General features: G+C 39.7%; 6 protein-coding genes across 9 annotated transcripts in view; 2 read left to right on the forward strand and 4 right to left on the reverse strand.

The window, feature by feature from the left end:
* The window catches only part of LOC110064636 (RNA helicase MOV-10-like), an 11,601-nt gene extending 10,897 nt beyond the window's left edge, over positions 1–704 (reverse strand). Inside the window, exon 1 of one of the 2 annotated variants that reach the window (XM_089275321.1) lies at positions 594–704. The gene's annotated coding sequence lies outside the window, so the exon portion shown is untranslated. Of the gene's footprint in view, positions 346–593 lie in introns of those variants that run through there. The other variant, XM_089275322.1, reaches the window with a different exon arrangement.
* Positions 705–4,883: 4,179 nt separating this feature from the next.
* On the reverse strand, positions 4,884–14,573 carry LOC110064637 (uncharacterized). 3 transcript variants are annotated; one of them, XM_089275078.1, is made up of 4 exons: positions 14,457–14,573; positions 13,128–13,266; positions 11,055–12,044; positions 4,884–10,495 (listed from the first exon to the last, which is right to left on the reverse strand). In XM_089275078.1, the coding sequence occupies exons 3-4, from the start codon at positions 12,040–12,042 to the stop codon at positions 5,484–5,486; spliced, it is 6,000 nt and encodes a 1,999-aa protein (XP_089131204.1). In that variant the 5' UTR covers positions 12,043–12,044; positions 13,128–13,266; positions 14,457–14,573; the 3' UTR covers positions 4,884–5,483. The 3 variants fall into 3 exon arrangements, with proteins under 3 accessions (XP_089131204.1, XP_089131202.1, XP_089131203.1); XM_089275076.1 differs by lacking the exon at positions 13,128–13,266 and having other exon boundaries at positions 14,457–14,572; XM_089275077.1 differs by lacking the exon at positions 14,457–14,573 and having other exon boundaries at positions 13,128–14,449.
* Positions 14,574–15,975: 1,402 nt separating this feature from the next.
* Positions 15,976–29,068, reverse strand: LOC110064583 (putative RNA helicase mov-10-B.1). Its single transcript, XM_089275005.1, has 18 exons — positions 28,970–29,068; positions 27,532–28,021; positions 26,551–26,789; positions 25,712–25,955; positions 25,227–25,316; positions 24,797–24,959; positions 23,996–24,141; positions 23,374–23,553; positions 23,105–23,249; positions 22,408–22,569; positions 21,465–21,577; positions 21,092–21,297; positions 20,239–20,422; positions 19,584–19,815; positions 18,568–18,750; positions 17,968–18,056; positions 17,302–17,417; positions 15,976–16,830 (listed from the first exon to the last, which is right to left on the reverse strand). Exons 2-18 carry the CDS (start codon positions 28,011–28,013, stop codon positions 16,763–16,765), a joined length of 3,042 nt encoding a protein of 1,013 aa, XP_089131131.1. The 5' UTR covers positions 28,014–28,021; positions 28,970–29,068; the 3' UTR covers positions 15,976–16,762.
* A 2,559-nt stretch (positions 29,069–31,627) lies between these two features.
* Positions 31,628–33,792, forward strand: LOC110064616 (thyrotropin-releasing hormone receptor-like). Its single transcript, XM_020771686.2, has one exon. It carries the CDS (start codon positions 32,043–32,045, stop codon positions 33,006–33,008), a length of 966 nt encoding a protein of 321 aa, XP_020627345.2. The 5' UTR covers positions 31,628–32,042; the 3' UTR covers positions 33,009–33,792.
* Positions 33,793–35,540: 1,748 nt separating this feature from the next.
* On the reverse strand, positions 35,541–37,015 carry LOC110064683 (uncharacterized). Its single transcript, XM_020771771.2, has one exon. The coding sequence runs from the start codon at positions 36,746–36,748 to the stop codon at positions 35,891–35,893; it is 858 nt and encodes a 285-aa protein (XP_020627430.2). The 5' UTR covers positions 36,749–37,015; the 3' UTR covers positions 35,541–35,890.
* Positions 37,016–39,030: 2,015 nt separating this feature from the next.
* LOC110064638 (transmembrane protein 115-like) lies at positions 39,031–45,694 on the forward strand. The gene is made up of 9 exons (XM_089275101.1): positions 39,031–39,102; positions 39,180–39,307; positions 39,835–39,904; positions 40,167–40,241; positions 40,398–40,489; positions 41,345–41,456; positions 41,714–41,913; positions 42,491–42,643; positions 43,039–45,694. The coding sequence occupies exons 1-9, from the start codon at positions 39,073–39,075 to the stop codon at positions 43,235–43,237; spliced, it is 1,059 nt and encodes a 352-aa protein (XP_089131227.1). The 5' UTR covers positions 39,031–39,072; the 3' UTR covers positions 43,238–45,694.
* The last annotated feature ends 12,147 nt before the right edge of the window (positions 45,695–57,841 follow it).

The raw sequence follows: 57,841 nt of genomic DNA on the forward strand, positions 1-57,841 counted from the left end.
CTGGTGTGATGGGAAACCTTTGTCTAGTAGAATATACATGTAGACCGGAAGTAGAGAATTTGCATAATCAGGAGTATTTTTTGGAGTCTTTGGTTGATATTCTATATTCGGAGGATAATTCATCAAATAAGAAAGTCGCGAGCACACGCGTTCAGTCTGGATCTCTAGGTCATGGACCAGCAACTGCAATCGACAACATGACCAGCTTCTATGATGTATGTAAGGGAGGAAAACACGTCGATATAATCAAGGCTCCTCGGGGACTATTCTCAGAAAACTGAACCGATGATGTAATTTCTCAGAAACGGTGTTTCAAATGTGAAAATCGTGTTTCAAGTAAAGCACTACGTAAAGTTTCATCTAAAAAATGAATAAAATCCTGAAAACATTGCTAAAAACATTCGAGTTTTGTGTCCTTAACGATCGACGAAGGATCAAGCTAGAACAATTGAGGAGTAAGATAGTTGTTTGTATCATCACTATGGATTATTGCTGTATACATCAGTACCCTTGAGGATTTAACACAATAAGAAATTTCTTACTTAATTACTCAGCACATGTGAACTATGCAAGATTTTCACACATTAACTCACCTGGCAATGTCGCCGTCTTCGACGATGAAATTGTCAAACTATTTCCTTATCTCAAAATAGTTTTCTTGGTATCTTTAGGCCTATTATGTCGGATTTCCCGGAAAACAGCCTCGCTATGACTATTGGACTTCCCGGATGTAGACTAATTAGTTCTGTTAAGGGACCGATCGTTTATTACGTCCCAGGAGGGAGGCGGTGGTTTACGAAAAAGTGTATTGTTTCAAAAACTGAACCCCCTCAAATATTTTTAGATAAAAATTATACCCCACTTCCCAATTCTTATTTTAAAAATGTACCCGCCTCCTGACGAGGCCATAATTCTCTCCTTCCGTCCGTACACATGCAGATGTTTATCTTGTTTATTCAATATGAAAGGAAGTAGGAGATAGGCCAGCACGGACTAGCTATGTATGTGCTATGGGAAAGGGGCGGTTATTACTGCGTTTCTGATACAGTGGGCTCATTAATCCTGGCAATATTTGTTCCCTGCTCGGGGAAATGTTTCTACCTCTAATCCCATTCTCGCTTCAAGAACAGCCAGCGAGAAATTCTCCTTTATTTACAGGATTCGGTTTTAAAACCTGCTACACCACTGCTGTTTTGTCATAAAATTTTACACCCCTCACGTTTCTTACTGGTGAAAAATTTATCCCTCAAAAGGGGCTTGTTTTAAAATTGTATACCCCCTCCAAAACCACAGCCACCCCCCCCCCCCGGGACGTAATAAACGATCGGTCCCTAAAGTCTCTTGCGATTCACAAGTGTTAATTAAATGTTTTTTTATCGGCTATTATTGATTGTGAGGAATGCATTATAACTAACACCTGGGAAAAATGAACTATCACTAATCATACCTTGTTTCTGGACTGTTTGCAAAAGCAGGAAGCTAGGTAGCAGATAAAGTTTCAGTTAAGTCGTACGTCACGTAGTTCAGTGAGAGTCTACATTTCCCAATCCTTTTTCTGTCGTCTCGTTCCCTAACTGTAACGAAGGCTCGGAAAACGAGAATGCAGCTGTAAAGGATATTAGGTGCCTTGGCCTGAGATACGATGAGCTTTGGTTCTTCTTCTTCCTGAAAGACGAGCTTGTTGGGCTCGTCACGCAACTTTCCTCCTCCTAAAAAAGATTGCGTGACGAGGCAAAAGGACCTCTGGTCTGCCTTGGAAGTTATTCGGAAAAGATGTATGGATTTTTGACCAAGCGCGAGGCCAAGATGGCTGGATATTGGTCAAGTTCCTTTTTTTTTTGGCGTGTTTATGGGCTGAGAAAGAAAAAAAAGAACGAGGCTAATATCCAGCCATCTTGACCGAACAAGCTTGGTTAGTAAAGGATTTACACGAAAACTGAATAATCTATGTACTTGTTTATCTTCAAGGACTGAAAGAGAAGTCAGTTACATGCAAAAATCAATGGTGCGCACACTTTTTATCCTGATTGGGTGAATGCAGAAATACAATCATATGATTGGTTTACATTTTTGTCGCGTACGAAAGCACTCGAAGCAAATTCGAAAAGGTTTTTGAACCTCAAAAATGTCTCAAAATGGCTTAAATTTTCAGCATATAAGTTCGAAAGAAGGTTTAACCAAGAAAGACATTCATTCCATTTGGCCGTGGCTTTCGCCGATCCTCTGGCGCTTCGAAGAATTATTGCTCGGCTGTGTGGCGCTGCAAAGCTGCCGGATTGGAGGTCGCAGATTCACTACAGTCAAAGAGCTTGTCTCACTCGGCCTCTGTCAGCTCACGGGCGGCTTGTGGTCTGTTCCCTTTGCTATGTAGCCTACGCTGGAACACGCCTCTTCACCAGACTCCTTCACGCCGGATCGCTTTGCTCTTCGCCGCTCGCGAGAATGCTTAAGGGTGAGCCTGCTCGCAGACTATTTGCCATGTTCTACAAGTTGTCGGTGTTTAGCACTTACAAAGTTCTCTTGAGAGTTTGAAGTTGTCTCCCCCAATAATATTCAGATCTGAACCTCTTCCGTTCAAGGAGCGTTGAAGACTTCATTGAAAAGACGTCAAACTAACAGGCTCGTACTCTGTACCGCCTACTTTCTTCACGGTTTTGAAAAATTTGCACAACAGCAAATTCAATTCTTTCTCAGGTATGTCACACAGTTCCCTATGCTCGTTTTCTTGTAAAACAAAACTGCTTCCATGCCTTCATGTCACTTTCTGTTTCTACTTTTGTGTTTGCCTTTTTGTTGCAAAATAGGCCTAAATTCATGAAACTCGTCAACATTTTTGTTTTCTTTGTTTTCATTCTCGTTGACGGTTTCAGTTTTCTCGTTTTCCAAATCCATTGATACATAGCCTGCGAGCAGGCTCACGTTGGAGCACAAGCACGAAATCGCCTCTTCACCAGACTCCTTCCCGCCGGATCGCTTTGCTCTTCGCCGCTCGCGCGTGTGACTCAAAGCTGAGCCTGCTCTCAGGCTAATTGATACAGAGACCACAGGAAATCTTTAACTGTCACGGAAAATATTTTTCACGGCACAAAATTGAAATCACGACAGAAAACTTTGGTGAACCGGCCTCCGCTGCGGAGAAATTTTTCTTCCGGGACACAGCACGTAATCCCGAGCGGGCAAGACAACTCCATCCTGCCCGCTCGGGTAGCCAGTCAGAGCGCAGGATTTGGTTCATCTTGCCCGCTCACGGAGTTAGCCATTAAGTTGTCCAGTTAGCCAGGATTGTTATTAGTTATTTTGATTCGATCCTATCCGTCAAACTGCTATTGTGGCTATTCATATCTTCCGTGTGGAAACTCGGCTCGGAAACTAGGACCTGTGTGGAGTTGGCTTTGCGTGCCGTTCATTTCGATTACCACTTCCGTACCGTTAATATGTACTTATTTTCTGAGTAGGAGCGGCGGACGGGAAATATTTGACTCTCGGTCAGGACGTATGGACCGAGCGCAGCAAGGTCCATGCATGCTGACCGAAACCAAAATATTTTCCCGCCCAACCCGACCTCACTCAGTCAATAAGCACTGATTTTCTCATGTGGCCAATTTTTTTAAAATTTTATTTTGTGGACGTCTTCGTTTGTGAGGTTGTTTACTTTCCTTCAGCCGGAGTAAGTTGGCAACAGAATAGTTCTGCATCGGACAGTTCGCCAGTGTAGTAAATTCTGTCATTTCCTTACTCATCGTGAAGAAAACGAAATTTTACAGCAACAAAGTCATGTCTGTCATTAACTGGCATCAATTTTAGGAGCCGTAAGGCGTTTTTCCGGCCCTGTCACTTTGACGCGTACGGACCTCTTTTCTTATGATTTTCCAAGGAAATAATGCGCAGGCCCGTACGGGTCATATTATAATTGTAGTGATTGCTCCCATCTCCTCTGCGGGGAAATAGCAATATAAGAAACTTATAACTTATTTCTGTTGTCCCGGAACGAGTCCACCCGTTTCCTGAGAACTTGGGTGTTTTCTACTATGCCAAAGATTTCGGAAATTTCGGTCGGAAGTCAAATGGAAAGGTCCGTTTCGGTTCTTTACGACCAGAATATTCGGGTCAACCTCTGGAAGTGGGTCACTCTGACCTGTCCGACTGGTCCGACCGAAATTTACCGTTGCATTTTGACAAACCGGTTCATCACTTCACTTATGTAAGGAATTCGGAAAAGGAATAAAAAATGGTAAGAGTCATTTCCCTTGGTTGGCCTCAGAAAATGTCGTTCCATTTTCCTCGGGTATTCCCAATGGTCTCTGACCGGTCGATCTGGCATGATGAAAAGCACCCTTTGTCTTCTGAGGAAACTGCTGGACATGGAAATTAAGGTAAGTCTTCCGGGAAGTATGCACATGCATGCAACGAATAAGCTTGTTTTATCGACTCGCGACAGGCAAAATAACCTATCTTCCTTTGCGTATTTGTTTCTCCTGCCTAGGCCCTGCCGGCCAACGAATGAACGGTTTTAGACTAGGATGTCATGTTGTGAATCCCCTTTTCAACTTCTTTGTACAGGAAAATACTTGATTTTTCGGATGTTAATCCAAAAAAATAGCAAGTAGTGACAATAGCTTCCCGAAAGCAGTGACAAAAAAAAAAAAACGTCCAGGAAATTCGAAAGTAACGATTTCATGTCTTTTGGGACTTTAAGGTGGGTTATCGGAGCGGAAGACAGAACACATACAGAAGCACGTGGAAAGCGATTTGACGTAGTGAATTTGGATGAAATTTTAATCGGAATCAATCGAATTCCTAAAAAGGAAAAGTGGATTGAGCCTCTTCTACAAAAGCCTAATCACCACGGACCCAAATCTAGAGCAGAGTCAAAGTCCACTATCGGCCTTCTATATCATTGCACTATTTATTGAAAAGAGTTAGATTACGTTAAGGGCTCAGATTTTTCCTTTATCCCACATTACAGACAAATTGAACATTGTATCTTAAACATGTGATGGATATTATTCTTCGCTTAACAGAATTTACAACTCAGAACTAAGATTCAGCTTCCCTATGGTTTCTGAAACCTTTCGTTGAATTTTTCAGTTACAACCCCGCGTTTCGCTTTCGTTCAGAACAGCACTGAAAGGATATTGACTTATTAAAAATATATAATGCATCATCCTATGTAGAAAAGATTTCTATTCCAAAAGTACAAAATTTCATAATTCACCGAGGTCTCGTTATCATATTATCGCTCCATCATTGGTCAACTGACCCAAGTGAACAAATTAAAACACGCCTCCGATCACGAGGATTGACGGCTCAGCCAGAGGTAAGGGCGTACTTGAATAATGCAAGAAAGTAAGAGGACCTCCTACAAACATTTCCTGCACAATTAATGAAATTCTTTTAACATAAAGATGTAGGAATGAAGTCAAATAACACGTTCTGCCCGAAACGTTCGTTTGAGAAGTGTTTTGATATCACCTCCAAGATCTTCATCCAAAATTTCCTATACCTGAAAACGTTTCGTGCCACAAGGGTGGCTTCGTGAATCTCAAAATTCTGAGATAATTGTAGTGTTCAGTTGGCTCTCCAGACGCAAGCTTCAAAACAAGTTTCAGCGATTCTTCTGAATGTTGAAGGATAGCCTTTTCCATTCTCTTTGACAGAAAATCTGATATGCTTGGCACTGTATTCGTTTCGTGTACCGCTTGATTCCAGAAGTTCAAGTTACGGACTTGAAAACTAAGTTGTACGTACTTGATCGCAACTGCCTGCCAGTCACAGCTTAACGTTGTATCATAATCAGTTAATGCAAAATTCATTTTTGCTAAAAAGCGTGGCAGTTTCCCATTGATCGGCATAGACGATTTCACTTCGTCCGAGTTTTCCAGAGCCAAATCGAGACTTTCTTTGTAACTGCGATACCACTGGTGAAGAACAGCTTCTAGGTCTTGCTTATGGTAGCGGGAACAAATATCAATCCTATCCGTTGGTGGTTTGTAGTTTTCTTGTGAATCTTTGCAGGGCATTTCTGCTTGGGGTCTCGTTGCGATAGACAGAAGGTCCTTCAATCGTTCGATTTCTTTGTCTAGAAAATTGACGAAGGCATTTCGAATGTAAAAAAAATTGAACTTTAGGGCCTGTTGGCGGTCAAAGAAGAACACCACAAGTGTAAGGTGAGGGAAACTTGTCTTTATGTCAGCTGGGCAATCTTCCATATATGTGGAACATTTGTCCACCTTCTTTTGGTAATCGAGTTGAACTCTATCAAGTTCGTCAGATGTTCTAAAAATGTCAACATTTCTGGCTTCATATTTTCGGCATTCTTCACGTCCACAACCCTCCTGGAGTGTAAGTATTTCATGCTCAGTAAGATCAAGAAACAGCGAACTAGGATTCATTCCGAAAAATACATTGAAGATGAGAAAGTATTCCGTTTCCAGCGGGGGATACTGGAGAGTTCCACCATAGCTTTTGATCACTTCAACGACTTTGCACCAAGGACTGTGCCACTCACAAGTGTCGCCCCCAATGACCTTTGCCAAGTACATTGGAGTGATTCCATCTTTGTTTGTACAGTCTACATCTATACCAAGAATATCTTTACTGGAAAGCAAATGTGCGATGAATTGCCACATTCCCCGGGATGCAGCAACGTGGTAAAGGGTTAAATCTGAGCGACTTTTGTTACAGCCTACATCCATAGTCCCATTTCGAAGAATGTGATCTAAAATAGCAGACGCTGAAAACGAGGCAAGTTCGACTTCTAGAGATGTCAGTACACTAGGTCTACCAAGATTCAAGAAAGGTCTGTACTTCACAGCATATAATATAGAGAGCCACAACGCAGAAAACCCATCTGCAGATTCTAAAAGAGGGTTAGCTCCCCAAGAAAGATATTTATGAATTGCGACCAAATTTGCACCCTGAGCTGCTCTGTGGAAGGCGTTGTAGCCCTCTGCATCAAAGCATTCGTCAACAACGTTACTACTTTTAGGATGTGACAGAATCGCCGAGGTCAATGGGCCATCACCTGTTTTTATAGTTTCAACGTTTCCTTTGTTGTTTTCCTCGTCATATCTATCCAGGAAATAATCAAATATCGCGTTTTTTGTTTGCAAATATTTACGCCAGTTGCCACTGCCCAGTAAAAACTCAGAAAGGTAGTGGAGGTAGTGTAGTTTGTGATATGAGACTAAGTGCAAGACGGAATTTTCAAAGGAATCTCCGCACGTGATCTTCATCTCTACATTATGTTTTACTAGGACTTTGGACATGTGACGGCCACCAGTACGTAGATAAACCAGAAGAGGAGTCAATCCTGATACATCTCGACAGTTTACGTCAACACCCGCTTGTAATACGGTGTTTACTGCATGAACGAAGTTTAGACGAACAAAGTTTAACAGTTTGGAGCAGTTTAAGTTTGTAAATGTGGATGTATATGCTCTCGATAAAACTCTCGTTAAAGCCTTTGGAATTAAACCTGGTTCATATGGCTTGTTTAAAGCTACAACATGGCTCTTTAGAGTTTCCGAGCAGGTGACGTCGTAAGCGAAAATAAAAGGAGTCAGTGATAGTACGAAAAGGCTATCACTGGTTATACTACTTCCGGTTAAAAGAGAAGAGGTATTGGTTCTCTCTTCTAATTTATCAAAAACAGTCCGATTCCTCTTGTCTTTCATCTCTAAAATGGCCGTCTTTCTAGCTCTTTCTGACTTGGCAAAGCTCTCGACTAGCTTTACGAACGCGCTTAACCAAGGATACTGTAAATCCAGCTTGCTCAAGGTCGTCTGCTGTTGGGAAGCGCCTCTTTGATTCGGCTCTATCCAACCCTTTGGATTGCTCACATACAAATCAACAAAATACTCTGGACCAACATAGGAAACGTCTTTGACAATATAGTGTAATGCAGTCATCCCTCCGCTATCAGTAGCAAGGATATCACAGCCCAGATTAATCAAAGACCAGTAAACGTTCTTTGCAAAACATGCTGCCGCGCTGTGAAGAGGTGTCGAACCATTCAGACTTCGTGCAGTGATATCGGCTCCACTGTGGACTAGAAGGGCCACGAGGGATGGCATGTCTTGGCAAGAGGCGACGTGAAGAGGGGTCGAACCGTTGCAATCTAGTGCATTAACATCTGCCTTGTGATTAATAAGCAGCTCGGCAACACTGTGATACCCGTGAGCAACAGCAATATGCAGAGAAGTAAACCCACACGGACAATGAGTTCGAGTAAACTTTGCTGGTATAAAGGACTCCATACTCAATGATAACGGTCTGCTGTCGCACTGAACATTAGCATTCGCCCCAGATGCTAGCAACAGTTTCAGTGTATTATAGTTATTTGCATGAACAGCCTCGTGCAGGGGGCGTCTACCTGCGGAATTTGGGCAGTCAATAGCCGTTTGGTCTTCGCTTAGCAGTGCCTTTATTACTGAAAGATGGCCACTTCCGATTGCCGCATGAAGAGCTGTTTCACGCAAATAAAGATGACGGTTATCATACAAACGTACTTTAACGGAGTTCAGTTCACTGTCCTCTTCATCAGAAAACATGGACGAAGGAATTGTGTGGATACAAGTGTCTTTCATTCCTTCTCTCAGTAGATACTGCACAACATGGTTGTGGCCCCTAGCGGCGGAGTGATGTAGCGTGGTGCCGTCCAGAACTTCGCCAGCTGTTCTGAGAGTCTGGACAGTCTCAAGATGCCCGTTTGCTGCTGCTAACTGTAATGCAGTATTGTTAGCTCCAGTTGTCTTCATGATGTCCACTTTGTGGCCAATGAGAAATTTTACAACGTGGACGTTACCTTCTTGAGAGGCTGTATGCAGAAGTGAATATTCACACAACTTCCTTTTGCATTCGGTGATGGGATCTTGGGAATGAGAAACAATTTCAGCATCTAGATAAGACGTGGTGTGGTTTAGGTTAGCTCCTCTTTGAAACAGTATTTTCAAGTTATCCAAATGCCCTGAAGTTGCCGCTATAAAGGATGGTGTACGCTGGTCGTTATCTAAGCAGTCAACGTTTGAGAAGTGGTGCACCAAAAGTTTAGTTACATCGGCATGAAAGGAACTTGAACTGTGGTGAAGTGCCGTTGCTCGGGTCACAGAGTCAGTGGTGTTGATTTGGTTCGAAGGAAGCGACAGAAATTGCTTCACCATAAATTCCTCCAGATCCCCTTCAACAATGTGACTGGCTAGGTGAAAAGCCTCGTCGGGTTTAAGTGGTGAATTGCTTCCAATAGCGTTTTTTAGATAGTACTTTGCAAGACGGTTATGGCCATTTTGTTTCTTGATGTAATAAAACTTTCCTTTGTTGCCTTCACTAGTGAGCCATTCGGACAAAGAAGTATGATAAATTTGAATAAGGCCATCCCCTGATCCATGCCACAAGAACAAAGAGACCTGTTCAAGTTTCGGTATAAACTCGTATTCTAGATCAAGAGTTGGGTTGTCAAGCCTTAGCAGTGAGTGCATTTCATGGATGTTAAGCGGTTTGTACGCTGCAACTAAGACTTCAAAAATTTGTCGCAAAGATTGAAAAAATTCGGGCGCGCCATACTTTCTTTCAAAGTACAATTGATAAGAACTGTCAAGTGACTTTGGAAAAGTATCCCATGTAAAACTCTCTGCTGATGCGAGCCACAAGTCCAACACGACTTTAACAAACTGGAAGTTCCCCTGACTTTTATCGGCTAGGACTGAGACGATTTTCTGAGTTGGCGCTTCGTTATCCTTGATTTTAAGGGCTGTCTTAATCCTGTGTATGATGGATTCTTTCATTGAAAAGACCTTCAGTGATAGATATGTGTCAATATCATTACGATTCCTCTCATCGTCCGATCTTAACTCTACTCTCTGCAGACAATCTAGGCTTGCAGTGATGGTGCTGGCATTCCGTGAACTAACAATTAGTTTTAACCACTTTGGAAATCGAAGAAGTTTGGATTTGAGCATGTTGAGAATCTCTGCTTTGTCATTTGCACATTCATCCAAGGCATCAATGACCACATACCATGGCTCCATTCGTTGCTGCTGCAGTTTTTTCAAAGGTGTGAGGATTCCCTGCTCAAAACACCATTCTGGATCTTGAGCACAATCTTTATACAACACCCTGCGGACAAACAAGTCTGTCGAAATAAGTTGACCATATCCAGTGATTCTCCAGGCGATCATGTTTGCAAGATTTCTAACAAATTTGGCTCCACTCTGCGTCCCTTTGTCGAAGTGCATGCAAAAATGGTACCCAAGGATTCTGCCATGGATGAGTGGGCTGGATGTTCTGGAACAAAGTAAATGGCTTAAAAAAGCGGACTTTCCAGAGCCAGGATTTCCTGTTATTAAAACACCACGCTTGTTAGTGTGCTCTAAGACACTTTCCATTTCCTGGTACAGCCACTTGCGTCCAATGAATTCTGCGTTCGACGAATTGATAAAGTCACTGAAGTCGAAGTATTTGAGCTCCCATTGATCACTGTACACCTGGATGGAACATCCTAAAAAATCAAAACCTCAGAAATTGTTTGGAATCCTTTCACTTCAAACAGAAGCATAGGTGATATTCTTCTGCTTTACATAAATATAAGTGAGGAGCTAAGCTAAGCTAAACTACATACATCACAGCTAATATATACCGCTGCTAATTTATTTTACTTCCACGGCGCGAGTGACTTAATACTTGCAGATATTGAGTGTTACGGGCAGAGCGTTTTTGATACATTGAGTGCTAAATCTGAACTATAAAGGGTCGTTCATTAACGGAGAGTCGATAGCTCATAGAAGGGAGAAAACTTCAGGTGGACAGTAAAATGGTACTCCTACCACGTCTTCCTCATAAAGTCCTTAACCAATCTAGACTACTGAGAAGCTTACAAGAGAGAAGCATCCATCCCCAACTACTGGTGAGTAATGTATCCGTTAAGAACATATCATTTCGCGGAAAAACTGAAATGGACAAATTATCAAGTGACTAATGGACTAGAGTCTAATGAGATGGCCACTTGACATCACGTGCTTCTGATAACCGAATTACCGTGGTATACATCACTCACTCACCGTCTCTGTCATAAGAATGATCCAAAACGACAAAGCAATGACAGAGTAACAACAGCATCAACCATAAGACAGCATCGCGTTTTCTTAGGCCTTTGACGTTTCCTGCCAGGTTTCCGAGCACACCAAGCCAAGACTTGCTGTCTTCGTGTTTTCTTTGCCGATTCAGTTCACTGAGTTGTTTTGTCAAAACCTCCTGTTGTTGTTTTAACTGGCTTTGTTCTTCATTATTTCTAGCAGACTCCTCCTTCAATCTGGCTAAATCGATATTAAGGTTTAAAAGCTCTTTTCCAATAACTTCTTTAAAGTCAGCCAACACTCGAGCTTCCATACTGTGTAGATCGGAAACGGACTTAAGGTTGCTAATCTCTTTTAGGGCCTGTTGGGCGTCAGGGTCACGAGCTACGTTGGGATCCTGAAGCAGATTTTCAATGGCATCAAATGCGACCTTCTTATCAGCATCGGTCAACTCTAGACAAGGCACATGCACCCAGTTGTTGTTTCGTATTTTACGGACTTCATCAATCAAGGGTTGAGGAATAGTGAACTGGTTACACCAGTACATCAGATTCAAGACACCAGTGATGTCCATGTCGTCTGCACTCTTTATATCAGCATGTCCGCCCAAATCAGGAAGGAAGAGTTTAGCTATTTCCCAGGGGCCCAGGTTTGGATCCATCCATTTGGCAGGATCACTTTGTTTCCAGTTCGGCTTGTTTCGATTGTGATGAGCCTGAAGGATGTTAGCCCACGTGCATATACTCATGTCGTGGTACTCGTTTGGTTTTCTCCGCGGGACACGGACACAGGTGCAGGGTCGCCCGCCAGTTCGTACCGATACCCTCGTATAGAAAGTCTTCATCTCTCGGGTAATAGACGGGCGAAGACCTTGGCACAACTCTGTTGTTAAGGCATGGCCGAGTGCAAGCCAGTTTCTGTACTCTGGTTTAGTAAGTTGTCCGACTGTCCCTGATGTGCTTGAGGATGCCATTTCTTTAGTTGAGAGAAAAACAATTATAGATTGGATCAGCTGAAAGCTCAATTTCGACCCAGAGCCTGGTTTTCTTTTGATCAAAACGCGGACTCTGGATTAACGTAGTTGCTTCAGTCTTCGCTTCTCTCTCTCTCGAGAGTTTCTTTGCACAACTCGATTTTGATTGGTTTCAAAAACAATGAAAATGTACAGAAGTAAAACGACAGCGAGTCGATTGAACCACGTGTTTGTCAGCTGGACATGCATGTCAGTACAATAGCACACTTGCACGAGTCGTCATTTGACTACAGCTACCAGAATTCGTTTCTCCTTTGTTATTTAAATTTTTAAAGCACACGGGGGTTTAAATGACAATTGCGCAAATTAGCATGAGAAAAAGAAATTGTAAAGGATTCTGGAACTTGTAGTCAAATGACGCCATTATGCAAATCTCCTTTGTTTCCTGACTTCCAATTAGAAATTTCCAGGGTCGCTCGTTGCCCAGTTGCTGGTCAAAGGGGAGCGAAGACTCTGGGTACGAGGTTGACTGTGGAATAATCCAATTTTTTGAGCATGCACAGAGTGCTCATTTTGAATCGTTGAAAGTTGAAACGACCGGAAGTCCGTGAATCGCGGATTTTCAACTCGATCCATGATGGCCAGAGTCCGCGTCCGTTTGTCTTAAGACGAATTTTTTAAGAAATCAAATTATACGCCGTCAAAATTCAGTTGACATGTGATTATCATGTAAAACACTTTATTATTGTCACGCCATGTTTCTCCCTGTTTTCAAAATGGGCGGAATTAATTCATATGGGAGCAGCATTCAAAATTTTATCCGTTACCCTTGATTAATTCATGAATAAATTAAAACAGAAACAGCAGCCCGGCTTTATCTTCACTTTATTCTCAATTTTGGTTCTAGTATTACTTGCCAAAAGGTGATCTCCTGGTACACCTGTAGCATACAAGAGTGCGTCGAGCACCTAGAATATTCCTTTATTTTCCGAATCTAAATTTCGGGGAAACCCCTAATGCCAAAAATGCCTCTATTATTTTGTAAATTATGAATAATCTGACGAAAATCCTGACGAAAATCATACCTGCTTAATCTCCCTTTTTGCAAATTGCTTTATGTATATACCAGTCTCTCATTGTTAGACACTGAACGTTAAAGGAGCCCAGTCACGGTATTTTGAGTTATTTGGCCACATACAAAATTACCTTTAAATGGTAGGAAACCTGAAAAGAACAGTTTAATAAGACAGAAAAACACCAACAAGATAATGATAAACCATAAAGCAACAAGGATGGCTAAGGATGGAGAAGATTAACACGGATTACAAACGACGAATTTGAAAAGTTGAGGCTAAACTTTTCAACATGCACAAACCGTGACTGACAAACTCCTTTAAACTATAACATGCAAATAATTAGAGTACCACCATCAGCTAAATGTTAGTCTTAAATTTATGCATGACACCAGCAAGAGTTTCAATAAATACTTCTTGAATTAATCAGCACTATGTTCTAAAGATTATGAGGCTCGCACTCCCCAAGAAAATAAATAAGCTCGTTAACAGGATCAGTCCATGAGGATCTGGATGAGGGTCCCGCCTGGCCTCAGTTATCAGTTGAATTTTCGGTGATTACACAGCTATCAAGTAGACCGCTCCAACGCGGTCTTATCCGCATTGGAGCGGATAAGACCTTTTCATCAAGCGACACGGAACGCGAGGTATTTAATTCAAATTAAAGCTAACGGAGAAACAGATTATCAAGCAAGTATTACATGGTATAAACAACAATGACCAAAGAGAACTTCTCGTATCCTACGACCACTTGTTGGTAGAGAAGGTCGTTCCCAGTGGGTAACCGTTCCGTGTCGTTTATGGAGACGATATTTATACTCGACTGTATTCAACGACCAAGTTTAGGTAGGGGTGCAGCACTCAGCGGATATTAAGCTATACATATAAGGCCCCTATATTATCTTAATCTATTATCCTTGCCATGATATCTCGCCATTTGTTTGCAACTTTTGATTCGGTGAAAACTTGCCAATCTCTTTACAAAACGAAAATCATGAACATTCATCGTTGAAAATTCTCCGATGGATGTAATTCTCTCGGAACACAATGTGTGCCAGTATCATCTAAGCGTGTCAGCGGCAGTTGAAGCTGTATTAAACCACTAAACTCAAGCCAGCATATCACAACGGATCCATTCCATATTATTAAACTCGGTTGGAATAATTCTGCTAACGCTATTTCGAGGTTAGTTCCTACGCATTGTTGACGAAGTGGCTGTGCTGTGTCGAAATCAGGAATAACTGGGAATAAGCATAAGGCTAACCAGTCCATTCCAAATTGAAAATACTTCTTTATATCCCATTACTTCAAAAACTGTCCATTAATGTTGTCTAAACTCACCTTTTGAGAACGATTTTAACCCGCCATTTCATACACCACCTTTCTCGGTATAATTTCGACGATGACATCATAGTTCCAAGAAACAAGCCTCGACCTGAGTTGTTTTTTTTCCTGTCGGGGTGGTGGAAGAGAATGCCTTTGTGTAACAAGAATCATATTTTGCAAACAGTTAGCATAGAAACAAGCGAAAAAAAACTCGGGGACCGGGAGAGTTTTCTCAGAAACTCTTGTTGTAACAAGCGTTATTGAGATTATGTTGCCATGACATGGGAAAGGAGCGCTTGACAAAAATACATATCAACAGGAAAGATTGATCTCGGGGGTGGGAGCGGGGGGGGGGGGGGGTAGGGACTCGGGAACGCTAAGTGGTAACAAAGAGAGTAGTGTAGTCTCGACTCCAGTTCTTTTAGTAACGCTTAAAATTACCATAAAAAATCACTTCCTCTCTGTCGACTTTTGGAACTCAAACTGCGGCTAATGGATACTTTGCATTTATTGCACATCCTTGGTAAAAGTGTTCAAGATATTGGACATGGTGTGATGCTTGCCAAACAAGACGATATCGACTCCAAAACCCTGGTTTGTTTCTCGGACAAAAGAGGTGCATTTCACTTTGGCTTCGGCTACAAGTGCGGTGGAAGTCTTCGAGTGGTCTGCTGGGAGGAAGACGCCAAGAAACTCCGCACGGTGCCCGCGGGATCGTTTGTGATCGCCTTCACGGGAATACGTACGTGGAAGCATTTCGACGCGGACAATTTTCAAAGCGGAGATTTCCTTTTCAAAGATTGGTTCGATGACGAGAAAAAGCGAGCTGTTGAAGCAGAGCTGCACGCATTGATCAGGAAAGAGGAAATGATCCATGACACTGTGGATCTCTTGGCTCGGCTCAATATCGAAGAAATTGGCAAAGCGATCGAGCATATCAAGCAACTGCGACCTGATTCTTGAGCGTGACTGTGCTGTAAATTTGTTAGCAAGCAGCATAATTTTATCGACGCGTATAGTTTCGTTTTCACATAGGCTAGCAGTTGTTCTTTCCGATTAGTCTGGAGTGAAATGTACATCTCAGTAATGTGCATCTTCGTACAGAGGTTCTTACTTATTATATTTTCAGTCATCTATTTCATGTTCAAGACCTTCAAGTAAAGGCGGAAGTAGGTAGTCACTTGTTCTATCTGGTACACTACTGGGGTCATTACCCTGACTTGTACTGGAGCATGTTTTTAACGTTATAGGTTTAAAGTTAAACTTTGTGAACGGCTTTGCTACAAATTCAATTCTAATTCTTGTGATGTGTCTCTGAAATGAAGTCTTTTTTTTTTTTACCTCCGGGAAGAGCAGAGATCGCGCCGATTCTAAGAAAAACAGGAAATGGCTGAGGTAGTATAATCCTGCGTTCTTCTGAGCGAATCTGAACAATAATTAGCATGGAAGCCTTTCAGTTTTGTCCATACACGAAGAGAGGTTTATGTCATGTTCTTGAAGAGAGTCTGTTTTATTACTGCTGGAATTAAACTGATTTCTTGTCTTGACATTGTTTTATTATTTTCACCAACCGTGACCTTAATAACACTGTTTTTATCTTTATTATATAACTGAGAAAATTATTAACAAGTATCACAGCCACAGGTTTCATGTGACGTAGTCATTTTCCAAAATTAGAAATTATCTCTCCTTCTGAGGTTTTAGTTTCATCAGATAAAAGACCCTATACGAACGTGACGTTTGTCAATGTTTTAGCTCGGCAGAGTTCTTTTTGTAATAGAGCACTCCAAGCTTTTGCGTTGCGTGACATGAAAATGGCGGCCCGAAAAGACTGTCGCGTAGGTCAAAAGATGAGTTACCGCTTTAGTTTTGGCTAAATAAACGGTGCTTGCATTAGAAGAAGCATTTATTTCAATGTGTCGGAGCTCTAAAGTAAAAATTTTCGTTTCAATAGCGAAACTCAACGACAGATGTTTTTGTTATTTCACAAAGCTCTTTGAATTTGGGTGACACACTTCTGAGAATAACGGGCAAATGAAAAACAGCAGAAACCTGACTCTTGGCGAGGTTGCTTACATAGCAATCATCTTTTATATCCCAGATTCGTGAATTCATTTATTGAATGGTTACGATTTTTAGTTTTGATCACATGACTGGTGAAAACCGAGAGTAAGAGGACTGAGATATCGTAAAACAAAATAGAGAAAAAAACAAGTCCGGTAAATTCAATCTTCAATATCGAAAAACAAACGATGTTCCCATTGCCGCTGTACTTTGCGCACGGTCCTTGACAACAAGGTGGTGTCTGGAATGGATCAAATTTACTCGTGCCTAGTCCACTCTGGATGTTCTTGAAGTTGACGCTGACTGATGTCCGAATCATCAGCTTCTGAAACAAAAAGTCAGCAATTGTGAGTCAACTAATCAGCTTAGTTAGCTGAAGTCTGCATGGGTGGCGCTGTTTACAAAGGTCTAACGTTATGTCAGCGTCAACAGCGTGCTGGGCATGCTCAGTTTCAATGGCTCATTTTCGTATTCCCCGTATTGGACTGGAACTAGCTTGCAACTGAGGCTAACGCGGGAAGTCTTTTCAAATGCAAATGACAATAATCTCTTTTAATGATATTCCCCCACATGAGCCTCCATTCCAAGCTAGTTCCAATCCAATACCGAGAACACGAATATGGCCTACTTGAGCCTATCATCTCCACCTTATTTAAAGCAACTTCAGGGTAAAAGACTCTCAAGAACAACACATATCGGTACGTCGAAGGCAACCAGTTAGAGAAAGTCGCAGTTTGCGCTCACCCTTGAGATTTAATAACAACAAAAGGTTTAAAAGACTATCATTGCTATTCACCTGATGTCGTCACTGAGTAGAGGTTAAGTTTCTTTAGAGTCTCAGCTATGTTGCCAACTTCATTTTTTCCTTTTACTCCAATACAGGCGTCGTTTTCTGTGCAGTACTCTAAAAGCCTAGAATTCGTAACATTTAAAATTTAAAACTCTCATAAGTACCAACTAAGATAGCATATGAAGACCAGCAATTAGAGAGATTACCAAACTCAAAACGGCAAAGCAAACAAAGAATCACTTTTGTCAGTCAATACGCCATTATTGTTGGAATGAGGAAATAATGTACTTACTTATTTTAAACTTCATTTTGATTATTTCATTCATTGATCTCAGCTTCAGAGGAATGTTCAGATTAGCAACCAACCAAACGTATGGATGAGACTAAACAGTTAAGATCTGTTGTTGCTTCTGGTCAACGTGCATAGTAATAGCATTATGTTGATGTTATATTGTAAAGTTCCGGAGTAGAAAGGGAATTATAATTTCTGTGCCATAATCGTTAAGTTGTAGAAAAACAGTTAAAGATAAACCTAACGATAAAAATAAACCTGCTGAGCGATTTTTACAGTCGCCAAATGTACCAATCAAAGTAATCAAGTATGCCTCATTCTCAGAATTGTATCGCAAAGATATACTCAGTTAGGATTGAAGGAAAACGTCTACGGCTAACCTTGTCCAGTTGGTGTCAATGCAAAGCATGTCTGGGTTCCCTATTAAGATCAAGAGAGCCTGGGCACGAGTAATGGCCACATTGAATCTCTGAAAGAAAATTAGAGAGGAGGTTTTACGTTTTACGGCTGGGCAGCGTTACCCAATTGATTCTAATGCTTATGAAACAATCGAAAGCGAGCTGATTCCTCTTGAGGTAAATTTTCCTTTATTTTGTGGTAAGTTGCAAAAATACGGCGATAAAAAGTGACATTTTTCATCTGAGTTCTGAATGTAAGTCCATCCGTAAAATTTGGAAGTCAGCCATTTTGCTTGAACAAATTACAGTCTGTTGTTGATGAACTACGTGTAGTTCGGCAAGAAAGCTAGAAAGTCACCATCGAACTATCATTTTAAATCTAAGAAGACATTTGATTGAAAGAACTTCACCGGTGTGCACTACTTAGTAGCTAAATGTTCCTATGGCAAGAAATATATTCAACAGATTCAAAGCAGTGACTAGAAGAATTAGGATATCAAACAAATTAAGAAAGACTAAGAACAAATGATCATTCACTGGAAATTGGAACGACTGATTTCACTTCCGCTTATGTAATGTTACCTTCGGGTTATCTAAAAATCCAAGATGAAAATCTCTGTCCATATCCAGATACTCTTTGTTAGTGCTTCGAACAGTTGACAAGATAATCACTCTTCTTTCCTGTCCCTGAAACTCTTCCACGCTGCCAACTTTAATCCCAGCACCGAACCGTCTCTTTGCAATCATCTTCTGAATCTTCTGAACCTAATTAAGAGGGGGATGAAATCACCACTGGGTATTGACATATTATGAAACAGACAGCATTCGGCAGTTACCAATCTTGATTTAGTCACTATACTACTATGAAAACTGTAGCCAATAGTATTTCCACAGCGCTTTTTAACTCGTACGCGGGAAAGCAAAGTTTTGATAGGGTGATTTGGTTTTATCAACTGGGTTGATAATGTGAATTGGCCACCGTAAAGAGATTCGAAAGCTGACGTTTCGAGCGTTAGCCCTTCGTCGGAGCGAATCGAGGAATTGTGGGTTGTGAGTGGTTTATATACAGAAAGATGGAGCTACGCTATTGGTTGGTGAAGATAGCCTCTTCCAGGTGTTCAGTTAGTTGGGGCGCAACGTGAAAAATAGCGAGCCAAAAATAAGGGGAGATGGGCGTCGTGGGAACGGACCAAGCCTCTCTCTCCTTTTTTCGCTCGCGCCGTTTTTTGTCCTGCGCCCCAACTAACTGAAGGTGTTTGGAAGAGGCTAAGTTTTGATGACTTTGACAAGTTTAGAAACTGTGTTTCATTTCTTATTCGCAAATTATGTTTCGATGATATAACTGAGGTTTCGTTTCCTTTCGGATATGTTCAACACAAGTGTTGGAGACCCTATTATAGTTTTTGCTACAGTCCTTATCGATCATAATAGAATCTCCCGAAGGAGTAGAGCGAAAGACATGGAGATCACAGAATATGACGGAAATTAATTCTCGCTCCAAAGTGGCGCCATTCCAATCCTAGCTAATCCTGGCTTGATGTTGTTACTGCTTTTGTAATCGTGGCTGTTGCTGAAATGCGGCCACGTGATCGACTTACTTGTCTCTTGTAAGGAGAAATGATGCCAATCATCTCTGGTTTCAAGTGTTTCAATCGTCTGCTCCTCACATTGTCATCGAGTAGCATCTTCAGGTAGCGCTCTATAGTGTCTACCTCAGGAATGTTAAAGAATGAAGGACTATATTCTTCCCTCTCGTCTTTACCGTATACTGCGTGGAAGATCATCGGAAATTTCTTATTCGGTAACTGCTCCCAGTCGAGCATCACGTTTCTGTGCATGGGAAATTGTTTATGTCAGTCAATGGAATTATACTGCCAATGTAACTCCACTCTTCGTGAGTACTTCGTCTTTAGTAAATGACTAAGTGTCGTTTAATCTCACTATTTGACATTTTTTCCTTGCCACTTTCAAAAGACACCAGTTCTTATTTTGGATGTAGTACAGTCGAGTGAGCCTACCTTTGCTTTGGAGCCCGGGTAAGACTGCATATTCATCCATATCGATTGTTAAAAGTTTGACGGGTTATTTAATATTCGCAACACTACATCAATCAATCACAGTCCGTCCGCCCGTTAGTCGGTCAGTCCATCCGTCCGCCAGTCATTCACTTAGTCGGTCAATCTACCAGACATGTTTAACGGAAAGAGCTTTTCCCTGACTGAGACTATAGGCATTTTATTTTAATAATCTCACCTAAAATCTCCAGCACATTCTTTCAATTCGTTGTCATAAAACAGCTCATTGGGAATCTCAATGATGTTCTTATGTGAGCGATAGTTGTTCACAAGTTTCGTCAGCAGATCAGAGTCGTAACTCCCGCGGGGATCACGTGAGTATGTGTTGCATGACGTCATCAGTCGTTCCAAAAGTGATGTTTCTGTAAAACAAAATCATTGGTATTGAGTGTGATCTGTTGTAGCTTGCCACCATGGGTTGTTTACAAAGTAGGGATCTCTACAGGTCAAGACGGTTAAAGCAGTCCGCACGGAGTGGCCAAAACCGCTGTGGATTTTTATGGAAAGAATACAGACAGCTATGATAGGTTTCTTTTTTCACGACTAGAGATAGAAAACAGGAAGTTGTTGTGTAGGTTACTGCCATAAAGTACTCTAGGTGTGGTCAAGGACGGTTTGAGGACCAATCGACTGAAGCAATCAGGGACATGTAACCCATCAAAATAAAAGTGGCTTGACTCTATTACGGCCATTTTCTGCGTTCTTATAAATAAGAATAAACTTCGGATTAAAATATTCAATACAACAGAAATTGTGTTTCTACTTTTCTTGCAGTGTACGGAAAACGATGGAAACCATTTTGAATGCAACACTTGCAGTCGCTATTCCCAGAGGTCGCCAGAACTCCCTTTCTCCTCTACCATGTGAGTTGTTCAAAACTGCGTTTAAGCTCAACGTAATTCATTGTAAATGCCTGGAAATAGTAAATATACCGCTGATTCAGAGTGTATGGTTTACGCTTATTCGTTCAGTAGCTACGTCAAGATTCGATTGTCTGTTTTATCCTGATTTAGTTTGTTTTGAATACTCACCGAGACCATATTCCCGTGTGGTTCGTGACCTGAGAATCGGTCCCAACTGCTTGGGGTCTCCAGCGAGTACCAGCTGACCGCCCCTTGGATGATTAGGGTCCAGGAGATCCGCTACAGGGATGATACACTCGGGTTCTGTTGCATGCCCTGCCTCGTCTATGAAAATGTGGCTGAAATGATTGCGAGGAAACTTCGCCGAGACCAACCTTGGTACAAAAAAAGACGGCGTGAAGCATTATGACAGCACACTTCGGGAGATGGTAGTGGTGGTGGGGGTGAGAGGAAATCGGCTGGTTCTGTTTTATTTGTTTTCATTTGATAAATAGTCGTCCTCGTATATTTTTAGAAAACACGTCATAATGTTAGTACCTACCTTCCTGCGGTGACCAGAGTGGTGACAATTATACGATACTTGCTCATCAAGTCCTCTTTGGACGGGTAGAATATTTCATGCCACACGGAATCAAAATTCACCACTCGCGCGTCCTGTAGATGAAAAATAAATCAATTATGCATTATCAAAGGCAATGGACTCCATGCATTATCAAAGGCAATGGAAAATGCCCATTGTTTGATGGTCCTTTTAGATACTCCAGGGAAACATTGACAGAGTGACACGATGAAATCATAGCCCTGTAGGTGATTTGTCCGGCATTTGTTCTTGATATCACAACTTCCATTCTTTGGTTCTTTCATACCTTCACTCGTGTTACCTTAGAAACCTTCTTTTCAATTGGCTTTAAGCTCCGATGGGCAGGGAATTTTCCAGCATACACAAACCATACAGAGATAGGTCCTTTGCAGGATCCGGTCACATGGTACGGAATGAATTACGCTGGGGCGCAAGTTACGCAGTGGGACTTCCAAAACAAAGGAAAGTCGGGCTGGACTGGTACGAGTTCCTTTGTTTTGGAAGTCCCACTGCGTAACTTGCGTCCCAGTATAATTTAATTCCCTACCATGTGACCGAATAATTTTCTGCGTTGCACGGTCTGCTTATATAAAATGACACGAGAAATGACACATAAAGAGATGACGACAGTTAAAAGCAAGCAACTCCAGTGGTTATATGAAAACCAGCCTAAGCTAAGTGGAGTAGCATTTGCCCCTATTGGGGCAAAAACAGGCTCCACCTGTATTCCGTACCGTTCCCCTTTTTTCGATCAAGAAAGGGCCATTCTTTACTCAGCCCAACCCTTTCGAACAACACTGGATCCGCCACCGTAGTGTGCAGTGCACGTTTTATTTCAGCAGGGCTGTTTTCTAAAATATCTACTGTCGAGTAAAAAACTCCACTTCCAGTACTCGAACTTTACCTTGAGAGGTTGTGGCACAAAGTCCCAAGGTCTGGATGCAGCATACATCCTGAATATCTTGCCCTTATCGATGTGAGCCAGCAAACGTTCCGCCAACAGGTCAGCGGCACTGTTTTCAGGCGCACACGCAAGAATGAAGCTTGAATCGATCTGGTTATGCACCTAAGTGTGACAAAGAAACTTCCCTCAGAGGATAGCGGACAAAACATAAGTCGGGAGACTAGTGAGGCTTATGGCAAACGTTCCTTGAAGCGCTGGTATTGTTTGTGCTCTCTATTGCGCAGTAAAGAAAATAAGAATAAAGGAGAGAAGTGCACATCATATGATTAACACGCGTGAGAGTTGACAAAACACTTCACAGACACTTCAAAAACGCAAAGAGGAGGACGCCATTTTGTTAACAACAGTACGCTGCTAAGCTACTATCTACAACAGATCAGATAGTGAATAGTCTAGGAGAATGGCATTCGTGGCAGAACGCTAGAACATACATACAAATCACCAACAGGTATGTGTTGTGAAAACTGCAAATTCAGTGATATGTCGTCGTCATCAACCAGTTGGTTGTTCCCCAACTGCGATGGCGATACCTGAAGTGGCGCAGAATCATGAAGGCAAGAAGCTCAGACCTTGCACCACCTAATCAATTTTGCGGAGAAGAAATGATCATGAGAAAACCACCAAGAAAAATTCTGACCTGTTTGATAGCTTCTACCAAGGTAACAGTCTTTCCTGTTCCAGGAGGCCCAAACACCAGGTACGGAGCAGGGCGTGACGACCCTGACAAAATCTTCTGTACTGCCTGCTGCTGTTCACCGTTCAGATTACGATCGTAGAAAGATCTAAAATATAAATTTCGATTTAACCATGAAATCTCTGACACGCCTCGTTACGTAATCAATGCTTCTCACATTAATCTGAAGCCTTCAATTTCTGTGGGTAAATTTTACTTTAACAATCACTTGCCTGATTTGGCTGTCAATCTCTCCTCTTTGAACCAGACTCTCTTGTTGAGGGAAAAGAACCTGTCGCATTTCCGGCCTGGTCACTGATGCAATCCGCTCACATGCACGGTGTTCCATTTTCACTGTGAGCCGATTATACGTGAACTGGATGTCGAACTTTTTCCCTCTCACGTATGGCATTCTGTTGAAAATACACACACATGCACACCAGCAGTTTAAACATGGTTACACGTCTGATATTAAACAATTAGATCATGAGCTGCTGCTGCTGCTGAGCCCTCGTCAACTGTCTAATTGTTTTAGTATAAATCTACTAGTCGTTCAAAACTTTATCTAAATCCTCTTCACAGACACTTCGAAAACGCCAAGAAGCGGCCGTCATTTTGTTACCATGGGCACACTGCTACGCTACTCATTATCTATCACAGAATAGATAGCGAGTAGCGTAGCCAATCAGAGAATGGCATTCGTGATAGAACGCTAGTAGATTTATTCTAATAACGGATAGAAGCCGGATAAAATACCTGGTCGAACGTTATGTCGCGTTCTTGACGACAAAACGAAGCTAAAATGAAACCCTAATTTATGTATCGAAATATTGACCAAGCAATTCAATTACTTACTCTTTCATGTCAAACCCAAGTTTCACATTCAGCAACTGAACTTTATGTACAATCCCTTCATAACGTCGTTGACGTATACCATGCTCGTAAGCATAGATTCTGTCGCCGCGCAACACTGATGGACGGTTCTCTGCAAGGCCTGGTACCTGTTAAGTCATACTAACGTTATATACGATAATCCCACACACTCGCACACGCCCTTCCCAGATTCTGGACTTTATCCATTGAATGGTTTAGATTTTTATTTTGATCTATTTTGAATGGCGTGACACTGAAAACCAGCAATAGAACGGTTGTAGGGTATTTTCGTCCGCAACTATTTGCCACATTTTTTTAAATGAGAACTGGTCAAATGGCTGTCTTCCTTTTAAACATGATTTACTGAGGTAGCTGCGCTTGAGCCGTGATTTTGCCACTATTACAAGTGAAGCGAGAACTGCCAGGGGTTGTTTTTTCATTTGACGTGAATTGTAACGTTGTAGCCCAGCAAAATGTTGTCCAAAACAATGAACTGGATATATTTACGTGAGAAAAATGATTTTTTTCTAAGATGAGTGACCTGGAACGTATAACACCCTTAGGAGTCCCGTAGATATTCGTCACTCGATTACTGACACTGAAACAAACAAATCTCAGCTAAGGGTAAAAACGTCATGGAAAAAAAAAAACATTTTTTACATTTCTTTCTGATATAAAATAATTCCTTTTCCTATAGAATGAAGGGATACAACAGGGCGGGAGGTCGGGATCAAATCTGAGAAAAACGTATTTCAAACATGTACAGTTTAAATGTGTACTCACCTCTAAGGTAAGGAACTTTCTGTCAGTTCTATCTTGCTCAAACTCTACCTCCTTCATATCGTAATGCCTGATGTCTTTTTGCATTTGAATTTCTTCTAACTGCAGAAGTAACCGAAATTTGTCTTTATAGTTGTCAAAATTCAGCGGCTTCTGTAGCTTGTCCCTGTTAAAACAAAAATTGAGCAGTGGTCATTTCCAGTTAATATTATTTTTGGGACATTATCTACAGCTTTTTTGGGGGTATCGTATACAGCTCACATTGACACCTCACTCTTTGAACTGATTTCTAAATCTCTAGTCGTCCACGCGCTGACTTTACAGATTTTAAATACCATCTATTACGAAACACATATATCTGAAGCAATGAATATGAAAAACGTTTCCCAAGGGAAGCAAGTTAATCATCTATGCGCTACTCTGTACGCTTTACCTCAGTCCATCTCGGTTTTGCTGCGCCATGACAGTGGCAGGAATTTCGTAACGGTCCAACCTCTCCATTTTCAGGCCATCTCTTTGCAACCTACATACAGAAAAGCGGAGATGAGAGGAAATTAACCACTTTCTGTGCTTAAAGGGTAAATTGCCTTACGACAACCGATTTTCACGATACACTTAAATATATATGTACTCACTACGGGTCTATTACAACGTCGAATATGGGCTCTTTGGAGACACGTAAGATTTACGTTCGTTGGAAAGAATAGCCTCCAAGCACGCTTTTATTTTTATTGTCATCCTTGAGTGAACGAGTCCACTGCTTCATTATCTGCTCTTTATCTTTATTCCCATGAAGTGTCACCATCGTTTTCGAATAGGTTGTACGAGACTTTCGAGTTCAATTTGATGTTAAGCTACTGATATGAGCGAGTGAGATGAGGGTAAAGGAAGCGGGAAGTGGGGTGTCAATCAACTTACGGTGGAAGTTGTAAGCCTGGTGTGGTTTTGACATCCCAGGGAACTTTCTGTACTTTGCGAGGGGGTTGGTACTTTGAAGTCGGCTTAAGATCATCGAACAGATCACTGACAACTTGCACGGCTAAAAACCTCAAGATATGAAATTCTTTTCCATCTGCAAGCTCGAATGTCAGCACACCAGGAACATACGAGTATCCATACTCACTCCGGGGTCTAAAACCAATTTCAAAGACACTTGTTCTACCTGAAAAAAAAAAAAAGAAAAGAAAACTTAACAAAATAGAAGGTAACGCCCCAGGCTAAACGATCGCAACATTGTTGGGCGCAAAAAGTTGGCCACCCTGTTGCGATGTGTTGCGACGTGTTGGGTGATGTTGGGTCAAGTTTGAAAATGGTCAAATTTTTTATGCATCATTTGTGGATGTTGCATGGTGTTGTACTGGTTTGGCCAGGTTCGTGCAATAATGTTACGCCCGGACATGCGCACTAGTTCGATTTGTAACACCCAGCATGTCGCAACACGTCGTGGCCAAACGCGCGCAACATGTTGCGCCGAACAATGTTGCAATATGTTGCGTCGAAATGTTGCGATCTTTTGGCCGGGGTTTGCAAATACTGAGCCAATAATGTTGCGATATGTTACGATCGTTTGGCCGGGGCTTAAGAAGGCGCGGGATCAATATTTGGAGAGTTTTCGCCCGCAAAAGAGCGAACAAGGTTGGCCGGGCAACGAAAACGCAACAAACAGAGTCATCAAAATGTTACCTGGTACTATCATTATTTTATTTTATTTATTTTTTCACTTAAATTGTTTGTTATTAACGTTTTTTTAGCGTTACCTGGCATTAGGTTCCCCTTATCCAAGCCAATATGTGATATGCCTGAGTAATCAAAGAAATTGACGCTCCACAGGAGAGTGATATCCTTCAATGTTATTTTCTCAGTGCCTTTATTCTCCACAATCAAAGTAATCTGGTTCCGCACTCCACTCTGAACACTTAACTCAATCACGCCATTTTCGTCTCCTGGTGGCAAGGACGTGACCTGTATTCCATTTTTATCCCAAACAAGCTCTGCCCTGTTGGATTCAAAACAAACCAAGATGTTCAGAGAGTTCAGTGAGTCCGACACTTTTGCTTTTGTGGTAAACAGCGCTCCAAGAGAGATGGAAGTAGAAAAAGTGGACGAAAGTCACACAAAGACTGAGGTTCGTGTGACCTACAACTACCTTAACAGGTCACTATCTCAGTGATTTCGACGCATTTTTGGTCAAAGCAGTGCTAATCCGACGACTAATGGTGTTGCTTGAGACATATCGTGACATATCCTGACATTTGGTGTGTCACGTAACTGTCACGATAGGTCTCAAGGCGCGGCTGCGAAGCAGAGACATCAATCCGCCATTTTGATTTATATTTTAAAAAGCCGAAACGTCGATTTAAATTCAGTTTTAACTTCAGAGGGATCCCGGCGAAGAGAAAAAAAACTTTTAATTTTAATTTAATCCACGAGGCGCCGCCTGAGAAAAGGCAAAATTAGTTTGCAAAACCGGAGCGGCTTTCCCCAGGCAGCGCCTGGTTAAAAACCTTTCTTTGCTCTTGATTTTCACCGACCCACATGTACAAACACTTGCAATAAAACGTTCAGTAATAACCATGTACCAGAGTTACAGCAGTTTGGCTTTACGTACCTCAAAATCTTTGTAAACTGATTCTCTACTTATTATGACTACGAATGTGGCGGCAAAAACAAGAAATATATCAGGGCTGGGGTAAACCTTTGTTGGGTTTGTGTGTATACGCGGGCTCGATAATACTCACCTTTCTACTGATTGCCGAATACTTTTTAGAATACTCTGTTGACGGTGAGTGACGGTAGCCAGATGACTCTCATAGGTAGCTCGATTTCTAAATGTCCTCTTACAAATCTTGCAGCGAGGCGTCACCAGATTCATTAGCTTGGAAAATTCATCTTCCTCAGAACAAGACTCGTCAGGATCGTCAATGGACAGCATCTGAAGGGCCGCAGCTTCTCCGCCACCAAAAATAACGCGATCTCCGAGTTGCTGGCACAGGTTTAAATGATATCTGAGTGCGTTAAGGACCCTTGGGAAAGGAGCAGTCGGCGTACGATGCTGCAAGCAGAACTGCGACTGATATATGTTCCTTAACTCAGACTCGGCCATATCATTCTTTAAGTTATTTTTCTCAAGAAACTGGATAAATGTTTGAGCTATACTTTTCTCATCGTTTAAAGATCTGCCAGAAGCCCGCCAGGGCTGTCTTCTACCGCGGCGTAACATCTTGTAACCTGTACAGAGAATTAAATGAGTCTGAGAACTCTGCGATCTTTTAAGCGTTGTTTATCAAGTCGTTGTTACGATATGACTCAAATAGTTTGCGTTTCTTGAATTCAGTCAGACGAGAGGGCGAAAACTACTAACTATGTTTGTCACTGAAAAAATTGTCACGTCAGCCGAGTTATTTTTGGAATATATAGCGGCCTGCATCAGCAAAATTTGCAATCTGAGCAAGATCCACTTCCGGGTCAAATCAAACATGCTTCGGCTTGTAGCATTAGGTTTGTTATTTTATGGGATCTGTGTATTTCATTATTCTAAGTTGAGAAGGAACGATTTGAATCAAGTACAGAGAGCTTATGAACTTCTAAGCAGTAAAAATAGGAGTCCGACTAGCGACTCATGCCTGAAAACATACATCTTGCTGTAAATGTCAGCTTATGTTGTGCCCTATCAAATGGACTCCTGGCTGTTTCGCTAGCCGTCTCCCAACCGAGATTTAGCGACAATTCTGGGATAAGAATTTCTTTGAATTTTTGCTTGTCTCAAATAAGATTTCATAGAAATTTATGAATTTAGCGAGAATATAAACAATTTGTCGCCAGAACCCGCCGCCATGTTGTCACAAACTTGTAACGCAAAAGTGCAAATGTTCCTATGTACATACGTATTTCGCTAATAACATTTTAATACTCGTATTTAAAAGGAACTTGTCCGTAAACGTTAGTAGATACAGTCTGAGGAAAAGATTCGTTATATGCAAAATTATCAGGACCTATCAGTATATACAAATGAAATACGATGATAAAAATTCTCGAATATAATGAATTTCGTTCTCTTCGCTCACAATATTCCCCGCGATTGTGAGTTACAGAGTTGACCAATGGTTACTTTCTTGTTATAAAAATATTTCACTAACCTGTGAGTAGATAAATATATTTTCAAGACATTCTACTCACCTCAAAATGTGGGTATTTCAAGCACGGCAAGCAGCAATTCCCGGTATCATGTTGACGTCAGATTTCTAAGAAACCAGTCTCGATTTGAGTGTTCGGAGAGCGCAATTAACATGACTGTTACATCAAGTAGTTATGCGTACAGGCTACAACCACTGACGGAGGAGACCGTCGTCTGGAACGCGCGGCCAATTTAAATGCGGCTGTGGCTTCCTCTCTAATTATTGTAATTCATTTACTTATTTCCAAATTTTCGTAGCAGTAAGATTGAAATCAAACATTTAAAAAAGACGACACAGCGTTTAAATTTGTAAGACATGTTTCGGATACTCAGTATCCATCTTCAGTTAAAGGATGTTTACAAGTGAGTGACTTTATATAAAGTAGATAACAAGTAGGTGTAAATTACAAAATGTAGGAATAATAGTGCAAATCAGTGAAAAAGGTACATAATACTTGAGGGATACAAAAATGGTGCGAGTGCAAATCTTTGAAAAATACTGGATACAAATAGTTATTAAAGTAGGAGTGTTAAATTAACATGTTTGAGTTGTTTATTCGACGCAGGTATTTCCCATTCGATATGAAGGGCTTCTTTGATCTTAAGTTGGAAATTAGTAAGAGCCGAGTCTAAGATGGTAAAACAATTAAAGAGCATAGATTCTTACACGACTCAGAACCCTGAAGATGTTTATAGATATGGGAATTGCGATCCGAGAGTAAGTGCTCACGAAACCCTTTAGTGGGGGGGCCTTTAGTAACATCAGTGTTTCGGAAGAAAACTTACGCGGGGCTGCTCATTAATTTTTTCAGTTTTACACCCATTTTTTACAAAATTGGTCTCATTCGTACATTAGTGGACAGGGCCTTCAAAATCAACAACACTTGGAGCGGCTTTCACACCGACATCCATCAATTGACATTTGTTCTTATGAAAAATTGTTTCCCGTGCGGTAACATTATACAAAGGGTATTGAGTTAATCAATACCTTTATAAGGTTCACAACACCTCAGCTGATGCATCCCGGCAGGACCATTCCAGGGGAACGACCAAACGGTTTTTCAAATTACCTTATATTGGCCTCTTTTCCCTTTTAGCGCAACGTAAAATCAAAACCATCGCTAAAAATTATTGTAAGGATTTAGACATCAGGTTGGCCTTCTCTTCCTATAAGTTAAGTAACACGTTCAGTGTGAAAGACTTGATCCCCAGTGCGCTCCGTTCCCAGGAGGTTTACAAATTTACATGCGTAGGATGTCACACTTGTTAAGTCGGTGAAATCACTAGACATTTTGGCACCAGGGTTCGTGAGCATGCACTTACTCTCGGATCGCAATTCCCATATCTATAATCATCTTCAGGGTTTTGAGTCGTGTAAGAATCTATGCTCTTTTAATTGTTTTTCTATCTTAGACTCGGCTCCTACTAATTTCCAACTTAAGATCAAAGAAGCCCTTCATACTGAATGGGAAAGACTCACGTTGAATAAACAACTCAAACATGTTAATTTAACACTCCTACTTTAATTACTATCGGAGGCGCGGTGGCCTCGTGGTTAGTGCCCTCGTCTCCGGATCGAGCGGTCCAGGTTCGAGCCCTGGCCGGGGACATTGTGTTGTGTTCTTGGGTAAGACACTTTACTCTCACAGTGCCTCTCTCCGCCCAGGTGTATAAATGGGTACCGGCGAACTTAATGCTGGGGGTAACCCTGCGATGGGCTAGCATCCCATCCAGGGGGGAGTAGAAATACTCCTAGTCGCTTCATGCTACAGAAACCGGCATAAGCTCCGCCCTGATGGGCCACTTGGCTCGTATGCAGACTTTACCTTTACCTTACTTTAATTACTATTTGTATGCAGTATTTTTCACAGATTTGCACTCGCACCTGTTTTGTATCCCTCAAGTATTATGTACCTTTTTCACTGATTTGTACTATTATTCTATATTTTGTAATTTACACCTACTTGTTATCTACTTTATATAAAGTCACTCACTTGTAAACATCCTTCAACTGAAGATGGATACTGAGTATCCGAAACATGTCTTACAAATTTAAACGGTGTGTGGTCTTTTTTAAATGTTTGATTTACTTACTTATTTATTTATTTATTTATTTTTTAGTTTGGCGATAGCTGAGATTTTAACCCAGATCTGAGAACTGACGCATTTTTTTAACTGATAGCTCCGACTTCTCAAACATCCGAATTCAGACACGATCTGAAGTCTGACGTTTTCCCTCGGCTTCCGTATAAAGAAATGTTTTTCTTTTCCTTTCCTTGTTGGTACAGATAAACTGTTTGTGTTGTTATTGTTGTTGTTATTGTTGTTGTTATTGTTATTGTTATTGTTATTTCTGTTGTTAGATATTAGACAAGTTCTTTTTAGTTGGCGTGTTTATGGATCGAGACGCAGTCTTGACTGCGTTCTTGTTTTTCTTGTCTATTAACCACTTTATTGAAGAAAAAATTGTCATTACCTTAAAATTTATTCACAGTTATCTTAGAACCTTTATTTTACTATTTACTTTGTAGACCAATCTTTTGGTAGGATCATGATGAGCTGATGGCCAAACGAGCAGATGATGTGTCAAATATCATCATAATGATTATGGTAATATTTCTAAAAGCTTTATGAATTGCACGCCTATTGTCTTTCTAATTTTCTGCTACATAAATCCAAGTGAAACGAACATCTTAAAATCCTTTCGTCCATTTATTGTGAGCAGCGTCAATGGTGCTAATAGAAATGTTTACGGTGTATTCGCTATCCAACCTATAAGTTACTTTGGTGATTCCATGTAATAGAGCTCTGAGAAAGATTCATCCGAGATGAAACTAAGAAAATAGGTTTGTTATTATATTATTACTCCTTTTTTAAACAGATCTTCAAACTACAGTTATTGCTAAAAATAGCGCGGTTGGTTCTTCAAAAAATGCCAGAAGGTTTATCACGATAATAAGGAGTTAATGTGGAATATATTAACTCTTAACAGCATATGGATTTCTCCCTTTGACACGTTTTACTGCACACAGCTTAAAACGCACAAGGGAAGTTCCCCGCGTCAGTAAGATCAACATGAATTCCAGTGTCACTCAAGATTTCAAATCCCGAATCTTCATCATCACCGGGGCCATACTGCTCTTATTTGCAGTGCTGATAACGATTTCCAATGGTTTGCTCCTGTTTGTGATATACAAAGACCCGCTAAAAACATTTCGCAACCCAACCGCCGTCGTCGTCATCTCGCTGGGTGTAGCAGACTTCCTGACAGGCTGTCTTACTGCTGTGGACGTAGGAATATCCCACATCCTTGAAGGACTCGACATCCAGAAAGTCTTACTTCAGGCTAAAATAATTTCCCAGATTACTGTGCGCGGAAGTGTCTACATCTTGACCATGTTTGCGGTGGAGCGGTTCATTGCCGTCGCGTTTCCGTACATGTATCGCGTTTCGATCACCGTGCGGAAGACCGCTATCGGTTGCGCGTTTTGCTGGGGGCTGGCCATCGTGACAAGTTGTCTGGAGTTAGCAGTCGATCGGGACCTGTATGATATCATCTTCTTCTATGTCACTTTCGTCCTTCCACTTGCCACGATGTGTTTCACTTACTGTGCGACCTATTACCTGATAAAAATAAAGGCAGGAAGGGTGTATCGACAACGCGGCAATAGTGAGAACAAACATCGGGAGCGTGGCTCAACGCGGAGAGAAAAAATGTCCAAACAGTCGGCCGAGCTGCAAAAGCAACTCATGAAAACTGCGTCTCTTATAATCATCGTTTTCGCTCTATCTCTTGTTCCATTTTGGTCGTTTACTGCCATACGCCAGTATTGCAAGGAATGTGCTGAGAAAAAATGGTTCCTTGCAGGTTACCGATTTTCTATTCCGATCTTGTACAGTAATTCTGCGCTCAATCCGCTGCTATACGCTTGGAGGATGCGTCCGTATCGTAGAAGCTTTCAGACTTTGTTTGGGAAGAAACAAAATTGTGATAGGAGAAGGAGGCGCGAGTTGACCCCTTCAAACGTTAGCTCTGTCTGATCATAAATCATTTTATTTATGAGACAAAATTTTAAGTTAGAAGTCGTCTGACTAATTTTCACCGTGCACAAAGACTAGCAAAAAGTTTACACCTTTACGAACAGTTCCGTGCTCTTATTTAAAAATGTCCTTGTATTATAACGCGTAAGTAAGTACGAAGTGGTTGGGACATGACGTGTAAATGGTCCATTCAGGAAATTCAACTGAAACCAAGCAACTAGATGCAGGAAATGTCTTAAAAGAAATCGATTTTATGGTTTAAAAGGCCCCTACGCAATGATGAAAATAATCCTAATTGAAATGTTAATGTAGAGTAGTTTAGTTTAGATCAAAAAGAGCGATGCTTTTACCTTTTTGCCGTAACTTTGTCGGTTCCAAATAAAGGAAAGTGTTCTTACTATAGTTTTTTTTTTTCACTCAGGTCAAATTCAGATGCGTTAGTAGTAAGAAAACTGAAACAAGTAAACAGCTGGCATGGGCTTTCGGGCAAATGTTTTGTTCTAAAAATTAAGCGACATGATCAATTGATTTCTTAGGGGCCCAATGCCGCAATATATAGCCCAACCGTTGACGCAATATGTAGGTACTCAATTAGAAGATTGACTGATATGTACTCTGTAGCAAAACATAATAATGCAGCTAAATAAAATTAAGGTGGGCTTAGTGGAGACCAATATAAGGTTTTCTTAGTTGCAACAACAGAAGGACACCTAAATTTTCAGCTATACTAATAAAACAAATAAACATATACAACTAAATAGTTGCTGTTGTAACTTCGATAATCTTTCATGTTGTGTTTCTTTCTGTGTATCTTTATTCCCGCAGTTTAAATATTTAGTATTTTATATGATGACTCACTAACGAACTGTCAGCGAAAAACATCAGGGAAGTTGTTGAGGAGAAGACAAAGAACAAATTCCTCTTCGTTTATTATTCATCATTTCGGGAGATCCTTCGTCAGTCATTAAAAGACCCTTTCATTTGGAAAGCTTCGGAGATAAAGTACTACAACGAAACCAGGTTTATACCGGCGAACACCAGTTGAAAATGACACGCCAAAGTTTCCGTATTAGCCGTGTGTCCCATGCCTTAACTGCAACTTACGCTCAAACCGAAGAAACCTTATGCTCATTCAGAACAGAAAAAGATGTGCCACATTAACATTACATTTCTTCTGTCAGGTTCAAATGCGACAGTGTAATCACTCAAATAGTCTGTAACTTAACAAAGGTGCAGTAGCCTATAGAACGTTTTCGTGTTCTAATCGAATCTGACAAAATTTTCAATTTTGACTAGTTTTGCGCGTGCTTAATTGCCACGTGATTGACGCATGATCACTTGTATGTCCACTTAAACCCTTTGGATACCTGTAATTGAACACCTACCCATTAATACTCGTGCGTCAGCTACGTGTGCTTTAATGGCTTTCTTCTGATGGTTGTTTCCTGTCTGTACTGCCTTTTTCCGCTCAGAAGAAGTTCTTATTTAAAAAGACTTGTCAATCGCGAAATTTGATAGTATAACTGAACCTTGTTTCGTACAATTCAGACAGCAATCGTGCTCGGCTTAATTTCAAATCAGCCTCACGCTTTTCGACCGATTTTGATATTACTGGCCCGATTACCTCCTGAATTTCTACTCCACTCGTTTAAATGACTATTACTAATAACAGAGTTCAATTGACAACTCATCGCGAAAAATTAATATCTTCAGTTTGCAGATCGGATCAGTGAAGGAACTTCCTTTCATATTAATTTTCCTGGAAAAATTCAGAAATGAATAAACAAAGAACAAAAAGATAGAACTTTCTTGTAGTAACATTACCAGGCAAACTCATTACCTGTTAAGGTGTGGTTACTTGGAAACGTTCATTTGAGCTTCGACTAAGGCTCCGTCCACAAGTATCCAGATATTTTTGAATCCGCAGCTTTTTTCTTTCCGCATGATTCAAAAATTTTCCCGTCCACACGTAGCGTATTCAAATCGATTTCGCCTGCCCACACGTATCCGATGGTGCCCGGATTCACTCTAGACAAACTAGGCCTACACGTTGTGCCGCCATATTGGTTTATTGTTCGTTAAGAGACTGGACACGATTTTGTTACGTCATTGGATTCGCAAATATCCGGATTCACCGTCCACGCGTTATCGGATTCGTTGCGGATTTATTTTTTTCCACTCTGGAGAGCGGATTAAAAAATATCTGGATTCGCTGCCGAATTCGCCGGATGCGTGTGGACGGTAGCTGTATCCGGAAAAAAAAAAGTTGCGGATTCAAAAATATCCGGATACGTACGTTTGGACGGGGCCTAAGTTCGAAGTCCAAACTTCTTAAGTAATAAAAATGTTCGGCACGTGTTGCATGTGCATGCTTGAATACTCTGTAACGAGTCGAATGTGTAAGGGGGAACTGGCCTTGAGAGATTTTTCTAGAGATTTTTTTCAATAATATATTTATTATTCAAAATAGCAACATACTGGGACACCTTTGACTCTCCTAAAGCAGTGTTTTAAGAGTTAAAATATTAAGTATTACAATCTGGGGACTGTGTTTATTTATGTCTATTGCTCGTTTATTTACATGTCTTACATGTACACATTCATGCAATGTACTGTCATTCTTATGATGCAATCAAAATTTTCATGAATTTGATGGTTAATTTTGTCTTACGAAATTCATAATGTCTATATATACAAATCGGAAAACCTAGCTGCTCTAATTTTTTTACACGAACAGAAAAAAACATAGTTACCATGTTAATGTGTCTTTCTGCACACAAACGCGAACTTTTGTCAATCTTTCATCGTTAAACAATACAGCTGTTATGAAACTCAAGAAATGCCTTGACGCCGGGCTCCTTGACTCATCGCTTTTAGCAAGTTCACTTTTGAATAAACACCGACTCATTCTCTTCCTCGTCCTCTTTTATAGACGTTGGAAATCTCAAATATCGACATTTCTTCATCTCAAGCACATGCTTGGAAAATGTCTTGTCCTGTACCGAGTTGTCGTCGTTGCTTTCCACGCTGGTTAATTTCTTTTCTCTGGTCCACTTGGAACCCAGGTTAGGACAACTTCCTCTCCGCAACCTCGAGCGATTTGACACGGGTTCCTCCACTGTCAGAGGAGCTAACTGGTTTGCTTGTAAACTTCCTCGACGAGTCGATCTCGTGATCGTTGGAGACGCAATAACCATTGTAGAGTAACCGTTAGATAGCTTCCTTGTCAAGTCTTGAGCATCCAGTCTTGGTTTCACTTGTCTTGAGTACTTCAGCTTGTCGTAAAGAGTTTCTTTTGGCATCTTTAAGGATGCGACGTCCTCTAACTCAAGTTTTCGTGCTCCTTTATTCTTGTGAGTTGCTATGTTCGGCAGTTTCAGAGGCGACGGCGACGATGAGGTCCCGTTGTCGCAGTTTACGCTAGTTCTTAAATCCTTAGCTAGAACGTGCTGGTCCAAGGCTGAATCAGAAGATGAACTCTTTAATTTGTCACTACCTTCACCGTTTACCTTGACCGAGGGGCAGGACGGGAGAGAACCTCTCCGAGAGTCTCGTCTTCGCTGAGAAGCGAGAAGCACGGATTGTTGTGCAGATAGCTCACGAAGTTTTTTCTCAAATTCCTTTTTATATCTATCCACGGAAGAATTAAGCTTCTTAGACTCTTGATAATTCATCATCCCTTTATATTTAAGAGATTGTGTGAGCTCTCTTCGCTCGGTTATTTGTTTTCGTCCGTTCATTTTGGACTTGTTTCTTCTTTGAACGTTCCACTGATAGTTTCGTGACGTTTGGTTCTCCTTCACATCTTGATATTAAACTTAATAAATCCTGCAGCCCTATGTATTCATCTGCCATCTAATTTTTGATTGCGTGAGCGTCGTTTTAAGTGATAATTGTTATATCTTGGCCAACAAAAGATTAAGTTTATTTATTTTACGACACGTTCTTTACAACCCACTAATCGACATGCCACCAAACGACCTTTTATCGAGCGATTCGCTTTCCCATGCATATGATAATTCTTTGGTCAATTTCAATCAAAGTATGTCGTTGTTTAGTAAAAATCTGTTCAGCTCTGAAGAGAGGGCGAAACATGACGTAATACTGGAAGCTCGGCACTGCATTAAGGCCTTGAAATAGGATTTATTTTTTTGCATTTAAATGCAGTTGACATATGCTTGGAACTGCAATCGAACTTAAGTTTAATAAGCCTTAATTAATGACAGAATAAATAGAGTAAACTTTTCAGGAACTAATTAAATTTTTAAACAATCATGTGCTTTATAACATCGCAAAAATGTGATCGGCATCTCTTTGCTAATTTGTTCCCACTAAAGGGCCTTAAAGACTTCACATTGCGGTTCTTTTAAGAGGATATTAGCGACTAAGGGATATTAAAATAGCTTTTCAACTTGCAGCAAAGTTCCTAAAAATAGCTTCAGGGATCAAGCATATGTTGACTCACGTACTCTTTGAATGTGAAAGCCATGAAAGGGTCGGCATGTCTGTTTGAAGGAGGTTTGTATTGGCTGTCACGTGAGCAAGTCATCTAAGTTTACTTTGTAGCTATCGATTATCTCTTCTAGCAGCTCTCCATCAAAAAATAATTTGAACGTGTATTGAATTGTACATAAACTGGTTTTTAATTGCTGCACTCCAAAGGGCTCAGCTATGTTGCAATATCTTTAAGGCTAGACCAACATGATCTCGAACTCTCGAAGGTCTTTTTGATGATCCGCCACGGTTGCACCTCTGCCGATAATTTTAGTCTTAAATGTGCACAACCTGCACATCTTTCATTAAGGTTCCCAGGCAAGGAAGAAGTTAAGGTACTCGCTTCCGTGATACTTAAAGTTCCGGTTTTAAGAGACGCTAAATCATTTGCTAAACATGTTAATCTTCCCAACCGTTTTAAACATCACGTCATCGTTTGTGGCACAACAGCTCCAGTTGCGTAAGCCAAACCCTCCTGTCAAGAGTCAGTTTTACTGTGATGTGCTCATTCACTTTATCTGCAATTAATTATGAAAAATAGAGACATAACCACTCAAGCAAAATTACCGCTCATTCCAAGCTGCTCAACGGTTTCTTTTCAGAGTCAACTAATCCCCTGACCCATTCGTGAGGAAACGGCAGCTCACGTTTTCCAATCGTATCAATTATTCATAAGCTTTGTGTCTTCTTATTTGTCTGACGCTCATGCGTGTCTTCACGAGATTAAGATGATCGCATCAAATCAATAAATGTACGTGCAAATTTTGCTTCCATTTTTGCACATGCACACGCAACAAGTCTTCTCATGCAACTCGCATTGCTACCAAAAGTGCGTCACACCTCGTTTTGCCGTGTAAATCTGAGCGACTTTTAAAACCAATAGTTGGGCAAGGCAAGTTTCACCGTTTACGCACTTATACCACCTTTCACACCAATCTGTAGCAACGGCGTACACCAGTCCCCTGGAATAACCATGCACATGCCCCCCGGTAACAGCCCCATACACTTAACGACTGTCGACTCATGTACTAACCGTGTACTCCACCCCTTAGTGGCCATGGCAACGAACAAACCTTGCTCGTTTACGCTGCGGGCTAAAGCATGCCAAATTAAAAACAGCCATGCATTCCAACAAGTAGAAGAAACTTTCACTAACTTTATCCGGTCTTTATTCCACGTTTGAAAATGTATGTTGCGTAGCATACGAAACGTCAAGTTATTAAAATGCGTAAGTTTGATATGTTTATCACCGCTATTTGTGTTTTATTTCACTAACTTGCTTTGACTCTATCTTAAATGGCATCTATTTTCCAACTGCCCATAATTCACTCTGTTTGCCCCCCAAATTTTGCATAACTCCCAAGAGCATTTCACAACAATAGTTTATGCAAAATTTGGGAGGGCAAATTGAGTGAATTATGGGCAATTGGAAATTAGAGAATATGGCTCTAGTTTCCAGCGAGCCATTTTGTTAGGAACTCAAATAAGACTGGGCCGAGAGATACACGTCATTTTGCGACTCGTCATCTGTTGTACTTCTGCGACTGCGCACCTGTAACATCGAAACAAAATGGCCGCCGTCGATTTTGATCGTCTGAAGGTAATATAACGAGGATAATCTCTCTTGAACTGCTTACTATTGATCTCTATTTTTACTCACACGAAGTTTTATTCCAGGGACAAATAAACAAGGCACTGGGCGATGCCTCCGTGGTTGTTAAGTTCTCCTGTGCTACTGTGTGCCTGTTGTATGGCTTGAGTTTTCTTCCCTCTGTTTACTCATTGCTGGCTGTCACTCCTGGATTGTAAGATACCAATTTTTATTTAATTTATTTCTGTTTTAAAGCTCGTATTAGTAGGGAAGGTACTGTTAGATCAGATTGGTAGAATTTTTATTTTTAATGTGAATGTCACTTATCCAATGTTTGCACATTTTAACATAATAAAACACGACTGCAGTTTAAAACCTTCATGCTTGATCGACCTTTTGTTTATAGATAAAACTGAATACACGTATGTTGTAAAGTTCTACTTTAAAACAGTATATCACATCCTCGGCGTTTGTAAGCTATACACAATCTGAGATCCAAGTCAACATCTTTATTCCACTTTTTTTAATACAAGTTGCTTTAATTTTATTTACGAAAGTGTGAAAACAGTGCTTATGAAATTCATTAACATTTTTAAAAGATCCATGACATATACTTTAAGGTTGTTTGGTTATACTGCACATGTGCTTACTTGCATGTTGCTGTTACACTTAAGTTATAATTTCTACCACATTTGCATATTTGTTGTTAATTCAACTTTTCATCTCTTTTGTGTTCTCTAGCATCATTCCACCACATTTTAGAGTATGGACTTTAATTACAGGAGGATTTATAGAATATAGAATATGGAATGTAAGTGCACACCATCAGCGCATTAAGTACTGGAATAATTACTGATCTACATGCAGGTTGAACCTATAACTTAAGTTACCTGTTAACATCATTAAATTGCAATCTTTGTTTGTTTATTATTTACGGTGTCCCCAGATTAGCGCAGCAGTTCTAAATCCATTAACTTTTCAAAAAAACCTTTTGTACATACTCTATACATGTAAATTGTGCAGTATATGTAAACATTAGCAACCAATTGATAAACATGTTTGTCTTTTTTCAGATGTTAATAGACATTGGAGTTCTTGTCTTGTGTGGTCAGTTGTTAGAGCCTCTCTGGGGAGCACTTGAATTTTTGGTAAATCAAATTATTAATACATGTTTGTGGATTGAAAATTACTACCCATGAATTTTGTTTACTTGAAAGACATCTAATTCCAGTTTGTTGGGGGGGAAAATATGTTGGTGATTGGGCAAAAATTGATTGTGTCGTTTTTCTTTTTTTTTTCTACAGAAATTTGTATTAATCTTAGATGTAGGAACATCACTGATAACATCAGCTATTTGTGTAATAGCTTATGTTGCAACATTTGACACACACATGTGGTAAGTTGATAACTACAAAGAACTTTGCAAAATACAATCCAAATTCAATGCAGCCGCTCCATGTCCAGAAACGACCCTAGGGTGGTTAACAAAATTGTATCCAGAGACAAAATAATTGTTGTCAGTTTTCCAAGCTCCATCAGTCCCAAAAAAAAAAAGGAGCATTAAATTTTAGGAGGGAGTGGGGGGAGGGAGGTGAAGACAGCCACCATTTTCTGGCAGAATGGTGAAGTGTCCTAAGACTTCTGACTTGAACTGTAATTTCTATTAAGAGAAATTTGATCAACATACGTGGAGCGACCAATTTCACAGTTACTGTACAATTTAAGAATGCTGTTACTAACAGGAATGTAAAAAGCACCAATTGATTGTTAGCTTAAGCCTGTAAAAATAGATACTTGATTGATATCCTATTCAAAAGGAGAACCCCTGCTCCAAACCACTTCATGCTACAACCAGAGTAAAGCTCATGCACTGATTAGCCATTATTCCCTTCAAAATCCCTCGTATTGGGGCAGTGTTTTTAAACATGTTCACCACAACAGGTTTATTTCAAGATCAGAAAGAGTATTTGCTTTTATATTTAAACATGGCATTTTGCAAGAGTTCATGTTTGCATTGGCCTTGCTTATTTCGAACTGCAACGTGGATGTTTTTGCCTTCACTAAATAATAATAATAATAATAATAATAATAATAATAATAATAATAATAATGAATTTGTTGTGTGCAAATTCCATACGTATTTGTTCAAATGCGCATTACAATTAAAATACATACAATATAGTCACCAATAGTTGTGAGTTAAGAGCTTTCACCTACACCCATCAATTGTAAAGTGTTTTCTGACTCTTAGGTTTCTGGAGTTCAGTGGAATGACTGGAATTTTATCAGGAATGGTGGTTGCATTCAAACAGATCAAACCTGAGCAGGAAATAAGCTTATCTTCACTTGGTCTTCGTGTAAAGGTTGGTTTAGATTAAGAATTAAATTTATACGATGGTTTCATCTCTTACAGTACTGCTGCCATTTGAATTTCCTAAAAGAAATTTCCCATAAAAACTTCTCTTGCCCATCAGGCAAGCAAAGGTCAGAATCCATTAGCGCAACTGGAATATTGACTAGCCCCAGCCTTTCAGTTATGATGTTCCTTGCATGCTGCGTAAGATATCTATTGCTTTTGTTTCAGCACTTTTTAGACAAACATTTTTTTCATTATTTTCAGCATGTCCCATCCATAGTTGTTCTGGTGTACAGCATTCTTTGCATTGTGGGCATTCTTCCCATCATCCTTCTGGTCATGGTTCTATCAGGGACTCTGATTGGCTGGGTTTACTTGAGGTTTTACCAGCCACGTGGCAAAGGAGTCAAGGGAGACCTAAGTGAAAGTTTCTCTTGCGCTAGTTTCTTTCCAGAAGTAGCACAGTAAGTGACCTGTGGTACATTGTTCATATTAATGTATATTTGCCAAGAGTACGATATTCTGGAATTGTACATGAATGTGCAGTTCCAGAAAATATCCACACTCCCCCCACAGAAGGGATTGGAACTTCCTGGGGGTGGGGGATTCTGAAAGACGAAAAACCCAAAAAAGTTCAGAGAAATGTTTGATGCTTAATTGGAATTTTCAGAGGGGTGGGGGTTAGACAAAATCCCTTCCATGGGGGAGGTATGGATATTTTCTGGAACTACACAATGAGATTTGGCAAAATTTTTGCTGAGGCTGTAAATGTCACAAGCAGCATTCCACACCCTTTTCACTTCTTCATTTACTTTCTGCAGTTAGACAAGGGACTATTGGGCAGGACATTCTTAACTTATAATAGTCTAGATTCTGGGTGCTTTCTTTATTTCACTCCTTTGTGATTAAAGAGAGACCTGTAAATGACCTTGCATCTTTCCTACTGGCTTGTGTGTGATTCTATCAATTTCATAAAGCTAATTGTCAGGAAGGCTGTCTTAAACTCAACTGAATGACATCTCTGTTGCCTTTTTAACTCAGGGCTCCAGTAAGCACGCTGTCAACAATTGTATTCAATACTCTGGTTCGTCTGAAAGTGTGCCATAAGCCCATCCGAACATATGATGTAGGAGCGCCATCAGCAATTACAATCAGCCTGCCAGGGATGGATCCTGCTGATGCTGAGAGAAGAAGGTAGACTAAGAGTGTAGTTCTTTGAGTCAGCCACTTCCCAAGTTCACATCTTTCGTCATAAATTTTCTGTCTTACACTCTAAAACAACAGCTTTCAGTATAAAAATTAATAAGCATGGCCTGGCCATTCTTACACTTAAGAGATCTTTATAAATGTGTTTGCTTTTCTGCATGTAAAGGCAAATTCTGAGGAAATCTGTGAAGATAAATCTTTTCCTATCAACAACAGCAACAACTTTATTCGCTCTTGTACTTGACAACAATGTTACAGTATATATATGTAACTAACACACACAGCATTTTATTCTAGTTTCAAGGCTAAATATCTCAGGAAAATGCTTGGCTACCCCTAGTTTCCAATAGTAATATTAAAAATATTTCTGTTTCTTTGATTAGACAAAAGGCATTGAAAGCCCTAAATGAGAGGCTTCAAAAACTGGAACAAACTACAAGCTGGCCTACTCTAGATGGGCCAGAGGGAAAAGACAGTCCCCAGAGTCCAAGTGCGGTGGATGAGATGCCAGAAATAGTGGTTGATCAGGGTACGACGAAAAGGACTGAGGGCATACCAACTAGCTCCAGTGTTCCTACGTAACAGAGGCACTGTGTGCAGCTTAGTCCTGCTTGAAGAATAAGCAAGTCAATGGTAACTCTGTAAGACTTCTTGATCAGAGAAGAGCCTGAGTACAAATTTACTCTTAAGTATAAAATTATGCTTATGCTTATGCGCTAGTGACAACCAGCCATAAGCTTACAACATGTATGTGCTGGGGTTAGGCTGTGTCAGATATTTTGAACAACTGTGCCATATATCAAGTCTTTTGATATTGGTCCAGCTCAGTTTTATACATGTACAGACACCCAACTGACAGCAGACAGTGAAATTTGTTAATCTGGCACCACTTAGCCACCACACTAAAGTGGGGTGCTCATACATGTATAAAAGGGTTCTCAAATAGGAAAAGTACGGACTAAGCTTTTTTTCAGGCAAGAAATGTAGCTTTTGTAGTGAGACAGTCGTATGTTGAATGTAGTGTTACATGTTTTATTTATATTGTTTAAAGGAGCTTAGTCACGGTTTTGCGCATATTGAAAGGTTTAGCCTCAATTTTTTAAATTCGTCGTTTGTAATCCGTGTTAATCTTCTCCATCCTCAGCCATCCTTGTTCCTTTATGGTTTATCATTATGTCTTTGGTGTCTTTCTATCTTATTAAACTGTTATTTTCAGGTTTCCTACCATTTAAAGGTAATTTTTTGTATGTGGCCAAAATAACTCAAAATACCGTGACTGAGCTCCTTCAAAAGCGGTAACTGAAACCTAAGTATCCTTAAGCTTCGTCTACACGAGCAATTTTTATGTGACAAATATATTTGATCTTGTAGATAGCGCAATAAATATTTGTCAGCAATTCAAAGTTTAGTGCGCCAGTAATGACTTTGGACAGCAGAGATACGCAGAAACAAGACGCGACTGCTTAGTCGCCCCCGCATTCCCCGCATTTTATGTGACGACTCGTCTACACGAGCAATTTTTCGTATGTGACAACTTTGATTTGTCACATAAAAGCTAACACGCAAACTTTTAAGCAAATGTATTTGGCACATAAAAATTGGCCGATTCTCCTCATCGACACGGACAAATAAGAATTGTCACATGAAAATTGTCGTATAAAAATTGCTCTTGTAGACGAGGCTTAATACAAAAAAAAATCAAACCCTTGCGGTATTTGCTAAGCTTTCCCCCTCTCCCTCTTCACAAGTGATGATGTCTCGTCACTTGAATTCGAACATGTGCTTGTGTTGTATTTGTTAACAGAGTTTTAACATTAGGCTTATAAAATTGGTGAGCAAACTTATAAAGTAAACGGGAATGACGGAATAAGAAAATGGTGTTAATTTTGTCAAAGGGTATCAGATGTAAATATGTATACTGTACATTGGAAGATACGAGAAGACGAAATGTCATGTTTTTAGTCTGCATAAAGAATTATTGTAGTTGTAGTTGGGAGAACCAGATTGCATATCAAGACAATAGGCTCTTTGCACGATCCGGTCACATGGTACAAAATCACACATGCTGGTGCGCAAGTTGCGCAGTGGGACTTCTAAAACAAAGGCAGGTCCAGGTGGACTGGTACGAGTTGCATTGTTTTGGAAGTCCCACTGTGCAACTTGCGCACCAGCATGTGTGATTTTGTACCATGTGACCGGATCGTGCAAAGGGCCTATTTCTCGCTGGTGCTTCTCATGAGCTGCTTGTTGGATTGCGCACTGGTATTTTAAGAAGAAAATATAAGCTGATCTCTTAAAACGCCAAAACAACGAAAATTTCTGAAAAAAAAAAAACACTTCCTCTCCAGTGAGATAACAATAGTTTTGCATCGTAAAGGCTTTAGAAAATTATATAGTCGCAAATCTGAAACGGGAATGTTTTGGGACACGTCATATTCGCAATTCGCGAGTAAACCAAGTTACTTTATCTGGCGGTTGAAGGATATATTTTTGTGTCACCATTTGTGTAACTGTGTGTGTGTCGTGAAAAAGAATGTGTCGTGAAAAAAGCAATCGTCAACTATAAATGTTTGTTGTGATGTTAGGCGGAATTGGTAAGCATGTCAGAGATAGACACTGCGTAGGAGTAAAGCTATATCAAGCTTTATGTATTCTAGTCTCCCCAACGAGCCGTTATTTCAATCGTTACGACAACCGTTACGTGACGATCCGAACAACGGAAAAGGAGTATGAAAAATGTTATTTAAATGAACCAGACTGTATCCATTAGGGTCAAGTAATTTATAATGTACCAGTTTGAGTATGTTAACGGTCCGATCCCTTGGTACACCATATGGTACAGACAAGAATATTGTACATGGTGCATATGTTTGGCAAAATTTGTTTATACTGAAGCTTAATGTTAGGCCTTGGTTCATATTATTGGACAACATTTTAAAACGAGAATAACAGAAGGTAGTTTACAATACGTCTATGGTGTAAAACCACAGATGTCAGTGGCTTGTTAAAATCGAAAAATAAAAATTGCAAAGTAACAATGCTATGTCTGTAAAGCGTGTGAATCTTCCCTCTCTCTGTCTCTTCCAACGCCGCAAATTTGTGGCACTCTGATTTCCAGACACTTCGAGTTTTCGAATTTGTATACGAACTAGATAATTAATATTCAGTTTTTCATGTTAGTTCATTACACAGATCAAGGTAAACTAAAAATGTCTAAAAGGTTTCTAATCGTAACATTTTGGAAGAGAGGTTTTGGGCATTGAACATTTGGCATACTTACTTTCTCTTATCGCACCAGTGTGTCGAGCAATTTTACCCTCGGAGAAGCCTATTTTCTGATCTTTTTAATCATTCATCCCTTGTGACGTGCCGACGGGCCTGCTGGTAAATGTATATGTGGAACATATGATCCGGTCTGAAATCATAGGGGCAGAGAAAATCATATTTTTTTTTTGTTTGGAATAAGATGAAAGTTTCACGGAGGAGGCCGCACAGATCCCATCAAATTATCGGGATGTACCCATGTCGCTGACGTCTGAAACAGGTCTTTCATTTGCTAAACGTAATTACTTTTTGGCTTCAATGATAATAGTTTGTCACGTTCAGAATCGTGCAAAAATTTAGCCTAAGCGCTTGAGTGTGTATATTCTTTTCCGGGATGTAATTCCAGAATTTTGTTCTAATTGCATTACTAGAATGGTCAGTTTTTGTAGTTTCCACTTTCGACTATTATCTATAGATGGAATCTCTTTATTGCAATTTTTCTTGGAGTTAAAACAACCAAGCCTTGCCAAGTTGGCTAAATAATACTACTATCCACTGGTTTAATCGATTTGTCGTTCTTTTCCCTTCACTGATGGTTACTCTGATATTTTTAGATTCAACTTCAACGTCAAATCAAGTTATTATTGCGGTCACTAACAGACGTAATTGCAAAAGGAATACCCAGCTAAACTGGCTACCAAGCAACGTGTAGGTCCTTGAAGCATGACACGGCGAAACAATTAGTGCGAATGACGTTTTGTGAAAATAATTGAACATTCTTTCTTTCTTAAAAGGAAGTGGTATATTGACCAACTTACAACAAGCATGCCGCTGATAGAAAGAATGGTATAAGTTGAGGGTTTACTTTAATAATCAAGGGTGAAATTCCAGTTAAGCATAGAAAATGAGAAAATGTAAACAAAAAAGTCCCATAGCATTTCATTTTATAATTAGGGAGGCTTGCCTTTCACATTTTACTTCGAAATGTTAATGAATTCTCGATCATTTAGCAGTGTGAAGTTTGAAATATGGATTCATATTTTGCGGTTTGGCATATTTGTGGGGTGTACGGTTGAGAACTATAATTTCTCGTGCCGTAAAAAAACGATATTTTTGCTAGTGAGTTGCATCAAGTGTATTCTCTGCAGTCAAATAAATTGCAATTAGCTTGAGGCAGCTGCGCAACTCCTTATCAACAAGGGCCACAACAAACGAACAAGGGCTATATCTGGAGAGTGTAGTATTTACACAACTGAAAAATCACAGGGTTTGCTTAACGTATATTTGGTGGCGTGTATTTAAGAGCACAAATTACGTGTAAGAAGGGAATCTAAAGCAAACACACAGATCTGCTGGGTTAGCTGTTTTTCACCATAAATTATGATCATTAGTTGTCGGATGAGTTGCTTTATTTTGGTTGTTAAACTTGAGTTATGCCCTAACTGAGCAAATTTCTCTCATTCTTATTTGCCAGTCATACTCTGTGCCATCCGAATCACGTCGATTGCATTTGAAAAAGTTAAAAAAGTTGAGAATCAGGTGCGAACTGGAAAACTTAATTGTCAGTTGAGCACCGAGAGGAAACTCTTAAAGCACTTGTTCCAGCAGACACTCGTATTGTCAATCTTATCAGGAAAGTAAGGGACGTTTGAAAAACATCGCTCAACTAGAACCTTTCTTTAAAACGCTTCGTTTAAGCTTTACTGGCATTCAGTAACTAGAGAAAAACTGTTATCAGTTAACCAAGTCAGATGTTCTTGACGAGCGCTGGCTAACTTAATCTTCTCGCATCTTTTATGTTCTGTTCGACTAACAAAGGAGTTGCAAACCTCACTCTAGCTTCAGAGGCATTCAAGGCCGCAACAATATTAACAAGAATAGGAACACGCTTCCCGTCTTTATTTGTGATTCTCCGCACAGCTCAGCCATTTGATGCTCTTATCTGCAAAAATAATTGTAAGTGTTGAGCTTTTTCCAAAACAAGAACAAGGTTTTCTACGGAATTTACAAGAAATTTTTGTGACTAGAACCAACAAATACCATATCCGGCAGTGAATAAGAAGCACAACAAGTAAGTAATAAGTACGAAATTTTCCTACGTGCTAAATCATTACTAATTTAGGTGATTGAGTCTTTGGAGACTAAGAAACATCTAAAGTCCACTTGTGGGTTGTTCTCAGTCGGAAATGATATCATGGGAAACGACGGAGGAATTCAGTTGAACAGATCCAGGTTAGTCTGTGCTCATTTTAGTATCTTTTTTTTTTCTTGGTGTACACAAAAGAAAAAAAATTACTTTAAGAAACAATTTAACCTCCTGAAATTATTAAATTAATTCAGATTTACTGAAAGCTGGTGCTAGGCTACTCTTGGTCGTCAGAAAACGCGACTAGACGAGAATGGCGGAGAGAATTAAATGAGCAATTTTAGCTTTGTTAGGTTTTCTAAAACAAGTTCTAGTGTAAAATCCCATTCAAGCAACTATCCAATTATTTTCCAAATTGGACAGCACATGATCCTGTACACAATGGCATTAACACGTAACATGAGAACGTTTTGCCCAATTTGGAAGTAATTGGATTTTTTTTTTTTTTTCAAAAAAATCCTCTGACTTCTGAATTGGACGCGAGACCGTAGACCAAGTCCAATGTGTGTCCCGAGGGTCGAACTGTTTGAGCAAAGCTTGGTGTACTGCATGCACAAACAAAATACGGTAGCCGCGAAATAGTATCTTGTCTTAACATCCTATTGTAAAAAAATGCTCCGGCCTTTTGGTAAAGCTTTCAACTGTTTCAAAGAATAAGAATAACTATTGTCTTGAAGTGACAATTATAGCCATATTAAGTAGCTCTAAGTGGTTCGCCTGTTGAAATGCTTCGGCAAGAATTGTGATTTGCTTGTTAATTTTGCGGTTACTAACTAAAAATGGTACAACATCGTTACCTAAAAAGAAAACGCTCTTGCAACTTCAGTAATTTAAGAAATACGTACTTCCAAAGCTTTCCAACAAACTTCAAATGTCCGACTATATGTTATAATGAAGCGAAGCCCTTTGCTATTTTCGAATCAACAATCCTAGCAAAATAGCATGGAAGAAACTTCGCAACGAGTTAATGAAATTCGTAGCAAGTTCGATCGATCAAAGAAATTAGTTTATACGGTTTTGTTAAAATAATTGAACATTATTTCTTTCTTAAAAGGGAGTGGTATATTGCAAGGGTTCGTATGTAAGAAAAAGGAACAAAAAGACCTCAATGAACTGACTTAAAAGGAATCAATTACCAGTGTGCTACAACTGGGAAAGATTTCACTGCAATGTTAAAGGTGAAGTGAATGATGCGGTTATGAGCATGGGAAATTCTTGGTCAGACTACACAGAGAGGACCATCAATCAAGATAACACATTTGCTTTCGACTGAGTGGTTAAACGTGTTTTAATGACCTTTTTAGAGGTATTGCTAATCGAATTCTGTTGAATTTATTACATTTCCCTCAATAAACGAGAGCCATAAAACCATCTTCAAACTTCCAAGACAATGCTGCTCCTTAACTTTGGACGTGACTTGGACTTTTATTAAGAAAAAATTCACGTGTACTACTGGTTACTGAAGCAACCTCGTACTTCAGAATGTTTGCAGTACAACATACCACCTGTTTATTCGTACAAAACGCTTGAGTGCTAAATTTTTCAATAACTTTTTTTTTGTTCTCAATAAAATTAAACTTTGAAATATAGTAGGGATTAATTGAAAGTTCCCTAGCTTGTATCGCTTACTGTAGTGAATCAATCAGAGCGTTAACTACGATTGCTTTTTTTTTGTTGCCCCTTCTTTTGTTTCAAATACATCTCGCGATAGTTCTCTGATACCCCCGGCCCCCCAATTTAATGTTGTGCAGGTGTCGGCACGGTTTGCACAGATCTAGAGATAGAAAAACCAAGAATTTGGGGAAGAAAATTTACGTTCGAGACGCTCGAAGATAGCATTTTACACTTAAGTGTGGTTAGTAACATTTGTTTCATGCGTTGTACATTTGTTGTTTAACTCGTTACAATGGAAGCCCGAGTTACTCCTAAAGGGTTTTAAAGAATAAATCGTGTTAAACAGAAATGACGTAACAGAACTCCCAAAAGCTAATCTCTGGTCTCGTTGATCATTTCTTTTCAAGCTAATTAATTCTGTGTATTCGGATGATACATCTAAACAATAGGGAGTTTAAGAAAACCACGACGGCAACGGCAACGGGAACGTCGCTAAACAAAAGATTTAATTAGGAGAACAATGGCTGTGCACGTGCGTTATAATTCTTAGTACAGTATGTTGGCCTTATAATTCCGGACACTTTTTGCAATAACCACAATATCTTACCTCAACAGAGCACTAACAGAGTTATAGCAAGGGGGGTCCTGGGGTGCCCATGACCCCCTTTTGTGAGATATTTTTTTCAGTAAACAACAAACAAACCTTTTTATCCAGGTGGCGAAAGGTGCGAATCCGAAGAATCAACATGCCATAAATTTTTTCTAGTGCTAGGTAGTTATATACTCCATTTTCAGGAGTGAACATCTGCAGTGGACTATGTAAGTACCCTGGGCGTGACATAGTGTGACCCCAAATCCTAGCATTACGCCCCTGATTAACGAGCGGAAATTTACTCACAATGTAGCTTTCACTGCTGGTAAGTAAGTCATGAAGTTTTATCGCCTAAACCTGCTTGGTTTCTTAGTAATTACGGAAAAAGTTGGCCAAATTCGGTGCCCTAATATTTCTGACGATCGATTCGCTTCGAGATAAATACTCCCTTTTTCTTGGAATTATTCTTTTCGATCATTGCAAAATACGTCTAATAAAGTCAAATGAAAAAAGATTCACTTAAAAAGTTACCTATTTTCCGAAGCTTAAAGCATTTTCTTTCGATTTTAGCGAAGAAGTCATCAGTGTAATTCGACGTGCGATACGAATCACATTAGAAAACTTTTACATACCTCGACAAAAACTTGAATCTTTCTGTCTAAACAGAGCCCAACTCAGCCACGAAACGAAATAATGAAAGCAGACTAATCAACAAGTCTTCGAAACGTATCGTTCAGATTTCTTTTTATCTTTACTACGAAATACAGTATCGTAAGAGTGGAAGTGTCCGTAAATAGGGCAACATACTGTACAAATGTAATTTATATTTCAAAGTTGGTTTACAACAAATAAAAATATATCCCACACTTACACTGCTGAAAACAACTCTCAAAGGCAGAAAAAGATTAGTTTACACCAGAATTGTAATTCGGACGATAAAGATGAAACAGAAACTGCCATAAAACTGTAAAATTACAGAGAAATAACTTAGAAAGAAGGAGAATTAAATTTTCACAAATAAGCCAGTCTGAGCGCTTCGTCATGCGTTTACAAGTAGGCTTCATTTTCGTTTTAAAAAAAGTTATTTCCATATATACAAAGGCTGGTAACTAAAAAGGTAGACTGTTTCTATCGTTCAATCCAAAAAATTAAAGGTTAAGATGAAAATAAATGGATAAAAATACTCACGTTTTCCTCAGAACTTCAAACTCCTTGTTTTCACGTCGTGAACGCTAAGAGGACGGCAGTGATAAACCGGAAATGGCGTCAAATAGCTTACGAAGCAAGCAGTCACGCACGTCACAAAATGAAATTTTGCCGTCCTCTCCTTGAGCCGTCCTGTTGCGTAAGGTCTCTAACAACGTGAAATGACCAAATTTCGCGTTGTCTGGAGAACGTGAACCACGAAGGCTATTTTTCAATTTTCAATTTGAATTCATCGATGTGTCCTAGATTCAGTTTCGTGATAGTTTTGACAGTGTTAAACAAAGTTAATGACTCTAGGGTATCGCGAGATTCCTAGGTAAGATATATAATCATTTTTTAATCGACGTCGTCTTCGGCGTCGCCGTCGTGGTTTCTTAAGCTCCCTAATATCTCTCAGTGGACGGGTTTATTCAACATCTGTCTACTGAAACTAACACTGCGAGGAAAAATAAGTTGTTAATCCCTCTAGAAGATCATTGATGATTTAGAACAAGGCTCATTGTTTATATTTAGTGTCAGTTATATTCTTGTCAGTAAGCCAACCGAGCAATATTTAACAGGCCTTAACAATTTTAAAGAAATTCAAAAGCAGCGGTCTACTGAATTCAGTACGCTCCTTTTACATGTGGCCTCAATAATAGCTCTACAACAGGTACCTGCTAGTTAGAAACAATTTACAAATTTATCGCAATTAAAAATACCTGTCCCATGTTTAACACGTGGACTACCTCATGTCTGATTTTGCAGTTCCACAAATTGACGGCACATTGATCTGTTTACATACATACGAACCCTTGACAAGTTTCCTCTTATTGAACTGCAAACGAGATTTTCACCCTTGCAGCTTGCATGCTAAAATGGTATATGTTTAACCTGTTCGGCACACATGCATTTAACAAAGTCTTTGTAGCGACGTCTGCATCAAAAAAAATAGCTTTGAATTAGCAACTTAGTGATACATTTTTTTAAAAAAAGTTCTCCCTATATTTCTTACATCAAGTTACATTCACGTTTAGTGCAAGGTTACGGCGTCTGGATTTTTCTTTTTGTTCCCAAAAGAAGTGGCCGTAAATCGAAGATGATCTTTTTCCCAACGCTCAACTCCAGGAACAATATGTGAAAACCAGTTCAAGAGGTTTTTTTTTCTTGTGTGTGGTGTAAATTAAATTTTTAATTTGTCTTAAAAAATCTTCACCGATTTGATCATAATTTGTAAAGATATCCGAAAAGCCAAGATCAGTGAGTACAAAATGTTTCAGTTTTTTTATTCGAATACTAGTTGCAAAGGACGCACTGTCAGATTGCATATGGTTTGAAAGGTGAGTGAGAAATGTTACACAAGGTATGTTCAAGGGTTATTTCCCTGGCCATTAGTGCAAAATAATTGGTCTTAAAGTTACCATTTTCCTTTTTAGTCAGTAGTGAACACATTCGGCATTGTGGGGGTGGGAACGCGCGAACTAAGATATCATTGACAACCACACGAACCGGCAAAAATGTTTAAAGATTTCTATTTAGTCTCCGTCAAGGCCGATCTCACAAGTGTTAAAAGTACTAGTCACATTTCAGTTCTGTGTATTTAACGAAAGCGCTGCAAAATTTTAATAGAGCAGTGAACAACTAAAATTGTACCTTTCGTTATGACATGGTGTCATGTACCTGTGTTAGCTTACAAAAGGATTATACAGAAAGCTTGAATTTCGGATTACATTTCATTGTCTCGTGTAAGTTGAATGGAACTTTAAGCTTTAACAAAAGAAAGATCGGTTGGTTTTAAATGTTGCGTGTTCGGCTGAGAGGTTTGTTTAGGGATTTCTTTAAGTGGCAAGGAATTTTTCTTTACGTTTCTAGAACGTAAACTTTGTGAGTACATTGATTATCTTGTTCCGAATTAGTTTTAATGCACTAGGAATAGATGATAAATGAATTGTTCCAGTCAGTCAATGAATGGTAAATATAGTATCTAGTTTTAATTTCTAGTATAAATTTTTGCCATTAGGAATAGAGTTATTGAAAATCTTGACTGCAGTGAAAGTTTAAACAAAGGCGAAACCCTCCCTTTGTAAAGCCAAATTTTCTTCAGGTCGAACAATTATGTCTTACCAACTGCCAAATTTTAAGTTTTGTAGAAATACATCAATAGAACATTCGAATCTCTTAAAGTCATTGTAAAGTTGAAGCAAGTCAGTTGATTACACTTAAATTGTTTTATGCGCAGCATTTGTAGTAGTTGGTCATGTATGTGTACAAAACTATTTTTTTCTTTATGCTGGGAAATTTCAGTCATAGATTTATAGCACATACTTGATATTCCACGTTTATGTGTGAGTTTTATGTTTCTAAACCTTAATTCTTAATCACCAAATATTTGTCAAACAAGCCCGATGCGTATGTTTCAGCTGGTTAAATATCACACCCTCCATGTAGGGTGTATTCCTTGTTCATTTGTTATTGCTCTTTCTAAGGAGTCGATAACAGCTGCCTCCAACAAATTGCACTTCACATTTTGGGCCTGCTGACTTCAGAATTCGCTTGACACAATACAGAAGTCCAAAAACCTTTTTTTAGGGCCACAGGAACCACAAGATACCATCAGAAACAACACCCAGATTTTCTAACAGGAATCTCTGGCTCAGGAGAAATTTATGCAAGCACTCCCGGTGTTACTGACATTAAATAAGTTACTTCCAAATTTACTCATACAAAATATAAATTTGTATTCAAGTTAACTGCAAGCAACGCTACAAACTGGGAATTAATTTACTTTTAACAACAAAAACGAACAAGGCAAGCCTACTTAAAATGGAATTCTATGGGACTTTTTGTGCTTTTTGAATTCTTAGGACGATCTCACCCGTTATCGTGATACAATACGGGTCAATTCTGTCCACCTTTGTGAGTTGGTCAATACATATGCATCACTTTCTTTGGAAAAAAAAGAATATGTTCCAGTTTTGTTTAAGCAAAATTTCATCCGCTATTGTCTTGCCGTGTCGTGCTTCAGGGAACTACACGTTGCTTGGTATCCAGTTTTTTTCAAACAAATCTAGGTGTTCTTTTAGAAATAATGTCTGTAAGTGGTTGTAACAATGACTGACTTGACTGAATTTTGATTAAAAATATTAGGGTTGGAAAAAAATCCGGTTAATTCGGCAAGAAGCTGCTTTTTGGTGTTTTTGTTTTTAAATCGACCAAATATACACGGATGAATAGTCTTGACTGGGGGAGAAATCACGTTAAATTATGCAATTAAGTAAAGTGGAGATTTCCTTCTATTGTGCATGATATTATCGCTGACCAAACAGCAATATTCTACCAATGCAACTAGAAGCAAAAAGAAGCGATTAGCAATTTACAGCTTGAAAAAGGGTCACTGCAAAAACTGAAAATTCGGGTAGCTAAGCTTAATTTTGACAGTTTCTGAACGTGATAAGCTATTATCATCAAAACTAAAAAGTAATCAGCCTATTGCATACTAATAAGCAGGCCTCTTTGTGACGTCAGATCATAACTCTTTCGCGAAGGACGGCAATTAATTTAAAATGACTTGTCTGTGCCAGCGTTAATTAGTTCTGCACAACTCGAGCAAGATAGCAGAGCAAGGTTCCTAGCACTCGCTAGAGGATACTACATCACAAGGTAAGTTACACCCGACCGATTGTGGTAATGCATTTTTTAATTAAGGAATTCTCTACGAATGTTCGAATTTGCTCGGTTCTCACACATTTCCTGGCTCGATTTCTGCAGGATTTCTATACTTCTTCCATCGAAATGCCAAAAGCTTTTCTGGTAAGAGGTCAGATCAAAAAGGAGGCCGAGGGAAACTTTCATGCCACAGCGGAACCTATTACAGACGGTAAGATTTTCAAGTCTGTAGATAGCGTAGTGTACATTTCTAGAAAGCATTACTGTCGCCTTAAATAGGATTCAATGACTTATCAACCTTTGCGCCCGTTACTCTAAATCTCGATGACACGTATCATGCAGTTAGCTTGCAATTGAGGACATTACAGCATCAATGTAGCACAGTCCTTCATTATTGTGGAGCTACTTAACTCTGAAAGTAAAACTCATCGATCGTCTTTTTTAAGATAAAACTTTGCTTTGGTACCACGCAAAACTAATTTAGCAAAGACTATGAATCGTGCTAACTTAAAATGCCAAGAAATGATCATTTTTAAGACGTTGTTGATCAAAAGCTTATTGCGCACTATCCGAGTCGAATGTTTACAGCGAGGCCTCTTTTCTCCTGGTCTACGCTAAAATTTCTTATATCATCATTTCAGTTTACCAGTTGTTTTCTACGTCCAAAACCAATCATTGAAATAGAAAAAGTTCGGTCGATTTTTCTCCCGTAGGCGGAAAATGTTTCTCTCTCGTAAGTAACAAATTCAAGGACCAACCAGTTACCAGTCATTGATTATTTTAAGTAATTAATGATTTGATCAGTTAGTTATTCAATTAATTAGAGATGTTTTGAACTGGCAGATCGTTCGATGTGCTTTATGACAGCATTTCTTGTCGAATTCCAAACCGTCCCTTTTCATAGCCAATTGGCATTTTACAATGAAGAACACTGTAAAATGTATTCCTCTAGTTCAATTTCACATTTCACCGGCGAGGAATAACTGATTATTTAATTAACTGGAATGCTTAATTGCCTGGCTAATTGATTTTAGCTTTACCTTTCTCTTCTGTGCATCATAATCTATTTTCTAATTTGCAGTTGATTGGACTAATTAGGCAAATTATTAAGCTAATTAAAACTCATTTACAGGGAGAATAGTTCTCTCTAAAAGCAGGATTTCCAATTGGATTTCGATTTAGGATCTCGGGCAGGGCCATATTTTTTTGAACAGAGCGCAACTGTGAAGTTATTGTTACCACGATATTCATGTAATTTTTCAGCCATTGTTGGTAAAAAATATATGGTATTGCCCTAACCAAGGAAGGAAATCTGACCATAAGCAACAAGATTCGCTAACCGCCGGCAGAACAGAGTGTAAGCTAACCGAAAGCAAGCTGGCGTGAAAGTTCGGAAATCCTGTGTCGAAATCCCGACTCGAAATCCTAACTTGCTATCTCGACTTCGAAATCCAGACCGGATATCCTGACTCGTATTCGATCCACACTCGAGATCTAACTCAAAATCCAAATTTTGCCTCGATTTAGGAATAGGTGTCCCCATTTGAAAGTAAAGGTAACAATATTCTAATCCAATAGACCAAATTCATAAATGGTTGCCAATTTAAAATTCTTTTGTATGCATTTTAATAAGCCCAACTAACCCCGTTTGAGAGTAAAAATTCGTTTGAATTTTCAACTCTTAACGAGGTTAGTTGACGTTAGTTGGGCTAATAGGCATTTCCGAGTTGTCTTTTGCCTCTGTGTTAAAACGAGGGCGCTTTCCATTGGGGACAAATGGTGTGGAAATTTCCAGGGGAAGGTTCCAGAAAATCCGAAAAGTGTTGAATTTCCGAAAATCGAATCATTCGACTGAAACTTCCGGAAATTTCGGAAGGAAAATCAAATGGAACGGAAATTTCAGGAAAAAAAAATTCGAAAATCTAGATATACCTCGGGAGGTTGTCCTCTTTTTCCGAAATTATGTAAATTCGCAATTGTCCATTCAGCGCTAGTTCTTTTGGCCGCGACAACAGCGAGTTGGACATCCCACGCTAAGATGACGGATCAATATTTTACTTTAGAATCTTGCCACTTGTCTGTCGATAAATACAAGCTACTGCTAAATTCGTCAAGAAAGCGTTCAATTCCAATAAAAAAATATGCCGCCGTAGTGTATTTATTTGTTTTGCCGGCATAGGCTGCCCAAGCCTAAATGTGAGAAGATTTAAAACGCGTGCAGAGCCATTGAACCACTCATTAACCCTTTGTTTTGCGACGTTTTCGCTACTGTTATGGTTTGCACAGCGTCCCTGCTATTGCGGTCCACAAAAAAGTCACTGTTGCGACGTATATCAGTGTTCTGTTTGGTTCTATATTTCCGATTAAAAAACCTCGTAGTCATTGAAAAATTCCAAGCGAACAAAATTACGGCTTATCGTTTTCCACTCTGGTGCAGTCAACCGGAAAATTCTGTTCCATTCGTCCCAGCTAGGAAATTTTCGGAAATTCACACGGAAAGTTTTGGTCCAATGGAAAGCGTCCCGAGTCTTCGCGCGAAAAAATTCATATGGAAATATTTTCCGCCTACATTTTCGTTTTCATGCAAATCAAACTCATTTTCATATGAAAGGTTTTGCACGAAGACTCGTTTTGAAGCGGAGGCACAAGGTAACTCGGAAGTGGCCTATTTTAACACTTACAAAAGAATTTGTAATTGGCAGCCATTTATTAATAGGGT

Source organism: Orbicella faveolata, unplaced genomic scaffold, assembly GCF_042242905.1.
Source record: "Orbicella faveolata isolate gen_17 unplaced genomic scaffold, um_ofav_v1 contig_36, whole genome shotgun sequence".
Taxonomy (NCBI): domain Eukaryota; kingdom Metazoa; phylum Cnidaria; class Anthozoa; order Scleractinia; family Merulinidae; genus Orbicella; species Orbicella faveolata.

Bases quoted from the DNA above. Each gene is read 5' to 3' on its own strand.
- LOC110064637 (XM_089275078.1), bottom strand. From the start codon at position 12,042: ATGGCATCCTCAAGCACATCAGGGACAGTCGGACAACTTACTAAACCA. The intron at 10,496-11,054 runs GTGAGTGAGTGA...TTGATTTTTTAG, and splicing joins TCATTCTTATGACAGAGACG to GATGTTCCATCCAGGTGTAC.
- LOC110064583 (XM_089275005.1), bottom strand. From the start codon at position 28,013: ATGTTACGCCGCGGTAGAAGACAGCCCTGGCGGGCTTCTGGCAGATCT. The intron at 24,142-24,796 runs GTGAGTACACAT...ATGACTTAACAG, and splicing joins GAAAGTTCCTTACCTTAGAG to GTACCAGGCCTTGCAGAGAA. The intron at 18,057-18,567 runs GTAACATTACAT...ATTTTCTTTCAG, and splicing joins GATTTTTAGATAACCCGAAG to AGATTCAATGTGGCCATTAC.
- LOC110064616 (XM_020771686.2), top strand. From the start codon at position 32,043: ATGAATTCCAGTGTCACTCAAGATTTCAAATCCCGAATCTTCATCATC.
- LOC110064683 (XM_020771771.2), bottom strand. From the start codon at position 36,748: ATGAACGGACGAAAACAAATAACCGAGCGAAGAGAGCTCACACAATCT.
- LOC110064638 (XM_089275101.1), top strand. From the start codon at position 39,073: ATGGCCGCCGTCGATTTTGATCGTCTGAAG. The intron at 41,914-42,490 runs GTAAGTGACCTG...TTTTTAACTCAG, and splicing joins TTCTTTCCAGAAGTAGCACA to GGCTCCAGTAAGCACGCTGT. The intron at 42,644-43,038 runs GTAGACTAAGAG...TTCTTTGATTAG, and splicing joins GCTGATGCTGAGAGAAGAAG to ACAAAAGGCATTGAAAGCCC.